The sequence below is a fragment of the Nelumbo nucifera genome, chromosome 1, assembly GCF_055504915.1.
Source record: "Nelumbo nucifera cultivar China Antique chromosome 1, China Antique-T2T, whole genome shotgun sequence".
Lineage (NCBI taxonomy): Eukaryota > Viridiplantae > Streptophyta > Magnoliopsida > Proteales > Nelumbonaceae > Nelumbo > Nelumbo nucifera.
This window is the reverse complement of record NC_142649.1, coordinates 84,855,186-84,923,813: the sequence shown is the minus strand read 5'-3', so window position 1 is coordinate 84,923,813 and position 68,628 is coordinate 84,855,186. Positions and strand designations below refer to the sequence as shown.

General features: G+C 37.5%; 1 protein-coding gene and 1 pseudogene across 2 annotated transcripts; one reads left to right on the top strand and one right to left on the bottom strand.

Moving 5' to 3' along the window:
* Positions 1-27,357: 27,357 nt before the first annotated feature.
* LOC104599484 (glutaredoxin-C9 pseudogene) lies at positions 27,358-28,279 on the top strand (annotated as a pseudogene).
* A 4,266-nt stretch (positions 28,280-32,545) lies between these two features.
* LOC104599483 (phosphorelay protein) lies at positions 32,546-60,442 on the bottom strand. 2 transcript variants are annotated; one of them, XM_010262040.3, is made up of 5 exons: positions 59,568-60,442; positions 51,940-52,046; positions 50,673-50,777; positions 32,690-33,361; positions 32,546-32,573 (listed from the first exon to the last, which is right to left on the bottom strand). In XM_010262040.3, the coding sequence occupies exons 1-5, from the start codon at positions 59,956-59,958 to the stop codon at positions 32,562-32,564; spliced, it is 1,287 nt and encodes a 428-aa protein (XP_010260342.1). In that variant the 5' UTR covers positions 59,959-60,442; the 3' UTR covers positions 32,546-32,561. The 2 variants fall into 2 exon arrangements, with proteins under 2 accessions (XP_010260342.1, XP_010260341.1); XM_010262039.3 differs by having other exon boundaries at positions 32,546-33,361; positions 59,568-60,439.
* Positions 60,443-68,628: the final 8,186 nt, after the last annotated feature.

Genomic DNA, 68,628 nt, shown 5'->3' with positions numbered 1-68,628 from the left:
GTATCAACTCGTATCGACCAATGCATATCGTTTCGGGAGCTCTTCGATACGCCCCTACAGAGGGTGTACCGGGGTTCTGACCGGTTCAAGGGGTGGAGGAGCCTTAAACCGCCCCCCTAAACTGGTTTTGAAAAAAAATAAAAAAGTAGAAAGCACTATTGATATTGCTTGGTACGGCCCTACCGGCTCGGGCGTATTGATATTTAGAACCTTGCTTCCACTATTTTATCTTTCCACTGCAAAAAAAAAAAGGAACAAACCAAAATTTTGTACTCACACCTTCTGGAAAACCAACGCGACACCTTTACTTGAGAATGGATCAGACGTAGCTTCCCGCCTCTCAACGAAACAAAAACTCTTCGCATTCCCAACCAGCCCTCTTCCCCCTCCAATCTATGAAACCCTTCAACTTCATCAATTAATGTTGTTGATACCCTCCTATTCTACCATTCAATGAACTTGCAAACTGAAATCAAGAATAAAAATTCACCTTTCCATTTTTCAAGGTATAAGAAACTAAAAGATTGAACCATACATGGTCATTACATCTGTTTAAGTTTTATCAATTCCCACTAATGGTGCGTGTGGATTCTATCTTCTCAAAGACCAACAACTCTCTTCTCTAGTATTATTGCATGTGGAATTTGAGGAAAATGGGTGATGAAGAGAAGGCATCAAGAGAGTGCAAGTGAAGGAGGTGGGAGTAGAGGGTATTCAATGGTAGTGGCGGGAGTGGATGAGCTATCGGCTGTGTTGTGATACAAGGTTTGGTTGTTGGAGATGGCGTAGGTGGCGCAAAAGTTTGAGCAGTTGGACATGGTGTTGTGCAAAAGCTTAATCTTCTTTCATCACCACCTTAGCGCGAGAGTGAGTGGAAATGGCATGCATGAGTCCACCGAAACCGCATTTGACATTGAGGATTTGATCCCCTTGGTTGACTTGTAATAGATTGATGGCCATCTCTTTGTGGAGAAGGGTAGATGGGCGGATCACAAATCCCCCTTCATTCAACCGTCCACCAGCGATGGTGTACCTCTGGTATCACCCCTTCATTCCCTTCTCTCCATTAAATTCCCCTTCGAATCCTCTACCAGATTTGTTGGAGAATAAAACCTATCCAAGGGCCTCACTTAATAGTTTAAGCTTTTAGGTTGAATGGTTCTTTGAGATGGTACCAGAGCCACTTTGACCAAGTGGTCAAATGTTCGATTCTCGTCACTCCCATTATGATTAATTAAGTTTCATCACAAGGTATGGGTGGGCCTATGCTGTCCACGCTTTAAGTCCAATGGTCTTTTGTGTGAGGGGGCATGTTGGAGAATAAAACCTATCCAAGGACCTCACTTAACAGATTAAGCTTTTAGGTTGAATGGTTCTTTGAGATTTAATAAAAAAGAAAAACCAGAACCAAAAACTAATTCAGTGATTGTTATTATACAGAGTTTGTGACAAACAACACAAACTCTGCAACTATACATCAGAAAACACACTCATAGTAAAAAAGTTGGGCATGTTATGGAGACTATTAGAACAAAAGAGGTGCGCCATTGCTGCAACTCCTATTGCGGGAAAGGAAGATGGAAGGGAAGAGGGGAGGGCATATTTTTCATCAACTGGTTTTGATTTTGAAAATGAGGAATAGTGGAGGGCAAATTTGATATTTCATTTCTTTCCGGTAGTTAGTACTTACCGACAATGTCAATTGTTAGAAATAGTAGGGGTACTTTAAGACAATATGTAAACAGCAAGGGTAAAGTTAGTCAATTAGCTAAACCATAAGGGAAGTTTAAGAAATTTGCCCATTTTATAAGTGGTATTTTAAAATTCAATTAGTGATAATTTTAGAAGAAAAAAATTGAATAAATGCGTATTGTACAAGTACTTAAAAAAAACTGAAAATTTTATCTTAAAAAATAATCCTTTATTTTTAAAATAAACACTTAATTCTTAAATACCAATAAGTACTTAATGATCCAAATAAACATTTATTTTTAAGCACTCCTAAACATGGCAGACTTGTGAGAAGTGCTACCGTATATTGGGCCAAGAGAAGTGCTACCGTGGCAGACTTGTGAGTTGTGGCTGGGCTTTCGAATTAAAAAAGGACAAAACAGAACACCCCTTAAGCCCATACCCATGTATTTTGCATAAACCGTTAAACACCTCCGTTTACATTTTGTCTTTTGGGCGAACCATTTCTGATTTCTACATATCAATCTGTTAAAAAGAATGCTTACTTTCCTTCCCCAGTCTCTCTCTCTCTCTCTAAGTCCGCACTCCGCACTCAACTGGTTGCGGATAGAGAGAGAGAGACAGTTGTCGTGAATGTATATTAATTTCCGACGTCTACAAGAGGGGAAGTCAACTGAATCGTTAATTCCAATTTGATTGTACTGTGTGCAAATACAAGAAGTAGTTTGTTATCCCAAATTTTTTATCCCCTGTATATATGTATGTACGTATTAATTGAGCTTAGGCCAAATTTATATATGTATGTATTAATTGAGCTCACTTGCAGTCCTAGGTAATTTTCTCCTGAGGAGAGATAAATTTTTAAGTTAAGCTTAGTTTGGATGGAATTCAAATACAAATATGTAGAATGTAAAACTTTATATTTTCTATTATTTTGTATGTATTTATATTGTAAATATTTCTATTTGGACTCTTTCCCAATTAAACCTTAATTTTCATTGTTTCTTCGAACTATCAGTATATAGCTATGCAAGAGATCACCACGAGAAACCGTTAATTGAAGACTTGTTGTTTTCTTTGACCACCCAAATAAAAGGGTGGAACACTTGTTGTCGGAAGAGTGATAGACTAATAAGGCCCATTAGGCCCATTAATTTGGGCTGAGGCACAAACTCATAATCATGAATGCCAAATGGGGCTAAATTGAGTAATGATTACCCGAATCAAAAGTTGGAGTTTCTAGAACATTAATTGCTAGAATTGTAATATAGTAAAACCAATATTTGTAGAAAGGTTTTAAAAGCCGGTTCGGACATGGAACTGTTATGGAGACCGGTTCCTGTGTCAAATGGTCTGACCATTCGGTTCAAATGGATGATCCTTTTTGACTTAAAAAATAAAAATAAAAGGTTTAAAAAAGAAATAAAATAAAAAACGGAAAAAAAACTATTGCCCGGATTGATAGATCAATGGTTTGACTGCCCAAGTCAGTGGGTCATTGACCAAATCAACAGTTTTTAGCTAAAAAAGTCGATTTTAGAGTGAAACAGAACCAATTACCTGACCAGTTCTCGATCAACTGGTCCAATCATTTAGTCCAATCCGATTTTCAAAACCATGATTTATATAACTCAGATCTCTTACCCATAGGACACTACACCTGTACATTGGAAACATCTTGTGTTTTTACATAATTGCCATTAATGGGGAGATTTTCCCAATATACAGGTGTAGTGTCATGTGGGTAGGAGATCTAGATTGATATTTGTCTCCATCTCTTAACTATCCACCTTTTTTTTATTGGTTAAAGTAGCCTGCAGATAAGTGTAAATAGATGGAAATTAAGGCCATGTTTGGGAGTGCTTAAGTTTAAAATAAATGCTTCTTGAAGAAGTGTTTAAAAACGAGTCCGGATCTCCCGCCCACACAAACTCTACCCATGTCTACCCACATAACATCACAGCCACATATGGAGAACATCTCATCATCCTACATAGGGGGAGATGTTCCCAATTCATAGGGGTAGTGTGTTGTGGGTAGACGTGGGCAGAGTTCTCATGGGCAGGAGATCCGAAGTCTTTAAAAACAAGTGCTTATTCAAATAAGCACTTATTTGCATTTGACATCCAACTTTTTTAAGTGCTTATTTTTTAGGCGTTCGAGCACTTAATTTATATTAGGCGTTTGGTAGTTTTTTCTCTAATAAGCACTTAAATAAGCATTTGTGACTATTTTGTCTTTCGTTTTCTTTCAATTTTTCAAAATATACCCTTTGAAAGCTCTTTTAAGAAAGTACTTTTATGAAAACATTTTTACTGAAGCACTAGTGATTTCATAAAAGTGCTTTCGTAAAAGTATTTTCATAAAAGTACTTTCGTAAAAGTGCTTTTGTAAAAGTGCTTTCGCAAAAGTACTTTTATAAAAGTGCTTTCATAAAATTACTTTCATAGAAGTGCTTTCGTAAAAGTGCTTTTATAAAATAACTTTCATAAAAGTAATTTTATAAAGTGCTTTCATAAAAGTACTTTCACAAAAGTACTTTCATAAAAGTAATTTTGTAAAGTATTTTCACAAAAGTACTTTCATAAATGTACTTTCATAAAAGTGCTTTTATAAAAGTGTTTTTGTAAAATGTTTTCATAAAAGTGATTTCATAAAAGTACTTTTATAAAAGTGCTTTCATAAAAGTACTTTCATAAAAGTACTTTTATAAAAGTGCTTTTATAAAAATGCTTTTGTAAAAGTAATTTCGTAAAAATACTAGTATAAAATTCAACTAGTGATAATTTTATAAGGGCAAATTTCTTAGGCTACCCTTATAGTTTAGCTAATTGACTAACTCTACCTTTACTGTTTACATATTATTTTAAAGTACTCCTACTATTTCTGACAATTGTTTAAAACCTCTCTTGCTGTTAACTTTCCGCCAAACTCCATTCACATGTGATATTACGTGACTGGTATTTTTTAATTCCTAAAATACCCTTCCTATGACATGTTCATCGTTCTCAACCTTGAGACCAAGAGTAGAGCAGTGGTGACAAGAACTCCTTCTCCTTTCGATTGCTCTTTGTCCTCTCACCATCTCCATCTTTCCCTTTTCCCATCTTCCCTTCCATCTTCCTTTCCCTTCATAGGGACTCTGTTGCAACAGTGGCACAACTCTTTTGTGCTCGATGCTCACCAACTATGCCTACCAGGTCCGGCAAAGCACAACACCAATGATACAATACGATACGACTCGTCTACCATAAGTCGTCGGAGTTGGACACAAGTGTTGGGTTCTTCATCATGAGGTGGGGCCCACAAATGAATAAAGACAAAATGAAGAAAAAGTGGAAAAGGACAAAAAGGAAAATCAAGGAAAAATGGTCTTTTGTATTTTTTGGCTTGTCTTGCAAGCCAATACGTCTTTTGCAAACCAATACTCACTCACTCTAACAACTCTCTAAGAAAAATATTTAGAGAAAGAAAAGGGTTTTGAGAAGAAAGTTTTAGGGAAGAAGAAGAAGATTTACAAGGGCTGAATCGAAGAAGACAAATCCATTTTTCAATATCTCTTCTTGCTTCTTTGTTGTGCTTCCACTCTTGGTGAGAAACATCTTGTTTGCTATCCATTTTATTGATGTCTTTGTTGTTGGAATCCAAGAACCTCCTTGATGTTCATCATCTAGCTATGACTAGATAGAAAAACATTATATCCCATTTTCATTGTTGATAATGGATGATTTGGATTTCGGTCATATTGTTTTTACCTTCACATTGAGGGGTTTTCCATGTAAATCTTGGTGTCTACTACTATTGCTTGCTTTGTGTTTGACTAGTTGTTTCATTACTGTATATCTTCTATTTGTTGTTAAAATATCTTTGATTTGCACAAGGAAAAAACATAGGGATCATTCCCAACAACAAGTCGCCCAAAGCCAAAATTCTAAAATGCCATTAATGAGAGCCGTAGTTGGATCTCACCTAGTAGATCTCTTCACCTCGACATCTCCTCAGAAGAGCTTCGGTACAGATTTCTCAACTCAGGCGAATTTCACTCATAAGAGATTCACAACCTAGGTGAGTGCTTCTCAGAAGAACTCAACAACGAAGAGCTTGGCAACCAAAAATGTCACCCAGATTGCCTCCACTCAAGGTTCAAAGTATCGACACGTATCCGCCTGTATCAGTCGATACGTATCGTTTCGGGAGCTCCCCGATATGACCCTACAGAGGGTGTATCGGGGTTTTGACTGGTTCAGGGGGTGAAAGAGCCTTAAATCACCCCCCTAAACCATTTTTGAAAAAAAAATAAAAAGTAGAAAACATTATCGATATCGCCTGATACTCCTATCGGCGTATGGGGCGTATCGATATTTAGAACATTGCTTCCATTATTTTATCTTTCCTCTGCAAAAAAAAAAGGAAAAACCAAAACTTCGTATTCACACCTTCTGGAAAACCACTACGACACCTTTACTTGAGAATGGATCAGATGCAACTTCCTGCCTCTCAACGAAACAAAAACTCTTTGCATTCCCTACCAGCCCTCTTCTCCCTCCAATCTACGAAACCCTTCAACTTCATCAATTAATGTTGTTGATACCTTCCTAATGTACCATTCAATCAACTTGAAAACTGAAATCAAGAATAAAAATTCACCTTTCCATTTTTCAAGGTGTGAGAAACTAAAAGATTGAACCATGCATGGTCATTACATTTGTTTCATTTTTATTAGTTCCCACTAATGGTGCATGTGGATTCTATCTTCTCAAAGACCAGCAACTCTCTTCTCCGGTATTGTTGCATGTGGATTTTGAGGAAAATGGGTGATGAAGAGAGAGTGCAAGTGGAGGTGGTGGAAGTAGAGGGTATTCAATGGCAGCAGTGGGAGTGGATGAGCTGTTGGTGGTGTTGGGACACAAGGTTTGGTTGTTGGAGATGGCAGAGGTGGCACAAAGGTTTGAGCAGTTGGACATGGTGTTGCGCAAAAGCTGAATCTTCTTTCATCACCACCTTAGCGTGAGAGTGAGCGGAAATGGCATGCATGAGCCCACCAACACCACATCTGACATCGAGGATTTGATCCCCTTGGTTGACTTGTAGTAGATTGATGGCCATCTCTTTGTGGAGACGAGTAGATGGGTGGATCATAAATCCCCCTTCGAAATCCCTAAGCTCAAGAGGTTCTCTGCTTTATTTCTCTCACTCTCTCCTTGCCTCCGCTCTCCTTTGTTCAACCGTCCACCAACGATGGTGTACCTCCGGTATCACCCCTTCCTTCCTTCTCTCCACTAAATCCCCCTTCGAATCCTCTACCAGAGTTGTTGGAGAATAAAATCTATCCACGGACCTCACTTAACAGTTTAAGCTTTTAGGTTGAATGGTTCTTTGAGATGATACCAGAGCCACTTTGACCAAGTGGTCTAGTGTTCGATTCTCGTCACCCCCATTATAAGTAATTAAGTTTGAATGGTTCTTTTAGATTTAATAAAAAAGAAAAACCAGAATCAAAAACTAATTCAGCGATTGTTATTATACAGGAAGAGGTGCGCTGCTGCCGCAACTCCTATTGCGGGAAAGGAAGATGGAAGGGAAGAGGGGAGGGCAAATTTTTCATCAATTGGTTTTGATTTTGAAAATTTGAGGAATAGTGGAGGGCAAATTTGACATTTCATTTTTTTCCATTAGCACTTACCGATAATGTCAATTGTTAGAAATAGTAGGGGTACTTTAAGACAATATGTTAACAGTAAGGGTAGAGTAAGTCAATTAGTCAAACCATAAGGGTAATTTAAGAAATTTGTCCATTTTATAAGTGGTATTTTAAAATTCAATTATTGATAATTTTAAAAGAAAAAATTGAACTGCTTATTGTATAAGTACTTAAAAAAACTGGAAATTTTGACTTTAAAAAATATGCCCTTATTTTTAAAATAAGCACTTATTTCCTAAATACCAATAAGTGTTTAATGACCTAAATATGACAGATTTGTGAGAAGTGTTACCGTATATTGGGCCAAGAGAAGTGCTACCGTGGCAGACTTGTGAGTTGTGGCTGGGCTTTCGAATTAAAAAAGGGACAAAACAGAACACCTCTTAAGCCCATACCCATATATTTTGCATAAACAGTTAAACACCTCCGTTTACATTTTGTCTTTTGGGCAAACCATTTCTGATTTCTACACATCGATCTGTTAAAAAGAATGTTTACTTTCCTTCCCCAACCTCTCTCTCTCTCTAAGTATGCACTCAACTAGTTGCGGATAGTGAGAGACAAGAGACAGCTAGAGAGACAATTGTAGTGAATGTATATTAATTCCCGACGTCTACAAGAAGGGGAAGTCAACTGAATCATTAATTCCAATTTGATTGTACTGTGTGCAAATCCAAGACGTAGTTTGTTATCCCAAATATTTTATCTCCTGTATTGATATATAATTAAAAAGAAAAAAAAGAAAAAGAAAAAGTAGCCAAACACCATGAATAGCAATCTTTCTCCATGCCTGAATGGCGGAATCATCAATGGCTCAGAGCAGAGTAACACATACACCCTAGTAGAACGTGGAATCTATAAGTAATTACTTTGATCTCCTAAATATATAGGTTACATAGAGCCGTGGAAATTGGGCCCTTTAGAAAAGGAATCTTCCTACTGACCCTAAAATTTATGATACAGAATATGTGGAGTGGGGCTGCAAACGGTATCATTAATTCCAATTTGATCGATCAGAAATCGTTTTTTGGCGTAAGCAGTAGACTTCTAAAGGTATTAGGACACTGATGGCTGGCTCTCTATATATGTAGAGAGAGAGAGAGAGATGCTTGCGACAGTGAAGGGGTGGCGGTGGGTAGGGGTTTGAGACTATGATTATGATGGTCGCGATGATAGCTTGAGGAAGGGCTCTACTTCTCTTCATCTCTTTCTTCTTCCATCGCGAACATCATAATCAAAGCCTTCATCGCCTATCAGAATTTCATTTAGTTTTACTCGTCCATCCAGCCTACTTCTTTTGATTCTATGTACATGGGTACGTACGTAGTTTATAATTCTGTACAAGTTTTGTTTCTTGTTTTGCTCTTGATGCTCTATATTTTCTTTCTTTTCCATCTTCTTGGGTATCGATTCATATTTTCTTGTTAGTTAACCTTTTCTTTCTTCCAGTTCTTTCTCGTCAGTTGTTTGTGTTTGTTTAGTAATTGCTTTTCTGTTTTGGTTCCTCTTGTTCTTTTCTTTGTGGGTTGTAGTTTCCCCTTTCTTTAGGAGTTGGTTCTAGTAAATCGGTTAACCAGGCAAAATGGTGTTTCGAAGTTTTATCGCATAAAGCCTGCCTGAGTACTCCAAAGGACAAGATACCTCAGATTGTTAAGAATTTCTTACGTGAAAATACCGTGCATGGGGATACTTTTTTTCTCTCTCTGATCAGAAAATGAGGGTCACTTGTTCTGAAGGAACTATGGATTCTTCTTCTAGAACTGGCAAGCGTCCCAGTAGTTCCGAAAAGCTTGAAAACATTGGAAAATGGGAAAGTTGTATGAATACCATTATGGGAAACCTAAATGGAATTTAGTGCAAGAGGTGTCTGTCTGGTTAAGCCTCATGTTCCAAACAGATGATAACGATGTTGTGGATTACAAAGAAGAGGACCCTAACCCACATAAATGTTCAGAATTGTACCATGCAAAATCTCTAGAGAAGGAAAGCCCTATGGTTCTGAATTTGAATTTCAAGTTTTAACATGAACAATGCAGGATTGAAATTTAGTTATATTGCAGAAATGTGAATTATGATGATGATTGATGAAAACCCGGATTCAAATTTAGGGTTCGTTTGGTTCGTAGTTGGAATCTGAATGGTTTATTCCCATAGTGTGTTTGGTTCAGACATGAATAGGAATGAAAATTAAAATCACCAGGAATGAGATTTCATTTTCAAGGGAGGGGGAGGGAATGACTATTCTCTCAAATGAGGGAATGCCATTCCACCAGGAACAGGAATCAAGGTTCAAAGTATCGTTACGTATCTTTCCGGAACCCTTCCGATACGCCCCTACAGTGGGTGTATCAAGGTCTGACCGGTTCAGGGGATGGAGGGATCCTAGACTGGCTCCCCTGAACCAGTTTTGAAAAAAAAAAAAAAAGTAAAGAACAAGTATCGAAACACCCGATATGCCCCTACCGACCGGCGTATCAGACATATCGATATTTTGAACCTTGATAGGAATGGGTTTTCGATTATCTCCAACCAAACAGTTGGAAGCAGAATAGCCTATTCCGATTCTGATTCCAGACCTCTATTCTCGCAAACCATATATTGCATAAACTTGATAATTTGGAAATAGGCAGTGTGTTCCAGAATAAGGAATGGACCAAGATATTAAGAAAGTGAAAATTTAAATCCAGGCTTGAATGGATAGTGGACTCAAGGCTGGATGAGGGAGTAATAACAAGAAAAATGGGGCCTTCTAAGCCGGCGGTCAGACGACTGTCGTCTTTGTCACTGCCTGCACAGCTCATGGCCGCCATCCCAGACATAAAGATGACAGTTTGACAAGAACTACCCGCCTACATATTCAAATCATCAAATGTGGCAGCCAAAACCACTGATGGTCTGAGAGAGCCCATATCTTTGTGGTTTACTATTAGCCTGGTTTGGACCTAGTAATCATAGGTTCAACTATGACCCATGTCCAATCTCATCAAGTCACATCCTCGACTGTAGTTTTTCCAACCTGATGAACTAGCTAGTTGCTTCACAATGCGCCCTGATATTACCACGTGGAGGGATGATTTATCAAATCCAAATTGTGGAGTCTAGATCTTCTATGATCAAATGCTGTACCCTGCGCCTATCAGCATTGGGTGGCTACCTTCTAAACATGCCCATAAGGCCCAACATGACCTATTCATGAAGCCCATTTGTTAGCAAAATCTTGAGCTATGGGTCTAATTTTGATGGTGTAATTGAATGCCTGAAATTTGGGATATTATTTTTTCTCTCTTTAATTGTTTGGAGAAAAAAACTTCTTGTTATCTCTGCTGCTCTAGCTAGCATGTCATTATTAACCAACTTTTCAATAGAAAGCTCCGCTTTCTTGAGTTACGATTAAAAGAGGGGCAAAATTATAAGAGCTTATCTAAATAAAATTCAATTCAATGGTGGAAATATTACTTAGGGTCCGTTTGGTTTATAGTTGGAATTGGAATCGAAAATTAAAATCAAAATTCTTTGCAATCAGAATCGGAATAGTTTTTTCTCATAATCTATTTGGTTGAATAAAAATAAAAATTGGAATCAGCAGGAATGAGATTTCATTCCAAAAAAGGAGTAAAGAATAGTCAATCTCTCAAATAGGAAATGCCATTCTAGCAGAAATGGAAATAGAATTCTGATTCCGCCAATCAAACACTTGGAATCAGAATAATCCATTCCAATTCCAATTCTAAACCCCTATTCCTGTAAACCAAATGGGGCCTTAAGTTTAACTGAATAGATCAACTAGGATTTTCTCATTGTAGTATGATTCTTTTCCGGTAGCAATTCTGTTAATTTGATGATGTGTAATGGTCCACTTGATTCGCGTTCCATTTCAGTGGTAAGGTAAAGACGTATAGCTTTGGGCTAAATTTGTCAGCCCAGCCCAAACCAATTACCCTTACCCTATGTTAGGCTGAATCAGTATTGTCTGATTTAGACCAGATCAAACGACTTGAACCGTTTTTTATATAATTTTATTAATTTATTTAAACAAATGAAGTCGTTAAATGGGATGGTCAAACCATGACCCAGTCGCCAAGACGGTTCTATGTCCAGTCCAAGTCACAAGTCCATTTGAGGATCTAGAGGGATGAGTTTTGAAGACCTCTTCGTCAAGGCTAGAGTCCGGTGCTGATGAAGAGTTAGGCTTCTTTTGCCGTATTTCATCTGAGTAACCACATATATATGAATGATTTCCTTACAGAAAAACCTCTTTGTCCTATTGCCACTCATTTGTTTTGTTGGGAAAACAAAAAGATTCAACTTAAGATTTAAAGTATTGGAAATGTTAAGTGTATTGGAAAAATAAATTTAAGAGACGTATTAGAAAATATTTTGGATATGGACAAAAAATTAAGATATACATGAAAATACATGAAAACACTATAGATATTTCAATAAATCATAAATATACATCAACAACATTAAATATAGGGCCTAAATGAGCTATATATATATATATATATATATATATATATATATATATATATATATATATATATATATATATATAAATCATGCCTTTTAGTGATTTTTATGAAAAAAAAGTCTTAATCAAGATACAGAAACATAATGATATTCTCTAATAAGTTATAATTATAAAATATAAGCTTAATAATTATTTAATGAAATATTTTCTATAATTGTTTAAACAATTATTTATTTTTTATTCAAACAATTATTTTATTTTTTATTACAAAAATTAAAAAACAAAATGTAACAGAAAAATAATTTTATGGATGTGGTAGATCATCCATAGATTTACAACATGGTAAATATTATGGTTAGATCACACCAAAAATTAGAAATAAATAAATAAATATTACAAAAAATAAAAAATAAATATTTTACAATAAATTTCAATAGATCTATGAATTAAAAAATTGGATAAAAGTATTTATTTTTGCATTTTTTGTAAAAAAAGTTAAAAAAACTCAAAAATCTTGAGTTTTGGTGGTTGTTTTTGGATTTTTCTTTTAAGATTTTACAATCCAAAAAATGTGTAGGGATGATTTAGTGAGTTTTTTGCATACAGGAAATTGTATTGTATCAGCCAATACACCTGATATGGTTACAATACGGTCCTGATAATACGATACATATCGACCGATACATTATGAAATTTTGGACCTTGATTCAACTCACTTTTGCATCATCAAAGGACACCCCATAGTAAGCCCAATTCACATCTTGAAGGAGAAATTTAGGTTGTATTTGGTACCATTTTTTTATGGGGCTACACAACAAAGAGTACCATTGCCATTTAAGGCTCATAAACATTTGGAGAGGCAATGCCGTTTCATACCAACCAAACAAGTTTCATTTGTTACTTATGATGATTAGTTATTGAATCAAGTGTTTTTGAACAGTATTGTATTGGGTATTGGCATTGCTACCTAAGGTTGTTTTAGGTACCATTGGCAATACAGTCGTTTTGACATGAAACCTGTTTGCTTTATATTGATGTTGATTAGTATTGAACAAGTGCTCTTGTATAATATTGCATTTAGTATTATTAGGTGTGCAAGTCAGGTTGGTCCTAGTTACCATTTTACACTGTTTTGGGCTCAGGCTTCCAATTGGGTCACTTGAAAATTTGACAATATCCCAACTCTAACCTGCCCAAATTTGCACCCGTATTTAGCATTGGCATTGCTACCTAAAACATTTAAATGTGTTGGTACTTTTTTTTGGGTTTTGTATTATTCAAATTAAATATTCATTGTTATTGTTAGTAGAATGTCTTGAGTCTCATATGGACCAGGAAGAAACTCCTTTTCGGTTTATCTATTGATTTATTTAATTGGTTTACATCTTATGGGCTCGTGGAAAGAGTGAACCTGGACCACCACATGCATGCACATGTTGGGCCGGGTTGGGCTAGCCTACACATGCATAGCGTCGTGCCGTGCTGTGCTGTACCATGCACGTGGGTCCAAGGTTAATGTTTCCTATCTTTATTTATTTATTTTATTTAAGGTGTTTAACATTTTAATTGAGAATCCACTTTCTAAGGTTCCTTGTGTAACCGCCATACTCTCCTAATCATGGGAGAACTCCCAAAGATCAGTGGGAGACGTTTATGTTTTGATAAGTTTTCTTAATTGCCAAGGTAACCACAACTTTGTGTGCCAAAAAACTTGCTTCTACTCTTCGAGTTCGCTCTCTCTTGCTTTGTTTCCTCATTGTTGAAAAGCTCATCTCAAGCTCGCAAGCTTTATTAGCTGAGCTTTATTAGGTTCAACTTCGGCTCGATTAATAAATGAGCCTATAAATTGGACTTGAATTCAATTCAAAGCTTGGTTGAAACTGAGCCGAGCTGAGCTCGAATAGATCATTAATAGCTTGGCTCGTGGCCACCCCTGCTAGAGGGCCAAATCGCCCCTCATCAATTTGTATTCAATGTGTATATTTTTTCCGATTAGTTCATTATTACATATAAGTTTACACCTAGATGCATATCTAATGGTTTTAGAAGCATAAAACCAAAAATTTTTTGAGGTAGGGCCAGAGCCAAGTATATTGGTGGGGGTTCCTTGCATAGGACACCGATTAAGAACCTGGTTATTGGACTGTTTCTTTAAATAGGCAAGTGATGGAGGAAACATCAATCTAACGCACACCCCCCGGTTTATGTTTCTAGTGGAAATATTTTATAATCAATTTAAATTCAAAACAATCTCAATCAAACAAAAAATTAGGGTCTGTTTGGTTTATGATCAGAATCGGAATCAAAATCCCTTGGAATTGGAATCAGAATGAATTATTCTTCCTACTTGTTTATTTCAGACAAGAATCAGAATCGGATTCTAATTTATGCTATTTGGTTCATTAACAGTCTGGAATCAGAATCAGCCATGATATCCAATTTTGCCCCTAATAAAAAATATTAGAAAATTTGTAGAAATTTCAGAAAATTACAGAAGTTTTGTTGAAGTTCTCCGCTTAATGAAACCGTCAGGTTGGGCTGATCTGGTCAAACCTTTTAAGCTGGAATCAATGTCGAACAGTATTATAAAATAATATTAATTAAAAATATCATAAAATAATACTTGTTATTTTAATTTGTCTTCAAAATGTTAATATTTGAATTAAAATAATAATATTATAAAAAATTAAGCTGGAATCAATGTTGAACAGTATTATAAAATAATATTAATTAAAAATATCATAAAATAATACTTGTTATTTTAATTTGTCTTCAAAATGTTAATATTTGAATTAAAATAATAATATTATAAAAAATTAATATTAAAATTAGGAATGGCAACGGGGCGAGGATTACATTCCCAATCCCCGACCCCAACCCCCAAATCACCCTCCATCCTTGTCCCCGATCCCCGGCGGGAAAGGAATCCCCCCTCCATCCTCGACCTTGACGAGGAGTTCATCCCCGTCGGAGACCTGAATCCCCGACAAACTGGAGACAGAGAGTCAGAGTCTCTGAGAGACTAAGAGAGAGAGAGAGAGAGAGAGAGAGAGAGAGAGAGAGAGGACCATTGTGACTTGCGAGAGCTGAGGTCAGCGATGAGAAAGAATTTGAAGGGTGAGGTGACGACGATGGCAATGGCGGTTGGCGATGATGACGAAGGTTGAAGGAAGATTATAGAACTAAAACTCTTCTTTAAGTATCTCTTCTCTATCCTTTGTTGAGACTCGAGTATCTCTGTCCTCTTTCCGATGTCCAACGGCGACGGGCGAGTGGCGATAGTCAACGACGACGATTGGCGGTCGACGAATCGACGACAAAAACAAACTGACGAAGGAAGACGAAGCTAGGGTTTTGTTGAAGATTCGAAGTTGAAGGGTATTACTATCGAGTCCTCGAGTGTTTTACTTTTTTTAAGTTTTAATCTTTTAAAAAATGAATAATGATTATTATAATATATAATATATTATATAATATAATATATAATATATTATATAATATAATATAATATAATATAATATAATATAATATAATATATATAATTATATTATATTATATTATATATAATTATATATTAATCGGGGATGGGTCGGGGCGGGGATTGCATTTCTCGTCCCTGACCCCATCCCCGACCCTGTTGAGCCAGGGAGCTTGGGTACTCGTCAGGGACGGGGAAAATTGCCACCCTTAATTAAAATTAATTTAAAATACTAAATATAAATTGCTAATATTATTAATATTACAAAAATATTAATAAGCACTTAAGGGGAAAATGCGAGAGTGAATGACACAGTGAAGTAGGAAACAACCCCCATGAGCAGCAAGGAGAAGCAGCGGTGATGTTCATCAGACCATCATTACCACCACCAATTGGACAAGGTGCCAATTCTGGAACGAACCCCATGCGAGGTTGAGTCATCCTGGCTCGGGAAGAAAGGACAATCACTTCCATTGCCATCACTTTCATCAATAGCGGCCAAAGCCAAAAATAGAGTTGCCACCATCGCCATCTCTCTCCATTCCTCCCTTTCTCTCTCTCCCCTTCGATCCTTCATCGTGCTTGTTTGAGTTATGGTTGAGCTAGCCCCGAGTGCCATGTGTCACCTCTACGGCCGCCTTATCACTTCGGCCACGTTGGCACCACGACATGTGGATGAGCACGACCAAGATAGGAGAGCATCGTACAGGTGAGGACAACTCCACTAGGGATTAGGTCTTATCCCGAAGACCTCAGCAGGCAACCTCATCCCGACAACCCCGGAAGCCTCATCTGACCAGGACACTAATCTTTGGCTATAAAAAGGTACCTTCCGCTCATGGTAAGGGATCCAACTTTGGACTTCCATACCGTTACTCTACTCGGACCAGCACTGCTCTTCCAACTGCTCGGCCCAACCACCCATCCTTTTCACTGACTTAAGCGTCGGAGTACCTACCCGAGGAATAACTCCTCGGGCCTTTGGCCTTGTTCTTGGTTTCAAATCTTAGAGCGCGACTTCATCCTTCCACCTCGGTTCTATCCAGTTAGCAGAATTATCTGACTACGACCTCGGTTCAAGAACTACCTCGGACCGAGCAGCATCAATGCTCATCCTCGAAATCTCTCAAGTCCTGTTTTTATAGGACCAGCACCCAAAAAACACACTCAACCCTTTGATCGTCTGCATCACCAACCTTGACATCTCGATTGATGACCTAGAAGCCAATCATTTCCGATTAGATGCAGATATCGCCGTTGTCAGGCTCATTGATTCAATTTCATTGTGGTCTAGTCTGGTTTGCAATAGAAAGACAAGGGGAGGAATGAAAAAGTGTTAGAGAGAGGAGAGAAAGAAGAAGAAGAGGAGAGGAGAGAGAGCAAAATCGACGATGACTACCTTGTCGTCATTAGAGCTTCAGTCCAAATCCATTCTTCAAACTTCATCTGCAAGGAGAAAGGGACAAGAGATGGAGAGAGGGTTAGAAAGTTGGAATCAGGTAGTGAGAAGGGTTTGAGGGCTTTTATGTTATTATTATTATTATTTTATTATTATTATTTATTATTATTATTATTATTATTATTATTATTATTATTATTATTATTATTATTTTAAAATGTAGGATTGGGATTCCGATTCTTGAGAGTGGGTCGAGAATGGCCATTCCCTCAAATGGGGGGATTGTCATTCTGCCCGGAAGCAAAAGCGGAATCGGATTCTGATTCCACCCAACCAAATGCCTGAAATCATTCCGATTTTGAACCCTTATTCCTACAAACTAAACGAGCCCCTAGTATTTAAACGAACTCAATATTTGAAATGAGAAGCGTTATGATTCCGTGATTAATATTATTGAGTAAAGGTTTCAATACATAGACGGGATGTCGGTGGGTCAGGTTAGGGTAAGGTCAGTTTAATTAATTGGGTTTTGGGTTAGATTTGGTTTAGGGTGATACCCTCATAAGATCTGCCTCCATCACATTGCTCATAACATTCATGTATATACGTTTCTTTGAGCACAGAAGTTTACAGATTAGGGGTGATCATGGGCCGGGCCAGGCCGGGCTTTGCACTTATGATAAAGGCTATAGCTTAGGCCAAGGCCCGGCCCAGCCCAGGGTTCCGGGTCTAAAACATAAGCCCTAGTCCAAGTCTACACGGGCTCGGGCCAGGTCGGGCCTAATTTTGGGCCCATGTCTTTCATATATAAAACATTATATATTTATAATATTTTATATTAAATGACAACATGCATATAGACTTATTTTATACATTATATAATATAAAATATTACATATAATATAAATTATACATGTCATGTTATAATATTTATATATAAGACATATAATCTAATGTAAAATAACATGTATAGATATGTATACATTATACACAAAATATGTAAGTTTAAATATATGCGGGCCGGCCCGGGCCTGAGCTAGGCTTGAAGTATTAAGCCCAAGCCCGACCCTAAAATTTATGGGCCTGATGTAGGCTCACATTATACACAAAATGTGTAAGTTTAAATATATGCGAGCCGGCCTGGGCCTGACTTGGACTTGAAGTATTATGCCCAAGCCCGACCCTAAAATTTGCGGGCCTGATGTGGACCCGGGCCCGGGCCAGGCTGAAATGATCACCCCTACTACAGATGTAGTACATTTGGGTTGAATCAAGCTTGTATCAAACCCAACATGTTAATTAAAATCCCTAAAGGTGGACTATAGAGTTGATACCCTTTAAGGGAGAGGATAAAGGACAAATAGGAGGTTAGAATCTGTTTCATTTTATGGACAGTCTAGTATAATACATATCCCTTCATGTGTGGCAGAAATAGCTGGAGATGTTCATATAGGAAACACAACCACATAGAGATGTCAATCGACCGGTTTTGGGTTGGATCCAATCCGATCCAAACCTTATCAAGTCAGATTTGGACATTCCGTATAATTATTGGATTGGGCCAATCCAAAATAAATTGGTCTGAATTCGGCCAAAATCAAATTTCCAACAATCCGATCATGAGGCCAAACCCTTGTCCAATTTGAAACCGATCAAAATTGAAGGCATAAAATAACTTTTATGAAAGTACTTTTATGAAAATACTTTTACAAAAGCACTTTCACAAAAGTGCTTTTATAAAAGCACTTTTACAGAAACAGTTTTATAAAAGCATTTTTACGAAAGCACTTTTACAAAAGTACTTCTACACGAAAACAATTTTACAAAAAAATTTTTACGGAAGTACTTTTATAAAAGCACTTTTAAGGTTTAGAGTATCAACACGTATCGGTCCGTATCGGCTGATACGTATCATTCCGGGACCCCTCCGATACGCCCCTACAGTGGGTGTATTGGGGGTCTAACTGGTTCAGGGGATTGAGACCTAAACTGGCCCCCTTGAACCGATTGCAGAAAAAAAAACAAAAATCATATTAAAAGCACTTTTATGGAAGAACTTTTATAAAAGCACTTTTATGGAAGTACTTTTATAAAAGCATTTTTACGAAAGTACTTTTATGAAAGCACTTTTATGAAAGAACGTTTACGAAAGTACTTTTATAAAAGCACTTATAAAAAGTACTTTTACGAAAGCATTTTTACAAAAGCACTTTTGTGAAAGTACTTTTATAAAGTACTTTTACGAAAGCATTTTTATAAAAGCACTTTTGTGAAAGTACTTTTATCAACAATGCCAAAAGTTATATTTTTGTAATTTTCATATTCCTTCATTTTAATATATTTTTTTGTAATTTTTATATGTTATGTTTTTTATATATAATTTTTGATATTTCATTCGGTTTAGATTGGATCCAATCCAGTCCATTTACATTTTAATGGATTAGATTGAATTTGGTTTGTATTGGATTTGGACTGGATTGGGTCCAATCCATTTGTAAGTGGACTCACATTGGATTGGGGCTCACTGTGGGGCTCACTATGGCCCAAATCTAGTCCAATTGACACCTCTAACCACACACACAACTAGGGCTCACTGTGGCCCTAGTCTTGGCCTAGCACTTTCCTCTCATTATTATGTACTTCTAACTCTTACGTTATTGATTAATATTCAAAACATTTAATACAGATCTAATCAAGAATTGCAACCACCCCTCAACCTCTCAGCAGTCTTGAGCTACACCTCCTTCTCTATTACTAGCAAATTTTAATACGTTGGGAGTTCTTCCATAATCTCATTATTTTAAGAAGATATGAACAAGTCGAAGCTGCCAATTAGGTAATCGATGAAAAATAATTGTGGTTCATGCTACAACAGAAGGCTAATATATAGTTCTGAATAAGAAATCTAGAAAAATATGTAAAGAGAAATGCTGACCACTTTCTTAGATTTAATAAAAAAATAGAGCATGCATTTTATTCATTATGAGTAATCTGAAAAGCATTTGATCGCGTTAGGCATATGAATCAATCATATCCATTTTCACTTTTAATATTAGAAATAAGATCCAATCATTAAGCACGTCTTTTGTTATGTGGATGTTTTGTGATAGGTGTTTATCAAAATGCCGTCATGTAATCACCAAATCAGCATTTTTCTCATCATATTCATCCGTATGTATTGATATTTACAAAAGTGGGTTTTGATTTATGTATGCACCAACCATTGGGGAAAGCTTCATTTTAATGCTTCCCCCAACGGTTGAATATTTATTCACTATTTTGTTGATGTAACACCTAATGGTGCCTAGTGACACCTAGTTGTCAATAAACGGTTTATCAAGTACTTTTCTTGGTTTTGAAGATAAATTAAGTACAAATGTTTATTTAATAAACGTAAGCTATACCAAACACATATTAAGTCTCTAACAGCTTATTTTTCACTATCGTCGACATAAAACAAAGGATACACATCTATCTATCCAAACTTTGGGTCATGGAAACATATACTTCACCAAAATTTTAGAAAAATTAAGGGGGCATTTTACACCATGAATGTTTTTGCTTTCATTTATTTATGGAATCGTTGTATCTGCAAAAAGAAAAGAAAAACATATTCTTAAATTTTATTTGTGAAAAACAAGTTAATTTTGTTTCAAACAATACATGCTTTTAGGACCAACAAACTAATGGTTTTTAAAATAAAAACATTTTTTTGCATAGAAATTATATGATTTATGAAAACATATTTTTGAAACAAGAAATTCAAGAATATATATTTGGTTCCGTTACGAAGATAAGAACCACATCCACGTACACAATCAAGAACTTTTTTTTTTGGCATTCTTTTTTAAGAAACACTCTGTTTTCAAACCAAATAGTTTTGATTTATTTTTGAAACCAGCAACAAGAAAAAACAATTCACCCCGTAGACGTCCCCTAAAAAGGTGGATAATCACGTAGTCCATGTCCATGACTAGAATATTCTTGATGTGTGAGCCAAGAAAACGATCACCACGTTATGGGAACAATCCAGCGGGACTTCTCTGTTTCTTGATTGGTCAAGGATAGTGTTTGAAACATGTGAGGATCATGGTCGGTGGACTTACTTCTCAAGATATCAAACCCTAATCTTGGTTGGGGACAAACACATATCAAAATCGGGTACAGTGGAGTCAAAAGATATCAAAGGCCCAAGTGTTTGATTGAGTGGAAAAGCTTAAAGCACCGATTCTCCTGATTACTACTCTTCACAAGTGTTTTCTTTTTCCTTCTTCCATTCTTCAACTTGGGGATTTGTTTTCTTCAGTGAAGGATTGTTGAGATGATGGAGTGTTTCAGTCCAGCAGACATCTTTAGTTGGATTGAAAAGTTTGAAGTAATAGCTCAGTCGTCTTATGTCCTCATCAACGCATAACCCATCTGATACCCACTTTAATTTTCTTGATCCTCCAGTCACAGACATGACAAGTGATGAAAATAGAGATTAGATAAACTTCATATAGTCTGTGAGTCATCTTCACTCCCTAGTGCTGACTACTAACCCCAAATACTTGGGGACAAGGATTGGATGAGATGCAGAGAAAACAAGCTAGAAGCTCTAGCTTTGGAGGATAGTGGTCACCATTAATATGGTGGGCCCAAGGCCCATATGGAATGGAAATCAAGTTAGATAAGGGTAACCATCCAATGACCCACAGAAGTTTTTGCTAGACCAAAAGTTTCTTGGTCATCCATCACTATGGTACAGTGATACACAGAAAATTTGTTATCATCATCCAATTGGGTTCAGTTCTCGGTTCAATCTGATCTCTTAAGTGGGGACCCACAACAGGAATGTTACTAATGTATAGTCTTAAAGACTCAAACTATGATGTGGGCCATCTTGATAACAAGGAGTCCACCCATGCATGTGCTCACCGAACAAAGAACTAAAAGCCATGCAGAGTTATTGCAGGACGACGCTTGAATGAAACAAAGCACGTTGAACCCACAGTTCCATGTTTGGATCTTTTCGCAAAGAAAACCAACCAGAAGACCAACCTATTCGCTTGTTGCTTAGCTTGTTTACTAGTAAAACCCAATAATTTAATTAGAAGAAGAAAAGGAAAAAAAAGGAGCTACTGTATATCTGGTCTGGTTTACTGTGTGGAGAATCGTAAAGAAAAGAAGAACGTCGGCCTCTGCTCGTCGTGTGGGGTCTAGTTATCTCGTAAATTTTGACTTATTGACGGCCGCGCACGGCTGGATACGTTGCTTTTTCCCACTGTTTCCTTGTCCCTTTCGAGCTTTCGGCTTCTTTTGAACGGATCATCTACATATGAGACACGCGAAGAAAGTCGTCGGAAAATAATCCGGTGACGCCACCGTCTGCATCACTGCATGCATGACGACATCCTCACTCGCTCCTACGTAGTTTCAACTTTCAACTTTGAACCCTATCATCGTCCGTCTAATACGTAAATAAATTAGACTAGTTATATTTGTTAGTGGGGAACAAACATGCATGATATAAAAAAACCAAACCACCGTCATCCCTCTAGACTAGCTACGTGTACAATTTCATTGTCTACGTCAGCCCATTCAAAGATAGAGATGCCTTCTGGGCCCATGTCTAATCAGCTGTCACGATTTGTGCAACAAAAGGATTTAAAGGAAAACCCGTTGCATCTTCCCAACAAACATGCTCTCATCAAATGAAAAATATGCAAGGAAATCATTTAAAAATTTTTGTCGATTTCTTTTCTGGTCTTCCACTGTTCCTCCGTTTGGGTGATTCTTGGGTCATGCACTGAGAACAGAAATGAATTCTTTGGGTTGTTGAATTCTTCTCATGTATATCAATGGTTTTCAAAATGACCATTTGCCTCTGGCGGCGTTTGGATTGACGGAGTTTCGGTTCCGATCGAGTATACCCAATTTTAATCCGACGACTTGTTGACAGACCTAAACTTAGAAAGAGTCCAAGACTTAAAGATGGTGTTTGGCGCATTTTTGGGTCTGTAGGAAGTTTAAAAGACCAAAGTACGTATAGACCCAAAGACCTGAAGACGAGTGCATGAAAAGACTGAAAAAGCAGAAAATTGAAAAGCTTCAAATAGTCTGTGTGAAATAGCTTTCTCAAACTGTTTTTAACAGTCCGGTAGATCAAATCAAACACCAAAAGCTCAATGCTTCTTAGGCTGTTGAAAATTTTATTTACAAAATTGCCAAGCAGCCCCTTAATTTGGAAAACCAGGGCAGAAGTGGAATTCAACTCCGTTTGAAGAGATTATCGCACAAAATAATGTTAGAATTGTTTCAATTCGAATTAAACACTTGAGCTCGAATTTGGATAAACTCAAAAGATTGTAGGTTCGAGCTTGATTGTAAGCCAAATTTTTTATAAAAAATAAAAATATTTTTTATTTTACATATAAATAATTAAAAGTTTAAAAATGATTTATTATTATACATAAAAATAAAAATATTATTATTATATATAAAATTATATATGCATGTATTAGACTTGATTAGGCTCACGAACCTCACAAGTTGAATTTCATTAAACCCAAACTTAAACCAAACCTAATTGAGCTTTTCATGACAACTCTACAAAAGACAACAGCCGTGCATTGCACAGGTCCGATCCGACTAGTTATTTATTTAACTAAGGTTAGAAGTTTAACGTAGGTCGTAGGATAGGGGAGAGAGAATTGACTAGAAACGAACGTCCGTGAGTCATGTGGTTGTGACTTGTGGACTTAAACTGGTGCATCGACATGTCAACGTCAGCAGTGAGAAGGGATGGCATCAATGGCCACGTGGAGGACAAGGACCGGTCGACCCTAATCTTTTACATGCGCACACCACACAGGCGAGACTTAGGTAGAGATCGACATTATCTATGACACGTGGTGGGAGCCCACGATGAGATCACTCCAAATACAATCCCGTCGTGCAGATGCACGAGTAAGGCCCAGCCCCGTCCTTGCGCTTACGTGCGCATTGCGCACCGTCCGGGAGCGTTTTTTGTCTGCTCTTCTTCAATCTTGATGTTGAAGTGTAGGCGAGGGCGAGGCGGGCGTGTAGCATATTTAAAACAACCAAGCTACCGAGTAAAAAATTGCAATTATCCAAGCTGTGAACCGGGCCCAATCATCCTTAATAGACCTTAATTAATTACCTCCTGATTTTGTAATTGGGCCTCTTGAATTTGTGAGCTGCTTCTTGGAAGAGAGGAGTATGGTTATGATCTTTGAATTAGTAATTAAGGTCGTGTTTGGATGGATAAGCCTTTTCAAAGCCCAAAAGCACAAAACCCTTATTTTAGGTTTTATGATTTGGGGGTTAAAAGTTAAAACTAAAAGTACTGTTGATTTGGCTTCAGATTATCTTGCTCTTGAAAGTAACGCATACCAAACACTCAAAACACTTTGTGGCCCAATTTTGCTTATCCGAACGCCCCAAAACTTTCCCATTCATAATTTCATTCTCTTTTGATGAAAGTGAGTGTTGGACCTTTACAGTTTACACTAGCCATAATTAGGAAAGGAAGTGACACCCCTTGTATTAATCATCAGAAAAACGTGTTAATTCTTCTTTCAAGCTCAATTAGAAAAAGATGGAATGCAATTGAAGCAAACAATCTAATATGAGATTTGTATAGAATGATGAATCAACTTGTTTGTTTTGGGGGGTTTCTAATTTGTTGTCCATTTTATTCCATTTATTGCTCTGTTTTATTTTGCCAAGAAAAGATACCCCAAAGTCCTTTTCAATCCTACACAGCCAAACATTTTTATCAATATATTGAGCAGGTGCTGAAATTTCCTGAGCCCTTCCTAAAAGATAACCGGATTTGTATGTCTCCTTCTGTAAAACAAGAATATGTTTAAATCTGCATATATGGCATCATGCTTAGATACTTGAAGGAGAGTTCATTTAGCAATGATTTTAAGTTGGTTGTTCAACAAAACTGAAACTATATTTATTTAATGGCTTAGAGATGTGGTCTCTTAACTTGATTTATAAGTTAATCATCTAATACTTTGTGGATTACAAAGCATACTTGAATATATTACACTAATTATGCCACTAATGATATCACCAATCCTGTTGTAAACAAGGAAGTAAATTTAAGTGCCTATTTGGGAGAGTTTTCATGCAGCGACTACTGTCTTTTCAAGGTGAGCCCCATTGGGACAGCTTATAAGCTATGTTTGGTGAAAAAAAAAATGGCTTTTGGGTAAAGCGTCTTTTAGTAGTTCCTTTAAAATGGTTCGATAAAAGCAACTCAATCAAAGCATCAGCCCTCCCAAATGGGTCCTAAATGGTAAGTTTTCAAAGCCTAAAGAGAGATAGTTATAAAGATATTCAGTGTGTTATGGTTAATGAGTAATCCCAATAACTAAGCCCATGTACTATCAAACATAATTATCATATCTGCAGGTTGATTAGATTTAATCCCTTATATATTATCACGTCATCAACACTGTTGATCCGTGATGATAATGTAAGAAACACAGAGGCCATGGCCAGATGGCCATCACCTCATTATTGAGGTGGTCCTGCAGAAAATAGTCTAATAAAGTTTACATATTAACCTTACACCATCCTCCAAAGCTCTACGTACGTGACAAAGAAAAGGTTGGGTATGGAGGATTTTAGGCTGAAACCATTGGAGAGTACTGGAGCCTTCAAAGCCAAGATTAGGGTCTCTAGCTACAAGATTTCTACCAGTTAGGGTTCTACTTTATAGGGCCTTGTTTTGGGCTGTGTAGGACCAGTCCATTTCATTAGAGGACCACCCAAACTGTCCTTTGCACTGAACTTTTTAAATGCACAATATTAACTATATGAAGAAGAAGAAGATGATGATGAAATAAAAATTTGATAATGGCATTGGTGGACCATTTTTTGTTATTGTTGCTACTCTCATTATACACTAAATGTTGTACTTAATTATAAATTAAATGCATTTCAATTGTTTGTTTCTTGGTAAATCATTTATTTGGGTAAACACACTTTACGGGTAAGTATTTCTTAACAAATATTTATTCAGATAAGTGTACTTATCAGTGTTCTTTTATTTCCCAATAAAGTTATATATATAGTGACCATTTTATTTATAAAACAATCATTATTAAAGGGATAATATTATCTCATTATACATTAACAAGTTTCCCAAATCTCAAGAGAATATTACTTGTCTAGTAAATGAGTTGCTTAGAAATCGATCTTTTCCATAAAACCCACGAATACCAAAACATAAATACAGGTTTCTTTCTTTTCTATAGGACCCACCTTTCATTTAGGTTGTATTTAGTTTGAAAGAAAAAAGAAAAAGAAAAGAAAGATAGGAAAATCTTTACAAACCTTATATAGATTTTCCTACGTTTTCCTTCAAACCAAACATAGCATTAGTGGAACAACCCTCTTGGATAAGAAGGAACCGAGCAACTTGCGATCTATAAAGTATAAACAAAAACTAAATCCCTTACGCTTCGTGGCTTGGTAGATGCATGGAAGAAACGTATCTATATATTTCTTCATGGAGACAAGCAAGTTGGAAGGACTATAGACCGGTGAGTAGCGATTAATTAAAATAAATAAATAAATAAAGGGGGGCATCCACAGTTCCACACCCATTACGTGATCCTTGTCGTACGACTGAATACTATCTACTCACAGTTCACAGACATTACGGGCGGTGGTTGGAAAATAACAAAGAAGGAAAGAGCTACCCTAGCTTAGCATTGCAACAGTTATTCATGGAAACACTTAAACCGACGATGATAATTGATAGCTCCATCTAACTTACTAACCTACATATTACAGAAAGATTTTCTTTTTCTTTTTCTTCTTTTTTTCACCAAATCAACAAGCAAGAGCAAGAGCAAGGAAATCAAAATCAAAAAGCAAGAATTTTTTTTTTTTTTTTTCTGTAGAAAGGGGGAAATCTTTGCTTGCAACATCAGCGGATGTGGTTGGTGGTGTTGGGAGAACGTCATGCTTGCAACACTCAATTTGGATGAACTGTGTTTGGTGGTTTATCGTCTATTTTCCTTGATGTTTTATACAAATTCAAGCTATCCGTGTTGAGGAAAAGAATTTAGTCCAAGTGGGCACATTGAACTGATCTTGTTTATTGAATGTGGGTGGGGATAGACAATTAGACATAGACTCACTCAAAGACTGATCGATAGAGCGGTAGTTCTGAACGCAGCAGGCCAGCCATGGCGGCCGGTGGCCGGGCCTACAGCTTTAACACACAAAACACACAAACAAGACTTTATCAACTAAGCAGGCTGTCATCTCCCTTTAGCCAGCCTTTGGCTTTATTGATCAATGATGTCGTACGCCCTTAGACCATCATCTCATTCATTTCTGAATTCTCAATTCTCTCCATATTAAACCACTCGTAGACTCTAAAATCTACGTTTAATTTTATTATTAGTTTTTAATTAATAAAGTTTTAAATTAAAAAAAAATTAAAACAAAATAGTCCACGTCAGTGGACGTAGATACTGGATAGAAATGACGTGATTGGTCGTCATCCACAGCAAATTTGACGCGTAATAATGCGCAACTGCCGTTGACGCAGGACTACCTCTCCATATATAACTACTACTCCGTCCCCCCGGGTTAAGGGCAGGATCAGCTCACATCTCTCTCTCTCTCTCCCACAATTCTTCTATAGAAATTTTAGCTATCTGTGTACTTGAGTTATGCAGCAGGCACTTCCATACAGAGCTTGGCTGCCGGTGGGGGCATCTGGGAGCGCAATAGGGCGGGCGTCGCCGGCGGTTCATATGGAGGAGGCTTCGTCGTCGTTGGCAGGAAAGAGTGTGAAGGGAATGGTGTCGGAGAACGCGGTGATAGTGTTTGGCAAGAGAGGGTGTTGTATGTGTCATGTGATGAAGAGATTGTTGCTGGGTTTGGGAGTGAACCCAGCTGTGTGTGAGGTTGATGAAGCGGATGAAGTGCGTGTGGTGGAGGAGTTGGCTACAGTTGGTGATGGGAATAAGGATCATGGGAGACCCCAGTTCCCGGCCGTGTTCATCGGAGGAAGGTTGTTTGGAGGGTTGGATCGGCTCATGGGTGCTCATATTTCTGGTGATTTGATTCCTGTTCTGAAACAAGCTGGGGCCTTGTGGCTTTGATTAACTACTACTTCTTATTCTTTTCTCCTCCTCCTTCTCCTCTTCAAGTAAATATGTAGGAGAGGAATGCAGACCTGTTTTTCTTTTTTTTTTCTTTCCTTTGGATTGACAAGCATGCGATAAGGAAAAAATTTAGAATTGGGATATAATTAAAAGCCAGAACGACATGACAAGGGTTGGTAGATTATATGATTTTTGTTTCAGTTTTTGCCCTTTGTAGATTAATGGGTTTGATTTGTTTGAATTTTTATGAATTGGAGAACTAATGCTACCTCTCTCTCTCTCTCAAAATGTGGTGTAAGCTCTCTCCTGTTCTGCTTTTCCTCTCTGTCCTTGCCTTTTTCTTTTTCATTTTCAAATTTCAATAAAGATTTTGTTCCTTGCCATTTACTTTTCATATTTCTGGATTTTAAATATGGGAGCAAATTTGCAAGGTTTGAATTATGTGCTTCGTTAGAGATTCATATACTTCTTTAATATTCCTGTTGAATTGCATCATCCATGTAAAGAAAGAGAACAACAATTTAGGAGGGAGAGAGAGAGAGAGATCATATTGTCCCCAAAATAAGAAAGAAGCACCTTGCATTTCAACAAAAAATAATAAGAACCCCATAAAAATTCTGATTTCAAGAGAATCAGAAGCTGCATACAGTATTATTATTACATAACTTTTAATTTAGCTTATTGAGTATTTTGATTCAAGTAAGGTTCCTGGAATGTGGGGAAGCTCATACCACATTAGAATGAAAACCCATTTGGCACACGTCAGTTCACACGCCTATACCTAACCTTCCATGGAGTGATGGGGGAGGAATGCTAGCAACGAGTTAATGCAACTCTTGAATTTCTTCTCCCTGACCGAAAAGGTAGGACCTCGATCTGTAGGGCGTAGTATCCCAAGAGCTGCATTCACTCGTTGCTTACTACCATTCCTCAGAATTGGAAGTGTCCCGTTGTCCCTCAAGAGCCATGAATGGCGACCATCAGTTTTTTTTAAATGATGAACAGGAATCAGGGCGAAGTCTACAGCGCGCCATGTGGGGGTACTGGGGTTGACACACCCAACCCCAATTCCCCAACCACAATTTTCTTTTCATATTTTATATTTCAGGGTTAGGATTCTACTGTTCAAGAATCTAGACTTCAATTCTCCCATCTGTCACAGACCTGCCCAACTAACAAAAACTTCAGTTTTTTTTTTTTTTTTTTTTTAGGGTTAAATGATGGAATCAATTAGAACAAATCCAATCCTAATGGGGGTACTTAATTCCTCTTCGACCATCCTGATCTTGTGAACTACAGCTCTTGACTAACTTTTCCTATCCGGCCACCAGATCGCTCTGAATTTCTGTGTCTTGGCGATTTGAGAAGACACCCCTTTCCCCTTCATAGGAATGTCTGCCTTCAAGGTCAAGTCCATTGTTTGAACAGTCAGGATAGACTAGCTAATAATTAACACGAGATAATTTATTTTAGAGCCAAACAATGATTATTGGCTTGAGAAATAAGTATTTATTTCATAATTACTTATTTTTAAGTATTTGTTTGAATAAGTACTCAGTAGTGTTTGAGAGGTTCTTTCCCAAACCACTTACACTTATTTTAAGTAATTATTTGGGTTACGGTTTTGCTGAACTGCTTAACCAATAAGTATTTATATTTTCAAAAATGGCAATTTTAGCCATCAAGAATTGCCCAAAATAGAGCAAAAAATGGAGAAAAAGAAAGGAGGTTCATGTACCTGCTGGAACAATTTCTTAACTTAGAGTTGCCTGCCACTAGTTTTTGTTAGTGCTCAAATTGAGAAGACCAAAGACGCTCAATGGGATTCTGAGAAAAATGAGGGGGATAGTGTTGCCCCAAAAAATGGAATAAGTTCTTATTTCATGGATTGCTTTTTTTAATTACTTATTTTGAAAATAAGCATTTATTTGCTTCTTTTTGATCAAATATGGATAAATGCTTATTTGCCACTTATTTTAAGTATTAAGTGAAATAAATACTTAAACTAAGTGGTAGTGTGATACCAAACAGAGGCTTAATTTGAGCCTGTGAGAGTGCAACTTGTTCTGAATTAATTTCATAAACGCCAAGCTCTACCTTTGTTGTTTGTTGTTTGGACCACCTTATGACCCTAATTTTTGTAATCTTTGAACATGCCCTCATAAAATTTTGCATAGAAGAAATCCGCGTTGTTTGTGACCGGATAAGATTAGGTATATCTCAAGCCGTCTTTAACTGTCGTATATGTAAGGGATGACAGAAGAAGTAAGAGAAATCTCCCTCCAATTAAACTACCCAATCAAAAGATTCCTTTAACTCTCTTGCTTACCTGAATAACTTGTTAATTCTCACCTAAAATTTAAAGTAAGAGCTATAAATCAATTTACATATATTACTGGTCTCAAGTTTCTTATTCCAAAGGGTCCCCGTGGGCAAGCATGTGGCCAGAACAGAACTCTGTAACACACTCAGCATACTAATGGATGTGGTCAATTTCGTCTGATTCTGGTGGCGGGACTCGGCACTTAATTTGTGGCACGCATGAGAAGATTTAGAGGAGATGAAGAAGACCCAGTTGGGTGTTTGGTTTATAACTTTATATCCAGTCTTAAGGACTTTATTTCTTCAACAGTTCAATCAACTCACACCTAAATTAATGGGCATTTGCTGTGTGCATTTTAATATTAGATGATCTCTATTTTTTATATATATTTTTGGGCAATGTCTTGATATCTTTTTCTTGTTAGTTGTCACTGAATATTTGTGGGTCATTTCAAGCAATGAGATGAGCTGCCATTTCTACGAGACAAAATATTAATAAATTTCATTTGGGCCCAACTACATTCGTTGCTCATATCTGCAGCTGTCGTGAAAAAGAAGATACCACCGTCGGCAGGTCACTTTGGGAACGAGTGAAAGGTAGATGAAGGCTTCTTTTTTTTTTTTTGCATTTTTTGCCATTTTTGCAGATCACAATTCACAAACTCATGGTTCATAAAATGGCCATGTCACGAGGTTTTAAACTTCTAATTTTGCGCTCACAGGAAATAAATCCTAGGGAAAGCTGAGTGAAGACACCCCACCTTAGCAACAGCATTCACACCTCTATAATGACCGGCCTAAAACGGCACACAAAAGCCGTCCACTTGACACCCAAGACGGTGTTTGATAAAAGAAGTAACGTTTTTCTCAGGAATAACCATTTTGGCATTTTCTGACACATGAAGTAATAGAAATATTCCTTCTCAATAAAAGGGGATATTATCTAAAATTTATCATGATTTTGTTTTTAATCTCTTAAGCTCACCATGACTTTTCAAAACCTCCAAGAGAGCCCCTTGAGTTTTTATTGTGCAAAACTCACTTTCTGTTAGATTTTTCTTTTATCAATAACAGTAACTCACTTTCTGTTAGATGTCCATTGGTTCATTATTAGTGATTATTAACAGATGTTGTCCATACAAGTATTTGAGTATTTTACATGACCAAACAATTACTGAATGACTAATCAAGCTTATTAAATACTTTTTATGATAAAATTACCTCTTACTTGAACCCAAGCCCAAACCAGGCCTATAGTAGGCATGGGTAATTTTGTAATAAAAATATGAAATAAGGTTGACTGATCATTTAAGAGTAGTTTGGTACAAGGTTCAAAATATCTATACGTATCAGGCCATATCAACCAATATGCATCATATTGGGGGCTTCCCGATACACCTTTACAGGGTATTTCGGGGTCACAACTGATTCAGGGGGTGAATAGACCTTAAACCGACCCCTCTGAACCAGATTTGAAAAAAAAAATAAATAAAAAAACAGCTACCAATACATCTTGATACGCCGGTAGTATCAGGTGTATCAATGTCCTTGGTTTGGTCATGGAAAATATTTACATACGGATTTCTAGTGATGGTGATCCAAGGGAAGGTGAGTTTTGAACAATAAAAGTCATTGACAGAGGGCTCTCCACAGGTTTTAAAAAGTCATTATGAATTTAAGATAAATGCAAAAGATAAGCATGATGAATTATCGATAATATCCAAAAAAGGAAAGCACATTATATGGAAGAGATGCCGACATGTCATTTGTGTTGTATTAGATTGGTTTAGCTAAATTTGATAGCTACTTTACTGCTGTAGTGCTGTGCACCAATCGTGTTCCACACCAGCCACAAGTGAGAGATTTGAGTGGTTGTGGCCGCATGCACTTTATGGCTTAGTTTGACCAAATAGATATTTTTTTTGGTGGTAGGATAAAAAACAAAATGATTTGTTTTCTCCAGAGTCCAGACAACCCAAATTCGTTGCTCAAGTTAGTGAAAAAACCGGGAAGCTGAAAACCCTGACGTCAATGGGCATCTGTCCTGTCCCCACAATAATCTAAATCAAATCGAATCCGAGCTTGCTTGGAAGTTTCACACTCCATGGATATTTCTCCTGTATTAGAATGAAACATTGCCTGAGGCTTCATTCTAAATTCTAAATAAATGCTCGGTGTGGGAGGGGACAACAGCAACAGCAAGTTTCAACGTGACGTGTGACCAACTGTTCCACAGAAAGGGTATCAGAGGTGACAACTAGAAATACGGTAGGCCATCCTCTCGGTGAGTTGCTGATACTCATCAACCAACTGCACCTCTTCATGTCATCCTCGCATAGGAGAGAAGCTCCGTTTTAACTTTTATCCTGTTCAAATCATAAGATGGCAAATCAAGTTCTCAGTTATAATAGCCTAGGGTCATATAATTCAAGTTCAGAGAACTTTAAATCGTTTCCAGCCATGAATCAAAATCGTCCAATACACTAGATTTATGAGCAGAAGCCAAAGATGAGTCTGATGGAGGATTCCGTCGAACTGCCTTTTCCTGTTGGTCTCGCATGGCATTGTTTTGGTTAGTGGGATTTGATGTTTCTCGTAGTTCATCAATCGCATTGTCTAGGTCAAAGGCACCGGATGCATTTTTAGATGCATCTGGGGCTTGGACTGAAGGCTGTGGAAAACCAGAAACCTGTTGCTGTGAGGACACATGAGAAGGTTCCTGTTTGACAACAGGAAAACCAGAATAAAAAAGCTTTGTTTCACCAAATGAGTCGAGAAGCATATCAAGCTCCGCTTCTGCTGCTGCTGCCTCAAATCTTGATGGTTTATTTTCCTTCAAGTCTACAGAAGAACTTCTATTCGGTTGTTCCATGGAATTCATAAATTTGGTTGGACAAGTTTGGCCTACTTGTGTTGAATCACCGCCCTTCGCTAAATTTACTAGCATTGACCCTTCAGGGAGCAATGCTGGAACTGAATGAACATTTTCAGTAGTGGCAGGTGAAATATCAGGCCTGTTACCCATAATATCTTCTCCATTGGCACTTCCATGAAATTCCATTTTATCCAAATAGTGGTCATCTGCTTCACTTTCATGTGTCGCTTCAGTATGATCATAATCTTGGCACTTGCTTTTCTGTAATCCCTCTGAATGCTGCAAAACAAGACGAAGTTGGCAATTGGCAGTGACATTAATAATATTTGTTTGTATCAAGGATAAAAACTCCACCTAATGAAGAAAGAAAAGGAGAAAAAACCCAAAATGGACAGTTATAAAGGTGGCTATGAAATGAAGTCTCTGTACTAATAATATAAATATAAAACAAGCCATGCCTCCTATGCCAACTCTATATCAGATTCAGATCATAAATAATACTGGAAATAAATGAAGACACTCTGAGACCCCAAAAGAAAAAGGCCATCTACTTCTTGCAAAGGCACAAATACAATATGATTCAAAATGTATCCAAAATGAAATTGGATATTATTCTGAAGCATCTAACAAGAACTTCTAACTAGTATAAATGGAAATTATATCATGAAAAAACTGTGTATGTAAAAAGTTCAATTAAATTTGGCAAGATATAAATATTTGAAGTGAGAGCTTAATTTGCACAAAAGCACAGTATAAGCACATTACATAGGATAATCACATCCAGATACACATCCTGGATATCAAGAAACAGAGAGTTGTATACTTGCTTCCTATTAACTGTGTCCGTGCCTGTATCAGCAGTTCAGCACTTGTATGAAAATAAAATGCCAATGGGTAGGTCCATATCCTGTCCCCCAGATGGTTAGGACAGACATTGGGTAACAGCATTTTATGCCTGCATCAGTATTTGGGTATCTTATACAAGAAGAGGATCATGAAATGGCAGAGTCCAGATTAATATATAAACTAACCTACAAGGTCCCCATTTAATAGACAGTATAGAAGCTTTTACCAACATAAGACTGATGAGGATAATGAGAAACTGAAGTTCACTGTCTGATGGATGACAAACCGCATCATTCCACCACCACCACTAGCAGTAACCACCGAGTAAAGAGATTGACTCACCGACCCATAAAGTCTTTTTTCAATAACCTTGAATTGTGTTATTAATTAAAAAAAGGATGGAGAGAAGACAGTACAAAAAGCTTAAAGCTGGCAAAAGAGAAACAATATATACACCACTATGCTGGAAGCACATCAAGCCCCAGCCCTGGTATTCCTCAAAAAATATGGTTCCTCAATACTCCATCTCTTGCAAGAGCATCAACTAAAGCATTAGCTGATTGAGGTCCACTTGAACAAGCAATTCCAATAGGATGCCAACCAAGGCTTCTCTAATCTCCTGATGGTGTGCCCAGGGATCTTCATTTTCCTTTTCAATCTAAATCAGCACCATTCGGCAATCCCCTTCAACAATCAGGTTTGATCACCCCAGTGAGTGAGCTACTTTTAGATCTTAAAAGTAAATGCATGGATCTCAGCTCTCAAAGAATTACCAACCCCAATCGGTCTTGTGAAGCTCATATGGATATTGCTATTGTGATCTCTCACTTCATCCCCTATTCCTGATGGACCAAGATTGACAAGATAGCATCCATCACAATTTAGTTTTAATCTGTAACAGAAGATTTTCATTGGACAAAATTTGCCATGGCAGTCCATCCCCATAGGAGTTCATTGATAGAAATTTAAAAGTTTAAATTCTTTTTAGGGTTACTTACTAAAACACCCCTTATAGTTTGGGTTTTACTAAAACATCCCCTATAGTTTGCAATCAATTTACTTAATCAGCCTTCCATTAGATGAAAGTGGAAAATGACAGTTTTAACCCTAGCATCCATTCAAATAAATTTAATCAAAAGAAATTAAAAATAAAAATATCATTTTCCCCTAGTAAGACACGAACAACCACTCTATTTTGCTCTATTTGGTCAATTTGTTTTCTATACAAAAATTGTTAGGGGTACTTTTTGAATAAACAACCCTGGATCCATGCCCTTGAACATTTTCCACTTAGTTTGGTGTTACTTTTGGACTACACAACCATGGGTCCATGCCCTTGAACATTTTCTACTTAGTTTAGGTGATCATGTTACCATTTTCAGATGGCAAAATATATAGTTCTTAATGAAAGGTCACTTTTCTCAAAAGAAAAAGGTCGATTAAGTAAATAGGTTGCAAACTATAAGGGGTGTTTTAGTAAAAAAAACTATAGGATAGGTTTAAGTAAATTCGTGAAACTATAAGGGATGTTTTAGTAAATAACCCTTCTTTTTATGTCAACACCAAATGAGCTGTCTGCCATGCTCTATTGTGGCAACTTCATCTTTAGCCTTATTTTCAAAGATTCTTGCAACCCTTTCATCTGCATAATGCTTGTAGGTGGGGTCAATTCAATCCAAAGAGGTGAAAGAAATGAACCCATACCTTCGAAGAATAGAAACAGGATAGTAATAAATGGTCAACACTTTCCCCACGTTTTATGGAAAGAACTACCTGGGAAGGGTATAAGAGAAAGTGATTGAATGTAAGGAGAACAGGAAAGGCAGATTTATAATGTTGATTGAATTTTTTGGGAGAAGGGAAAACAATTGTGTTGTATTCCAGAGCGAAGGAGGAATGCAGGTTGGGAAGGATTCTTGTTGAAAATCCAAGGGTTCTTGAAGGAGCCAAAGACGTTTCAACTGACATCTGAGGTTGTTCAAGAGAAAAAAAAGAAGAGAACCTTTCTGTGGGATTGACTGGTAAAGGGGAGAAAGCTACTGTGGTGGATTTTGGTGGAGTTGTCAAAATGGTGTTTAACCAGGACAAAGAGATATGGGAGAACAGGCTGGTGGTTTTGACCATGTTTGAAGTGAAAGATTGCAAAGAAATTGCAGCCAGCCATCAGTAGGCATTTCAAATTAAAAGGTTCGTTAATGATCAGCCCTTTTGAGAAGAAAAAAAAAGCCCTTCTTGACTTGCTTGATTCTTCTCAGAAGGTTGAAGCTGCAATAGTTTGAACTCATGTTGGTCATCTTCTGATCTCAAAATGATGCATCCTTTCTAACGTGAAACAGTTTCACTTTGAGAATGGGTGATCAATAAGGTTCTTGGACTATCTTTCCATCTTTGGCAACAAGAAACTTTTTATTCTGATCGCCTCTGTTTGTGGTGGCCATTTGGAAGAGTTGAAGCCTGAGTGTATTCCAAGGAAAATCAAGTTGATGGTGCTTGGGGTGTGTATCAACGTGTAACTGGCAACCTCCACTGAAACCTCTCTATGGAGAGAAGGTCACAGGGAGGAAGACAAAAGGGTTGAACAGGCATGGCAACATCAGATTGGTTCCTTCAAATGAAGCAGGGTTAACTTAAAATTAGTTGCATGTGATCTGTAGGTAAAGGAAAAGACATGCTGCAAAATACCTTAAATGATTATCCTTGAAGTAGTGAGAGGTCGGCAAATGGCATTTCCTATGCACAGATGCTGGTAAAAGAAAGTTCTGAACCAAGTTTGACAAGTGGTAGCATGTGCACAAAGATCGTAGGACATGTGCTTTTGTCTATTTCGGGGCAAGATATTTTAAGAAAACCTACCACTGCTTAAGGGTGCAAACAGCCACGTGTTGGATGGCAATTTCTACCCTACCCGGTGGGTACCCATCCCAACCCTCCCCGACGGGGCGGGTTTTGGGGTGGGGAGGGGTTTTGGGATTCTACAACCCGTACAGGTACATGTAGGGTACAGTATTAGGCTAAACCCAACCTCCCCGACCCGCATATTGTTGGAAAGCATATAAACTTTATGTACTAGGTGTTGAATTTAATAATATTTTGAATTTTATGTTAAGGATAATTGATAGTTTATGTGTTTTCTACACGTCTTAATCAAATAATTGGAAATTTTGTTGTTTATTTGTGTTATTTTACATATTTATTGCTTATGCATGACAAGGAATAATAGGAAATTAGATGTGGGTTCTAAACCCAACCACCCCTACCCTTGAATGCAGGGAGGGTTTTACATTTTCATGTACAGGGAGGGTTTGGATTCTCAAAATCCAACCCGCTACAGGTTCTGGAGCAGGTATGGAATAGGAGGTTTAGGGAGGCAGATAGGGTCTAGAATTTATAAAACCCTCCCCAAACCCGCCCCGTTGCCATCCCTACTTTCTAATGAAGAAGCTCAGTCGAAGGCTGGAGTTGATTCAAGCAGATCTATCCCACGTAACAATTTATTGGGATATGGGGATGGGCCTAAGTTTGGGCAAGAACTCAGGGTTTGAAACAGGTGGGCCATCTCATGTTATTAGGCCCAATTTGCAAGGAGGGTGGGGTAACTCAAGGAGGCATGTGACATTGGGTATGGATAAAGAATCAGTAGACTTTAACATGGCTGGTGGGGAGTACCATTGCAGGAACTACTAGCGACATGGCAGTGCCTTTAATTGACAATTTTTTGGAGGTGATCTCAAAGGTTAGAGTTCAGTCAAAGAAGGATATTAAGAAGAAAGAAAGGAGTTAGATTTCAGGAAGAAGGAAAGGAAGATCCAAAAAGGGGTGGAAGGAGGAGGAAAAGAAAGGGGTTTGATTATAGTGAAAGGAGGATGATTAAAGTGGTAAATCCAGGAATGATTTAGGTGGAGAAGGAACCAGACAAGGAGGTGATCGTGGGGGTTTGAAGGGGAACTTTGGAGATGATGGAGATGGGGGAGGAAAGGAAAATTGGTTTGAGGGTAAGGTTGATGAGGCAGGTAGAAAAACAATTTGTTGGGGAGGCCTATTGTTCAAAAGTCTTTAGAAGGAAAAGAAGGTATAGAACCAAACCAATGCCAGAAAAAAGGGTGTAAGAAGCTGAAGATGATGAAGATTTGAATTCAAATGAGGGGGAAATTATCATTGATGAAACCCATGAAACCGGAAGATCTATTGATTTGGAGATGGTGGTAAATGAAAAGGTGAAGTGAGCAAATTGTTGGGTTTATCCTTTATTGGGGGACAGGAGTTTGTAAGGACAATTTTCAGGTTGGAGGAAAAATCTTGCATGCCAGTAAAAGAAAAGGAGAAAGAGGATTTGAACGGTGTTAAGATCTGTATTAATGTAAGAAAGGATGATTCTAAAAACTTTTTGAAGCCTGGTGGAACAATAAGGGATGGTTTCAAAGAGATTGGGGAGTTGGCGGCAGAAAAGATGTTTGAAAAGAACATGGTTTTAAAACTAGAAAGGATTAATAAGAAACCCAAGGTTCAGAATGTTTATGAGAATTTTCCAAATGTAGTTAAAAGATTTAAATTCAGAAACTAGTCAACTGTTTTTGTCTCAAAAGTGTTTGCCAGATTGAAAGGGGGATTACATGGCATCAAACCCAAGAAGAGGTTAAAGAAGACAAAGAAGGTTACTAAAAGAGTAAAGAAATTCAGGCTGCAGCAGTAGATGGTGTTGAGGAAATGGGTGTTTTATTTTGTCGTGGTCCTCTGATGGGTGTTGGGCTTGAGAGGTTCGGGCATAGTTCAGTGCAAGAGGGAGGTTTTGACTTTTGAGGGTTCAAAAGTTAGTTAGGATCTTTATGGTGTCTGAGGGGGTTATGTCTCAGTTTGTACTACTTGGGTATGTCTCTTTTTATATCTTGTGGGCTTTGCAAGGAAGGGGAGGTTGGGTATTTGGGTATTGAGGTTGTTTTCTTTAAGTTTTGGTGATTACTTATCACCCCTCTTGTAATCTTCTTTTCTTAATAAATTTTCTTTTTTATTTATTTTGAAAGAAAAAGAAAGAGAAAGAACACACACATGAGGGAGAAGAACTGGGGTTTCCTTTTCCTTTGGAGGTTGTCACACATGTTGATTATCTTGAGAGTGACCTCCCATAATAATGTGGAAAAAGGCAGGGTGTGGAGGAGATTTGCTTAGGGATTTGGAAAAGGACATACAAGAAAAAATACCCAATGAATTCATAGATCACATCCTCTTGTCTTGACCAACTGTAAGAAAGATTGTCTAAGGTGGTCAACAAGTTGAATTTCCTCTTCACTCTCAACCTTCCCAAGACCCCTTCTAAAGCCAAATTCCCAAGATAGCCCCATAGAAGAAATGGTCACTAGGTACACAATTATTTTCATTTTATGATTGGACAAAGTGTAGTGTATAGGAAATTAAAGGCAGAGAGGGTTGTTACCCCACCAGAGGTCTTCCCCAAACCTAACTCTATGGCCTATAATTGGGTCAAATCTCATGAATGGGTGGAAAAGGGTGGCCCAGTTTGAGCCCACTGTAAGTCTAAACCTGGGTTTGGCTGGGCTGGAGATCTCAAGGACTGGTCAAGTCCAGAAAAGCCTGCTTGTTTCTGTACATATACTACAAAGATAAGATAAGACACACACAAAGGTATTCTCACCAATCACCAGTGCAGTTTTGATCTCATCCTTGGTAATAGCGATAATACTCTACAGTGCAGTTTTGATCTCATCCTTGGTAATAGTGATAATACTCTACAGTGCGGTTTTTGATCTCATCCTTGGTAATAGTGATAATACTCTACAGTGCAGTTTTGATCTCATCCTTGGTAATAGTGATAATACTCTACAGTGCAGTTTTGATCTCATCCTTGGTAATAGTGATAATACTCTACAGTGCAGTTTTGATCTCATTCCTGGTAATAGTGATAATACTCTGTGTAGATCTGTGAGGCTTGCATCAGGAGCCTCAAGACAAACTTAAGGAAAATACCCTGAAGCTCAACATTGAGGTTCACATCTAAAAGCACAAGGGGCATACACCTACATTGAGATGTCGTATGTCAAGAACGAAGTATGGTTTTCCTTTTTTCTATTGAAAAGGTAAGGTAAACTAAATTTATAAAAAACCAAAAAAGCATATGCAGAGAACATTAATTTGGTCCCCACTATGTTATTTATGTGGTCCCCACTGTTGTTTGTTTATTTATGATGGTAGTTAGTTTCAGTTAGTAGTTATTCAGTTGGTAGTTGTTATTTCTTTTTGCCATGTAAGCAGTAGGGGTAATTCAGCCCGTTTACCCTTTATTTGATTATTAATATAAATAGTTGAGTGGGGCGACGATTCTAGTCAACACACTCTTTCTGAATTCTCCTCTTCTCTCCTTCTCTCTTTCTCAATCTGTTTTTCTTTGTTTATTACACATTATATATATTTTTTTATCAATAACTATGGGTTGAATTAATATTAAAAATATGAAAAATTACAGGGCAAGGGAGCTAAACAATCTTAGCTCCCAAGAACAGCCATTAAGCATCAAAAGAACAAAAATTACAAGACAGCCCAAAAAATAGAATGTCTGTTCACCCCTTGTCTAGCTAGACCATCTGCCAAAGAGTTCGCACTTCTTTTTACCCATTTGTATTGGATTTTCACGTCCTTAGTTAGCCACTTGAATTTCCTCTTTTCATTACTGTAATTCCAAAGTCTAAGACTATCCTCTTTCAGCCAGTTTACCACCACTTCAGAATCTCCTTCTATGATCAACTTGTTAATATGCATATCTTTGATTCTTTGTACCCCTTCAGGAGCTGCAAGAATCTCAGCTTTCAACGAATCTCCCACCCCAACTGGTCTAGAATACATACCTAACAGCTTCCCTTGTTCATCTCTTATTACTCCTCCTATTCTGGATGGCCCTGGATTGCCCAAGCTGCTGCCATCAAAGTTCAGTTTAACAAAGTCATGGGATGGGGGATCCAACAAACATTTGAGGCCTTCCTTATTGGAACAAGTTCTGCTATCTCCTTCCACTTTCTTTGCAGCTCATCAACTGAGAATTCTGCGAATAGAGCCAAGGTTTTCAGCCAGTGTATAACCCTAATGTGGATGACCTCCAGCATTGCTTCCAAACTTCTCTCCTTATCTGTAAATATTTGTGAACTTCTCTCCTCCCAATTAGTCCAACAGACTGCAGCCCTCATACACCTCCACATAAACTTGGCCCTTTTTGTTGGCCAAAACGGCATACATATGAATAGGCTTTGCACATTCGAAGGGGGGGTCCACCTACACCCCCTTGGTATCAGATAAATATAATGTGTTAGGAATGATTGTAGTCCTACTCGACAACTTGGTATCAGAGCCAACCTAGGAATTCTCATGCTAATCTAATCAGGCCGACTACATGAGAACTTCCTAGGGTTCGTAGGGCCTTGGAGAGTGTTCAGCGACCAGGAAGAATCAGAAGAAGGGAAGAAATCTCAGTTTTAGGGTTCAGACCATGGTTTGAAGGTGGCGGCTAGACCTTTCCGAGTAAGTTGATATTTGTTCTTAAGATCGAACCTAAAAAGAAATCCTTTTTATTAATCGGGATTTGAGAGTTTATCACAAATGGTAGAGGCAGGTTGATTTCGATCATCAGCAGTCCAGCTAGCCCCAATTCCTTCTGCGGATCCAAATCCAGGTAGCACAGTTCCTTCATCTTCCATTTCAGATGAGTTACCTTCCATTGTTGAGCCTTCACCTCCATTGGATGACCTTGACCTTCCCATTGCAGTCTGTAAAGGCAAACGCCGTTGTACCTCATTTACAGCTCACTGTATTTACCAGTTCCTGTCTTATGATCATTTGTCTCCATCTTACAAGTCCTTTTTGGCATCCATCGTTGCTATTCCCATTCCCAGAATAGTGCAGGAAGCCTTGTCAGTACCTGAGTAGAAGGATGCAATGAAGGTAGAAATGGATGCCCTTTTGAAGAACATACATGGGAGCTAGTTGATCAACCTAAAGGGAAGAAACCGGTTGGATGTAGATGGGTGTTTACTGTGAAGCATAATGCTGATGGTTCCATTGAAAGGTAATAAGGCTAGATTAGTTGCAAAGGGATTTACTCAAACATATGGCATAGACTACTTGGAGACTTTTGCACCAGTAGCAAAGATGAACACTATCAAAGTTTTATTATCTCTTGCAACCAGTTACTCATGGCCTTTGTTTCAGATGGATGTTAAAAATGCCTTCCTCAATGGAGACTTGCAAGAAAAAGTTTACATGTAGTTGCCTCTTGAAAATTTTGGCTATGTGCAGGCCCAGTCAGATCACACTCTGTTCATTAAGAAAGTGGATTCTTTCCTTAACACTGCTTGCTGTATATGTGGATGATATTGTAGTGACAGGGAGTGATGCCTGTGAGATTGAGTCTCTTAAGTAACTCCTTCACCAAGAGTTTGAGGTCAAAGACCTTGGAGAGCTACGATATTTCTTAGGTATTGAGGTAGTTCGGTCTAAACATGGGATTTTTGTTTCCCAAAGAAAGTATGTTCTTGATTTGTTGGAAAAAACAGGGAAGTTGGGTGTTAAACCTACTGACACACCTATTGAACAAAATCACAAGATCAATGCAGAAGGTGGAGAGCCCCTTGAAGATAAAGTTATGTTCCAACGGTTAGTTGGAAAACTTCTCTGTCTCACACGACCAGACATCAGTTATGCAGTCAGTGTTGTTAGCCAGTATATGCACTCTTCTAGAACTATTCACCTACTTGCAGTTGAGAGGATATTGGCATATTTGAAGAGGTATCTAGGCAAAGGTATACTTTTCAAGGATAATGGTCATATGAAAATAGAAGTTTACATAGATGTTGATCGGGCTGGATGTGTTGATGATAAGAAGTTTACCTCTGGATATTGTGCTTTTGTAAGAGGTAATCTTGTTTCTTGGAGGAGTAAGAAACAAAATGTTGTTGCTCGCTCTAGTGCTGAAACTGAATATAGGTCCATGGCAAATGGTGTGGCTGAAGTACTATGGTTGAAATCCCTATTTGAGGCATTGGGTATTATTTATGAGAAGCCCCTAATGTTGTACTATGATAATTAGACTACTATTAATATTGCCCATAATCCGGTACAACATGACAGAACTAAGCATATTGAAGTGGACCGACACTTTACCAGAGAAAGAATTGCTTCTCAAGAAATGTCTTCCATATATCACCTCCAACATGCAACTTGCAGATCTTCTCACCAAGGCAGTTCCAAAGACAAAGTTAGAAGCAGATCTATGCAAGTTGGGAATGACAAACATCTATTCCCAACTTGAGGGGGAGTGTAGAGAACATTAATGTGGTCCCCATTATGTTATTTATGTGGTCCCCACTATTGTTTGTTTATTTATGATGGTAGTTAGTTTCAGTTAGTAGTTATTCAGTTGGTAGTTATTATTTCTTTTTGCCATGTAAGCAGGGGGTAATTCAGCCCTTTTACCCTTTATTTGATTATTAATATAAATAGTTGAGTGGGGCGACAATTCTAGTCAACCACACTCTGAATTCTCCTCTTCTTGTTCTCCTTCTCTTCTTCTCTCCTCCTCTCTTTCTCAATCTGTTTTCTTTGTTCATTACACATTATACCTAGGACTGATTGCAGTCCTACTCGACTACTGCATACAAGGTATATACAAGAGAAAGTAGTCATAAGCCTGAACAGCCACCAAAAGAAAAGAAAAAAAGACAGAGACCCACCAACCCAGAAGGGAACCTATAACACATCCCATCAGAACCTGGCCTTAAAAAAAAAAAAAAAAAAAAAAAACACAAAATTAGGTGCTACCACTCCCAATCTGAGCCATAGCGGCAAGGATCGGAACCAGAAAAGCAAAGCAAAATTAACCAAATACCAGACCTCCTCTTCCTCTCCTTCCTCTTCTACCCCCCCCCCCCCCCCCCCTCCTATCGTGCTATGAAATCCCTTGAAAGGGGGTTTGGCCACTACCACGCCATAAAAGGCTGAGATGTTCTTAGACCTTTTTGCAGCCAGCAAGGTACCCCAAGCTATCAACAGAGCAACTAGAGAGCACACTGCCTGTGTTGAACCCTCCCTCCGAACTAAGGCTATTAAACGAAGGTAAAGCATAACACATAAGAGTAGAGATTTCCATGGTTCTCAATCAATCACAAACTTGAGATTCTTGGCCATCTGTAAAGGAAATGCCAAGAAAGTTGCCAAATGCCAACTGATCCACACATTTGTCTAGAGCACAAGGTGAAGTTGCAGGGTACTTGCATTACTGCTGAGTGGGAGAGTCAACTTCATTAACTAACACAAGGGTGTTAACTGTCATAGCCAAAGGTTCTAGCAAACCTTGATTGCTTTCCACACCATCCAGATACCCAACATGTTGCTATTGAAGAGGTGGGTCAACCCCACCACCTAAAGTAGGGGAACTGTTGGGATTCTTTGCTGTAAATTAGCTATAAATTAGGCTGCAAATCAGGTGTAATTAGCTATATAATTGTTTCCTTATTTAGAATAGATTAGGCAAGATTTTCTCTTTTAAAATAGGAAACAAGTCGTAACGTTTAGGACTCCAATTGTATATAAAAACATGTTCTGCTGGAATAGAAAAAACAGGTCATTCAAACCTAATTATTCACAGGAACCAACTGCCAAAACTGAGGGAACCAACATCGATTAGCTTCACCACCTTCCTGAGACGATCCAGATGGGGCCCCTTCCCTCTTACTAGGTCCTTGTGTGGCCGTTAGCCTCTGCCAAACAATGCCTAGAGGGACCAGCCCCTGAGAGTACAACACTGGAGCAACAAGCTTTGGGAGATAAAGAAGCCTGCTCCAACCCAACAGAAACTAGATTCGGTTCCCAAGCTGCCACCCTGCAAAGCCTTTCCTCCCATACCCACTCAGGATGAAAAAGAGGCATACATTTGAAAATTGAACTATGCGCCTCTGGGTACAGAGAGACCAGTGCCTGAACACGAACAATCTAGAGATTTCTTTCCAATAGGGTTGCTGCCTCGCCACCCTCCCTAACAGCTAGAGGTGAAACGAAGGTTTCCGGTGACACCAAACCAGTTGGCCTTGCAGATTGTTGGTGATTCCTTATTCTGTTGTGCTTTTTTCTCTTCTTTTTGGGACTAGGGACAAAAAGCATCTGCATCGATGAGGCAACATCTCTTTAGTTTTTTCTTTTTTTTTATAAGTAAACAGGAAATTTCATTAAAAGAGAAAAGAGTACAATCTGGATAGGTGATAAGGTAGCACCTAAAACACTCCAGATTACAATTTGAAATCCACCACCTTCCAGAAACAAACTCCTAAAACTTCTCTCAGTCCTTAGAGAAGCTCTGGCAAAATCAAGAAACAATCTGCAAAGGATTTGCCCACAGTTGCAGCCAACTTCTACCAACTCCAGGACCCTCCATAATCTAGGATAACCACAACAATTCTGCCTCCCCCCCTCCCCTACTCTACTAACTAAAATTTCTGAAACCCTCCTTCACTCTTCTTCAACCCAATCACCTTCCCTTCCCTCTCCGTCGTCCCATTTCTCACCTCCCTCCCCAACTATTTTCTTTTTAGTTTTTTCTTCTCTTCTATTTTTTCAAACTGTTCTATTGCCTTCTGGACCACACTCTCCCCTCCCAAAAAGAACAAACCAAGAGATTTGCCCACTTCCACCTGTCTCTCCACTAAATTCTCGATTTCCACCCTCCTCTCCCCTAAACTTCCTTCTTCTTGAATCTTCCCCCCTTCCAGACCCTCTACCACTTCATCCCCTTCCTTTAGACCCACACCCAAATCCTCCTGTTCTCTCAATTGGATATTTGTCAGATGAATCATGTTCTGGTCTCTAGACTGCAGAGATCACTTCTCCTCTTGGGGGTTCTCAACACAAGGAATTCTAGCTTTTGCTTCTCTTTTATAAATTCTTTTGTATTCGTTGGTCGGCCCTGCACCTACCAGGCCATCTTTCAATCTAAAAATATATATAAAATAAAATAAAATAAAACCTTTGTAACATGAACCATGCTAGACTTACTTGAATCTCTGGATTTTTTTGGAGTCTCCAAAACACCGCCCTTAACAGCCCCAACATTCTCTTTCCTTATATGACCCAGATCAATGCCTAATCTTCCAATGACCACTTCAAGAGCTGAAGAGTCAGAGTCATTCCCTATCTTGATTCCATAAGATATATTTTCAGTTGGCCTTTCCTTCTTGCTTTCACTTCCTAGTTCTAAATCTTCTTCCATTTCCTTGTGCCCTTCTCCTTCCTTAACCTTGAAATTTCTACTCTCCACCTTTTCCATCGCAATCTCCACCTCCCCCATAGCACCACTCTCCTCCTCCCTCCCAACTCCATAGCTGCCAGATCTTCCCCATTCGGACCAGAGTCTAGAACCTTGTTCTTATGACAGAACTCTTAAGAAATAGCAGATACCGTACTTGGCTCACCACCAAAAGAGTCAGAAGAGCACCATGTAGTCAGCTTGGCTTGCAGAAGGTATTTATACGTCAAAGAAGACTTGCAAACCACAGCTCTATCACACCCTACCGAAGATACCAATAAAGCATCCTTTGACAATCCTGTGAATGCAGTTACCGAGCAACCAGGGGTGCACTCCAAACTCTGAACCAATTGTCACAAACCCTTTTCTTTCTTCCTTTTACAACCCAACTTCATTCTAAATTTACCTCGGGCCCCACCCCTCTTAAATTTACTTAAAAGCTTCACTCCTAAACCCCTATCCTTATGGCATCAATGGCCCAGTGGCCTAAGCAAACTCCACTCACAATGGACCCCACCACTTAAATGTTTCCCACCTAAATTCACCAGAGCCCCTTCGTTTCTTTCGTGAGCCTCCTCCTTCCCAGATTCGCCCACCACGTGTTTCTACTTAAAAGCTCTCCACTTCTTCCTCACAAAATTACTAATTTACCCCTACCCCTTCCTTATTTTCACTTATATCCTTTGCTGACATTACCACACTATTGACCGTTCACCTTCCATCATCTTCCTCCTCCAACCCGTCGAACTTCTGCACCAACGTCTCCCCTCCTTCCTCTGAAAGGTAGTCAAACACCTAGGTACAAACAAGCAAGAATGTTGGGTTCTCCTCCACCCAACGAGACGGAATGCATCCTTCAACCACCATCCTCAGATTGTACCACTCCTCTACGAAATTCAACGCTAAGCAAGAAGGAACCAAATGCACATCTTCAACTCCAATCAATAATCTTGTTGACACCAGGTTCTTCAACCAATATATTCTAGCATCAACATTTTTAAAGGAACCACAAGCGTTTCCCACCACAGAAAAGGTTTGTAAATTCCAATTGTGAAGTGGAATCTTGCAAACATTGATCCACACAAGGCTCTTTGCACCCCACCATCTCTAACTGCCCCCACTAACGGGTTCTATTTTCCCAACCTGAGATCCACCTTTCTGACTTTAGCAAACTCACTGTCCAGAATATCCTCTACCTCCTTGCTACTTAACACGAAGAGGAAAAAACCTGTGTTCAACATCTTCACATGGAACTTCTATTTCACATTCCAGCACAAACTGACCCATCTTAGAACCTCTAGAGTTGGCAAAACGACCGACCAGGCACTTCTCTAGCCAACGAACCCACTCTAGGACACCATTGCTTGATTCCACAAAGGCTTCCTTAACATCTACCATTTTTTTTCAAATCCTTAGCAAGTCGTGAATTGATTCATTATCTACTAATCTCCTATTCTTTGCTATTAGGATTCATCATCTACTAATCTACTTAGCAAGTGGTGGAAGATTGCCTTTGACTTCAGTCATTTGGAACACCCATATCCTAACTATCATTGCATTATGTGGATGGCCTACTTGAACTACTTGACTGAGATCTTAGCTATCAACGACTTGATATTGCCCTTTTATTGATCTCCACATGAAAATACACCGTTATGAGGGAATGGAACCATGGAGTCCAAACAAAAGGGCAGTAAGTGGTAATAAAAGCAACTTCGAAACAGATTATGTTTTTACGGCTTTTAATACTCGTTTAAAGTTTTCTTTTTGTGAAAATATGGTATTACAGAAGCATAGAACAATCCAGACTAAAATAGAAAGAAAGAAAGAAAGAAAGAGGAAAGAGAAGAGAAGAGAGGAGAATGGAGAGAAACTGCCAACCTGATTAGAGAGTGATTAGAATGTCTTAATCCTTTCTAAGCAGTCGGCCCAGCTTTTATATAACATGAAATAAACAACATAATTACAGTTATGCCCTTATTTATGAAAAAGCATTGGACTGGAGTATTCCTAACTTAAAATGAAATAACTTGTATACCCTGCCACCCAAATACACCCAGAATAATGCCCTTTTAACACTTCAACAGTTTTCATTAACAGCTTTACAATTGTCTTCGAGGTTTGTAAAAATGCAAAGTCATTTAAAGCTTTTAAATGTGTTGTAATCCTTGTATATATAATGAATAATTTATCCATATGTTAATTTTTTTTTATCAATAATAGTATTATATTAATAAAAGGAAGAGAGACCTAGATCTGTCCAGAGTACAGTTGAGGGAGTACAAAGGCAGCATCAAGCTGATCACATAGATTTAACCAATACAACAAACAGATCACAATTGGACCCGTCCCAGGCATTTGGCATTCCAACGACCCCAGATTCACCAGGATTACCTAGACAGCAGCTATCAAAATTAAACTTGAGACTGCCTGCTTGAGGTGGCTGCCAATCAATGATTACCTTTGGTCTTCGCATTGGCTTACCACCAATAGTTTGCCATCCTCTTAAACGATTATCTACTGTTTTATCTTTGAACTCGTTACATGCTAATGCCCAATGGGTGGCCCTTAACTTGATCAGGTCGGTCAAAACACCAATCCCCAACACCTTATTATTGAACACCCTTGCATTTCTCTTCCCCCATATGCTCTACAAGATTGCAGCTCTCATACAATGCCACAACAATTTCATTCTCTTGGTGTTACAAGCAAGCAGATCATGAGAAAATAGATTCATGACATTTTGAGGAGTGTTCCAAGACTTACCAAACAGGGTAAAAAAGTAGTTCCAAATTTGGCAGGTATAGTTACAAGGTAAGAAAATGTGACTTGAGCTTTCGCCACTTTTAGGACACAGAACACAAACATGTAGGGATAGGCACTGTGATATCGCTTCTTCTAACTCGCATAGTTGGTTGTCTTCTATGCTCGTGCCAAACCATCTTAGCCTACTCTCTCTCTATCACCTATTTGAGCTACTCCTAGGTTCCTACAGATAACTTCATTCCTAATCCTATCCTTTGTAGTTTTTCCACCTATCCGTCTTTGTATTTGCATTTCTGCCACATTCATTTTCTGGACATGTTGTTTCTTGACTGCCCAACACTCTGCTCCATACAACATGCCTTACAACTGTTATATACAATTTTCATTTTAATCTAAGTGGTATTCGCCTATCACATAAAAGTCCAAATGCATCCCTCCATTTTGCTCATCCTACTCTAATTCTTTTGGGCGACATCCTCTTCAATCTCTCCTTTGTCATGAGAATTATTGAACCAAGGTACCAGAAATGGTCACATTGAGTTATCTCTTGGTCTCCAATCCTAAGTGTATCTTGATTTACACTCCTATTATCACTAAATTTACATGTCATATACTCTGTTTTACTCCTACTTATTTTAAAACCTCTTCTTTCTAAGGCGTTTTGTCCATAAGCTTAATTTTACTTCATGTTTTTCTTAAAAGAATGAGACCTCATGAGGCATAAGCTTGACAAGACAGGATCAAAGTTTCTTGCCTCACACCTCTACTTTTTAAAACATTTATAAGAGTTAAGCTGATGTAAGTTGATAGCTCTATGAAAAATTTATTGGGAGCATAAAAAGGACATGGGTTGAGGTAGCATCAAAAAAGCATTTGAGGGCTGACTATTTGATAGATGAAGACATGGCCCTTGATGGTTGAAGTGAAGGTATGTTGAGCTGAGACAAGCATAAAGGTAAGCCATAGCCCAATAGTATTTGAATTTTGACATGTGGCCAAGGTTCAACTCTATTACAATGCCATCTTTAAGCGTTTTTCCTTAACTTATAAAAATTAAGCAAAAATATAAAATAAATAATTAATTATATGTCAATTCCATATGATTGAAGGCATAATTAAATGAAAAACATTGCATGGATTATATAATCATATAATATACTACATATCAAAACAAATCTTTGCCTTACAATATCCATGTTAAACAAGGATGTCATCACCCACCTACCAAACCAGAAGTAACTAGGCCACGACTGAAAACTGTCTAGGAAAACAAAACAGTTCCATGCTAAATTTTATTGAATAAGAACATTATATAAAACTAAATATTGGATTATATTAGAAAGTAAATACCAATTGATCTACCCAAATGGAAAGAGCATATACACTACATGAAATGACAAAAAGCTAGAACCTGACAAATATTATGTACTTCGCAAACTAACAACACAACAGATAAAGGTACTATACAGCTCAAAATGATGCTTAATGCCAACATACTTCAGGAAAACATAAAAGAACACTACATAAGAATACAACAACAATCAACTATTGTCTACCATATAAAAAAATCAAATGCTTATATAACTGAACTGCACTCACAAGGGCTTTGAGCTTTTTTTCTTTTATCTTTTTTTTTTTTTTTTGGGGGGGGGGGGGAGGGGTGTGCAAGGTGAAGTGATAGCATACCATCTCTGGAGGTAACAGATATGCATCAATGAATAGCCTTTGTGAAACATCTACTTTTGCAAGTTGTTCTGCAAGAGCATGCAGATCCATGGAGAGAAATGATGCCTAAATGGAAAAAAAAGAACACAAACAAGACAAAACATAAGATACAAAACCAAGGCAAATGTGTATGTTGGAAAATAGAAAGTGTCTTGCAGTTAATGTGTAGATTCTTCTAATGTAGTTATTTATTTTTGAAGGGGCAAGGGGGAAGGATACTTGAAGGCTGTATTTAGATTCATGTGGAAACAGAGAAGTGGTATGGAGGAGGATTCCCAAATCCACTATTGGTTGCCTCTTTCTCCCATTAACTTGGTGAATCCTAACTGCATGTGGGCCAGTGAGGTAATCATTTTCGAATCCACCAAATTGCAGATTCGGTATCCCATCTCCACTTCCACTCTACAATTCAATCACAGCTAAAGTGATTGCAGAAGTACTTAAATTGCTTCCATCTGAGACAGCAAGCCGTAATTGCAATTGAGAAAACATTAATGCAAAGTTACAAAATTGATACAATCACTTCCCAAGGTGAAAACCTTGGGCAAGGTAGCCCCTTTCCACTTGTACATGGCAAGAACACCAAAGTTACTTAGGTGATCAACTTCACTTGTCTCACCAATTGACTCAAAGGCTCCTTTTTCTTGCATTATCCAAGTTTACTTGTACATAATCAAACCTTTTTTTTTTTGATAATTGTTTTCAGAGGACAAACTCGATGGTTACTCATTTCCTACGTCGATGCTTTTGTTTAATAATTCATTGGATACACAAGTCAAATTCATGATGCAGTAGAATATAAGTTTGGCTAGAGAAGCGGTGGTCTAATATAGTTTATAGCGTATGATTGGGCATAATATTGAGAGTGATCATTTTTGCATTTTGCCTCCTTAATCTTCATCAGGGAAAGGAATTTACTTGTATCTTTTACACTATACAGTTTCTATCATTCACCATTTGAGATGACAAGGTCCATTTTCTCTTTCCTATTACAAAGTTCTTTGAGTGTTGTTACTGATAAAAAAGATGTAGAAGCATAAAAGTTTGTATCTACATATTTAGTTTGAACAAACTCCAAGTATCAAAGAACATGTGAAAATAACCTTTTTCAAGATTTTATTTAACAGAAAACATTAAATTTATTGCAAATATGTGTCACTTCCTTCCTATCTCCCATTTGGAAAATATCATTCTTGGCCACTGAAATATAAATAAAGATGAAACCAACCTGACTTGCAGTTTCATTATCCTCCACAGCAAAGTTATCATTCCCAATCCATGATAGTATGTTCTTTCCCCTGGCAGAAAGCACAGTGCTCACTCCCTGGTTGAAGCCTAAGAAAAATTGAAGTCAATCATGTGCAAAATCCCATAATTTGTGCATTTAAAATTAAGTTTATATATGCTCCAATTAAACTCAAAGAAAAACAATGTTTATCTTACAAGCTACACTAGGGAAGGCCAGAAATGAGCAAAAATGATAAACAAATAGAAATAACTAAAGAGAAACTCTACTACACAATGGATAACTTTTAATCCTTAAAATTTCAGTTACATTTTTGCAACAAGATTAATCAAAAAAGACTATGGTCTTTTAATTGGCAATAAGTAGGCTTATTATAAGAAGATATGGACTACAACAAAATAAACAATACTGGAATGAATTGATATTTTGGGCTTAGAAGAGGACTTGCGGACTTTGCAACACCAGACTACCAGTGGTGTTGAACCTGCTTCAGCAACTTGAAGGCTTCTTGTTTGATTTTTCCAAACCAGTTATAGAATTTGGTCCCTTACAACCTTTGGTTCTTTCTCTTACACCCCCTTTTTCAAAGCCTTGTATTCTTCTTCTAACCCAAACAAAAAAGGGGCCTTCTGATGGGAAGTATTTCATTTGAAAATTAATACATGTGAAACCCTCTAGAAGCAAAAACCTTTATGTTGCTTGTCTCCATATATTTGTTTTCCTTGTAATGCAAGTGGAGATTGGATAAACTAGTTATTTACCCACTAATCTCCTACTCTTTTGTTTCAAGCATTTAGAAATGGTTTTTCTCTTGATTTGGTTATAGGTGGAACCTACTAGTGGAAATCCTTTTCAAGCTATCCTTCTTTACATTACCAAGAAGAGGAGAAAAATAATGTGAAGATGCACAAAGGTAGCAGTATTATGGCTGATTTGGAAAAGAGAAATGCTAAATTATTCAAGGACAAAGCACAATTAAACGAATCTATAATGGAAACTGTTGTGTGTGTGCCTTGAATTCTTTATTGTGACCCACTTAATGACCCGCTCCAAATCAAGTTGAGAAAAACCATGTTAAACTAATTTAATTGCTGATGTTAGGGTCTGTTTGGCTAATTAAAGTGTTTTTTATTTCGTTTTTTCTTTCTGTTATGTCTGTTATTGTACTCAGGGGCACAAGGGTCTTTTCCCTTGTTATTTCTACCACCCTATATATATTAAAATAAAGGCTGGCGCTGTCAGCACTGTTACATTGCAAAACCCTTCTTTCTTCTCTCCTCTCTTCTCTTCTCTTCTTCTCCTCTTCTCTTCCCTTCCTCTTATTTCTGGCCGGCCATACTGTCAAGATGGTATCAGAGCGGGAATACTGATTAAAAAGAGCAGATCGAACAACCTTACTGAGAGAACAGATCGAACAGACTTGCTGAACCTGGGCGGAACAGAAATCTGATTCTGGACTGAAAAAACAGCTCTACAACAGATACAGTTCTCCCTGTTTTCTCTTCTTTACCCTCCTTGGTCATGTGCCGAGTGAAAACCCTATGAGTCTGGATGGTGTCGAATCTGTATGGTTTTTCTTGGATCGTGTGATCCTGTTCATGTGTTAAGACAACTGTAGGTCAAGGATGACCTGTCTTCTCAATGATTTGATTTGACTATGAGTAATAAGGATCTCTCCTGCTGATTAGTGGCTGTTAGACATTCTGGAATTCTGGTAGGTTGGGACTGTTAAAACTATACAGGTCTGAAATCTGTCGAATACTACCTCTGTTTTGTCCTGAATTTGGTACTGTTTGTGCTCAACCTGGTTGTTAAACCCAAGTGTGTGGGTGTGGACTGAGTGGAGCATTGTTTTGTGGAGTAAGGAGGTGTCCTAAATCCGGTGTTTGGGACTGATTATCTGTTTGACCATGTCGACTGAGAATTCTGCTACTTTAGAGATTTCAGGGAGCCACAATGGAGTGAGTGGGGGAATGAATATGAGCTTTCCCATGGCTGTTATTCCCTTTGATGGTCTGAATTACCTTGAGTGGTCTAGGGGAATAAAACTCTACATCACTGCTAGGGGAAAAATAGGATACATCAATGGGAGAGTGAAGGAACTGAAGTATGGAAGTGTTGAGCATGATAGGTGGAACCAAGAGAACAGTATGGTGATGTCTTGACTCTTGGTTTCAATGCTGCCACAAGTAAGGAAGACTTTTATGTGGGCTGAAACTGCTTGTGAGATATGGGAACAAGCGAAGTCCACCTATTCAGAGTAGAGACACTATGCCAAGATATATCAACTGCAAGCTGAATCCTCTACTTGCAAGTAGGGGGAGAGGAGTCTCTCGATGTACTATTCTGATTTGACATCAATATGGAAAGAACTTGATCACTATCAGAATGTGAATTGGAAGTGTGATGAAAATGCAAAGGCCTATAAGGCACTTATATCTCAGCAACGAGTGTTTGCCTTCCTCCTAGGGCTGAATCCTTCGTATGAGTCCATCAGGGTGTAGATCTTGGGTAGTAAAGACTTGCCATCAGTTCAGGAGGTGTATGCCTTGGTGTAGTCAGAAGAAATAAGAAGAAGTGTGATGAATGGTGTAGAAGGGGAGTCAGTTGCCCTAGATATCCAGGGAAATTCAGATACAAATGTCGGAGGTGGTTTTAAAAAAGGTGACACTCAAAAAAAAACAGATGATAAGAGCAAACTTTGGTGCACTCACTGCCAGAAGACACGACACACGAAAGATACATGTCGGGATCTCCATGGAAAACCTAAATGGGCACAGGATTTGGGTAAGAAGTCAACACCTGATCAGGGCAAGAAACCAGGCCAGCAAAATAAAAAAAGGTATAATTCAGCTAATATGGCATCAACAGAGACTAGTCCTTTGGTAACTCAGGAGAGGCATCCCAGTTCTGACCCTAAGGAAGATACTATCAACTCCTTTCGTGAACATTTGGAATTGTATGATAGGACTCTCCACCAGATGGATTCTAGTCCTACTCCCTCTACCTCGTTTGCGTCTACATCAGGTAATGCCACAGCCTTCCATGTGTCATCTCATACTACTGATTCTCCTTGGATTATTGACTCCGGAGATTCAAACTACATGACCGGTAAGTCAAATTTGTTTCAGACATATAACCTTCTCTCTAGGAGAGATAAGGTAAGACTGGCTGATGGTTCTTTTTCTACCATAGGTGGCCGAGGTACCATACCTCTCCCACTTGGCCTTACCCTTCCTAATATACTGCATGTTCCGAAATTACCTATTAATTTGTTGTCTATTAGTAGTCTGACTCACTCCTTGAATTGCTCAGTCACTTTTTTTCTGTCTTCATGTGTGTTTCAGGATTTGACCTCGAGGAAGACAATTGGTAGAGGAAGCATGGTGGATCGTCTCTACGTGTTGGAGAATAATGTTGGTCTAGTGGCGACAGAGTCCATGAGTTCGTCAATTGAGAGTCAAGCCTATTTATGGCATAGTCGTTTAGGTCATATTTCTTTTGAGTCGTTAAAAGTTATGTTTCCAAAGTTGTTTGAGTCCTTGTCAGTGAGTCAGTTACAGTGTCAAACTTGTCAGTTGAGTAAGCATTGTAGAAGTTCTTTACCTTTACGAAATAAAAGATCTGAATTTCCATTTCATATTGTTTATTCTGATGTTTGGGGCCCTGTTACCCTACCTACTGCGGCTGGCTATAAGTACTTCATTACCTTGATTGATGATTATTCTAGATACACTTGGGTTTACCCTATGCGATCTCGAGATGAAGTGCCACAAATTGTGAAAGATTTTCAGCGCATGGTGTTCACTCAGTTCCAAACGGAAATCCATATCTTCCAATCGGACAATGCGAAGGAATATTTCCATAGTGATCTCACGAAGTTTTTTGCTTCGAGTGGGTCACTTCAACGAAGCTCTTGTGCCAGGACACCCCAACAAAATGGTGTGGCTGAACGGAAGAACCGTCACCTTCTCGAAGTCGCTCGTGGCTTATTGATTCATATGAATGTGTCAAAACAGTTTTGGATGGATGCAGTCTTGTGTGCGACATATATCATCAATCGCATGCCCTCTCGACTACTAGAGTATAAGGCCCCACATCAGCTCTTGTTCCCTACAGCCCCACTGTCCACCATTCCAATGCGTGTTTTTGGGTGTCGTTGTTTTGTCCATAACCTGCCCCCTACTCGTGGTAAGCTTGATCCTCAGGCAATTCCTTGTGTTTTTCTTGGTTACCCTTTATCTCAAAAGGGGTATCGCTGTTATGATCCCATTGCTCGCAAGTACTATGTTTCCATTGATGTCTCATTCTTTGAGAATCAATCTTTTTTCTCGGTTTCTCCTCAGGGGGAGAGTAGGGTTGAGGAGAAACAGGCGACGACTCAAATTCAACTACCTCCTTTACCCGATCCTCCTCCATTCCGGGTTTTTCATCGTCGCCATAAGAGCCAGCAGAGTTCAAGAGCCGTGGAGCCTGACACTATGCAACCAACATCATCGGATTCACCTGAGGCAGATCCGTCTCATCAGCCAGGTACACTTGCTCCCATTGATATATCTGTTCCTCTAAATGTTGATTCACCTGTCACCAATGATCTTAATATTCCTATTGCTAAGAGGAAGGGTGTTAGGTCTTGTACCACTAATCATCCTATCTCTAATTTTGTGTCCTATGATCATGTTTCGCCTTCATACCGTGCCTTTCTCTTCTATGGACAGCGTTCTCATTCCTAAGACTGTGGCAGAAGCTCTGTCTAAACCTGAATGGACAGATGCAATGCAGGAAAAAATTGATGCTTTACACAAAAATGGCACTTGGGAGTTGGTAGACCTTCCTGAAGGGAAGGAACCAGTGGGGTGCAAGTGGGTGTTCACAGTGAAACACATGGCTGATGGAACTGTTGAAAGGTACAAGGCTAGACTGGTAGCAAAAGGCTTTACACAGGTATATGGAGTGGACCATGCAGAGACTTTTGCTCCAGTAGCCAAGATGAACTCTATCAGGATTCTTCTTTCCTTGGCAGCAAACCTTGACTGGAATCTTCACCAATTGGACATCAAAAATGCTTTCTTGAATGGTGACTTGGAAGAGGAAGTGCACATGACTCAACCCCTAGGGTTCTGTGCCAAAGGCAGTAAACAAAAGGTGTGCAGGTTAAAAAAATCTCTATATGGGTTGAAACAATCACCTCGGGCTTGATTCAGTAAGTTTCATTTAGCAGTTCAACAGATGGGATTCAAACAATGCTAGTCAGATCATACTCCATTTGTGAAAAGAGGTGAAGGTAAAATTGCAACTCTTATTGTGTATGTGGATGACATAGTGATTATAAGAGATTGGGAGGCTGAAATCCAGAGACTGAAAAAATTCTTAGCCACTAAATTTGAGGTGAAGGATCTAGGCCCCTTACGATACTTCCTTGGAATTGAAGTTGCCCACTCTCACAAGGGCATCTTTATTTCCCAACGGAAATATGTACTAGATCTACTAGAAGATACAGGCAAGTTGGGGGTAAAACCATTTGATTCACCTATTGAACCTAATCACCATCTGGGAGACAGTCAGGGAGAGTTTTTGAAAGATGTAAAGATGTTCCAGAGACTCGTGGGGAGACTTTTGTATTTGTCTATGACCAGACCTGATATTGCCTATGTAGTGGGTGTCCTTAGTCAATTCATGCACAGCCCTAGGACAACTCACTTTGATGTTGCAGAGAGGATCTTGAGATATTTCAAGAAGTTTCCTTTTCAAGAAGTTTCCTGGAGCTGGTTTGTTGTTCCAGAAACACAGTCACTTAAAAGTGGAAGTATATACTGATGCAAATTGGGCAGGAGCAGTCAATGACCGAAAGTCTACCAGTGGGTATTGTGCCTTTGTAGGAGGAAACCTTGTCACATGGAGAAGCAAAAAACAAAGTGTGGTGGCTAGATCCAGGGCTGAAGCAGTTTATAGAGTGATGGCTCATGGGGTTGCGGAAATCATGTGGATAGAAAAATCTGTTAAATGAACTGGGTTTCACAGTGAGCAATCCTATGTCACTCTACTGTGACAATAAAGCTGCCATCAATATTGCTGCTAATCCAGTTCTGCATGATAGGACGAAACACATTGAAGTGGACAAGCATTTTATTAGAGAGAAACTTGAAAGTGGAGAAGTGTGTACACCATATTTCAGCTCAGAAGAACAACTTGCAGATATCTTCACCAAAGGTCTTCATCATGTGCGGCACAAAGATTTGTGTGACAAGTTGGGCATGATTGACATCTATGCTCCAACTTGAGGGGGAGTGTTAAAATAATTTAGTTGCTGATGTTAGGGTCTGTTTGGCTAATTAAAGTGTTTTTTATTTCATTTTTTCTTTCTGTCAGGGGCACAAGGGTATTTTCCCTTGTTATTTCTGTCGCCCTATATATATTAAAATAAAGGTTGGCGCCGCCAACACTGTTACATTGCAAAACCCTTCTTTCTTCTCTCCTCTCTTCTCGTCTCTTCTTCTCCTCTTCTCTTCTCTTCTCTTCCTCTTATTTCTGGCCGGTCATACTGTCAAGAAACCAAAAGAGAAAATTTCATAGTGGTTTGTGGTAGAAGCATAGTGCATAGCCCATCACAAAACACCATCAGGGGTGTGGGGGCGGAGCTCTCACGGCAGTATGGACCCGATCCATAGTCAGCTTATGGGTCCGACCCGAATACGATATGTTACATTGTTTGGGGGTTTTCTCTTTTGTGTATCTTTGGGCTTTGTAGAGACGTTGTGTGGGAGAGTTTGGGTGTAATGGGATTTAGGGTTTTTGTGAGAGAGGTTGTGCTGTGCACAAGTCCGTAATCTCATTTGTTGATTTCTTTAGTGGATTTCTGCACCTCCTTCGCCCGTGGATGTAGCATATAAGCCGAACCACATAAATCTGTGTGTGCTCTGTTTTCTTGCTTCTCTTTATCTCTATTTTACTTCAGTTTCGCATGCCCTTCGAATTTGTGTTTCTGGCTTTTGCGTAACAGAAACTATTTCAATTAAAGTGGTACACTGGATCAAATATCTAGAACTGTTTGGTCCTTTCTCCATAGGTGATATCATTAGAGGTTAGCATCACAAAGTGTCCTCCACTCCTCCTTCACAATGACCTCAAGAATATGTTATCAGAAACAAAACGCTATGAGATTAATTGATTAAGGTGTTGAAGGACTTAACCAACCCGTTGAACATCAAGCATTCAAGCTACTAGCTAATCAGTCAAATTTTCAAAGTCTAGTTGTTGAAGTTCTAAACAATATACAAGTTCAGCCAATCAAATCATGGATTCAGTCTAGCAAAATAATACTTACTTTACTTGTAGTCTAATTGTTAAACTTGCTGAAAGGCTGAATCTGAAATCTGGTTTCTCCACGGACCCAAGTTACACTTAATTTTCACTAACATTAGAAATAGTCTCTCTTTCTCCTTTGTTCTCTTATAATTCATTAGCATAAAGTCCTTTCAATTCAACATTACGAACAATATCCGATATCAGATAAAGTAAATGTCATGTTTATCTCCACCTCCGGTCATTTCTTTATATATCTGAAACGAAATGAAGCAATCCTAAATTCAGTAACGTGTGCGATGACATACCAGGAAGGAAACCGCCGAAAGAATCGAAGCTCTCCAAACTAAGATCAGACGGAGACTGCAACTGAGATTGAGCTTCCGAAATCAAGTACCTGAAGTCTGCCCCCTTGCTCTTTGGAACAACAACATCAGAGGTTCGACTTGTACCGCCCAGTGAGGGATCTTCAGAACCCGAATCATATTCCTCTTCGTAACGATCCCAGTTCGAAGGTAACGCAGTTGAAGAACCACGAAATTGGCGGTTCTTTTCTCTGGTTTGCTTGGCGGACGGTTTTTTCGAGTTTCCGGCTGAAGCCGCGACTGCTGGAGCTTTGGATGCTGGACTTGCGTGAGACTTTTTAGAATGATGTTGAGAGTGAGCTCTTTTGGATTTAGCCAACGCTTTCGCATCCATTCGAGGAAATCTTAAATGACCCGCGATGGAAATAGTTAAGTTAGGGTTTCGGTCACTCCACAACCACCTCTGTAACAGGAGAAAATAGAGAAGCAGAAAAACAGCCCCAGAAATCCAACAGAATCTATGCGTTCCGTTAAGGTTAAGAAAGATTCAAAGAATGAGATTGGTTATCAACAATAACACTTTCCCGCTGTAATCAATGGGACAAAAGGGAAAGAGCGTGTACAGTATTTACAGAGAGGCGCGTAATCCATTCAGATATCGGAAAAATGGAAAGTTGGAAACAGAAAATGCCCATCTGACCTGTTCTATTCACTATTCAGATTCAGATATCAGAGATTGATGCCCGTTTGGTTTGGAGGGCTGAAGCGCAGCGGCTTCTGGCTGTCCAAAATTGATACTTGATACGACACGGCTGTCCGCTTCAGCCCGTTGGATGGGCTCCAGCTTTGAGTTGCATTGACAGATTAACTGAAGAAGCTATTATTAGAGATGTTCTCAATGCATGGTGGGATGCGTACAACCAACAAATTTATGCATATCCGAATTCCTATTGGGGAGTGCTATATGGGGCAGTGTACAACAAAGAAATATATATAATAAAGAGGAAAGAGAGGAGGCAAGGGTCGTCTCACCATATTGCTTTTCTCAGTCGTTACACGAGTGAGTTTTCTATTTTGAAATTACTAAAATGTTCATTTTTGTCAATAAATTACGGCCTTTACGGTTCTAATATAAATGTTTATTATTTTCTACTATCAATGTTTAATTGGTTTTGATTTACTCTTTCTCTCTCTCACACTCCACTCAACCTATTTAAATCTCTTAAGATCTTTCTTAAATACACGCTCTCTTTCTTATACACACTCCCTAAAAATTAACGTATGTTCAATTGCTATAATTAATCCAAGATTTAATCTATCCAAACCTTTCTTCCCTAAACACACTTTCTCTCTCTTGCACACACTCTCCTTAAAAAGTAATGTATGTTCAATTGCTCTAATTAACCCAAGATTTAATATTTTTAAACTTTACTTCCCTTTGACCTCTTTCATCATCCCTATTATTTTTGAGCTCTCTCTAATCACCATGAAGAATGGAGATTGCACTAAGTGACGATGGTAAGTCCATTTCCTTAGCCATTTTGTATTTAAAATGGTGTTGTAGGCATTATTTGATTTGATTTATGCATGCTATATTGTTATTTCATTTTATATGGTGCCCTTTCTATATATAAAAAAAAGGAAACTAAATCTTGGTTTCGGAACTTCCGAAACTTATGAACTTATTACTTCCTTTATGGTAGAACTTCCAAAACATATAAACTTGAATTCAAAAAGCATTGTTTCAGCTATATAGTTTCGGAATCATGTACATATACAATATTCCTAAGATGTCTTCAAATGTTTAGGGAGATCGACTTTGTTGAATCTATAGGTAGAGAGCCATAATTTCTGCAGTTTTGGCTGATGTATATTGTGTTTTTTGTTTGAATCTATAGTTTCTCCCATGTAATTTGAGGTTTTTTGTTTTTATTCCTTCACTTATATTTACATATCAAAATAAATAGTAATGTTCCTATGGATCACTTATTTCTGCAATCCTTTTTTATTTTTTTGCACTTTCCTTTTTCACAAGATAATCTTCCATGGTAAATTAGATTGATTCCTATATTCTACTTACCTTTTTCTTCATTATCAGAATGATTCTTAAAGTTGCCCCATGGCCGCTTCACCGAATTTTTTCATGCCCCATTTTTGGTCTCCAACATTCATCATTCTTCTAATAGTTTTATAGGTCTCAAACTCTCAATGAAACTACTCAGATTGGATAGAGGTTGAGGCAAACATAGGTGAAACACCAATCCTAGCACGAGATTTCTAAGTTAAAATTATGTGAGTGAAGGTGGTATTATTGTTTTACTTTTCACTTAAAGTTGCTTAGCATTTTTCATTTCCACTATTTGTCTATTAACCTTGTATTTCTAATTAATCTTCTTTTCAAAAGCTCAAGCAAATGGATTTTATTAAGGTTCTCTTTTTTATTGTGGGAGAAATGGAAACTTAGGACGAAAAAAAGGGTCCCATTGCTTTGTATTTTGATAGGGTGGAGGTGGAAGAAAAGCACACTTTAGCTTTTCTTTTTATTAAGCATGTAAGCAAGTTAAGCAAGTTTTATTGAAGAGATAGCCACAACATTTTTTTGTTAATAGTGGCTTAATATGACTCTATTAATAAGTGATCGCTTACTCTGATTGGGATGTGCTCACTACCATCCACACCATGTTGGGAGAGAATTCCTCTCTTCCTTGTCAAGTCCAAACCTTGGTAGCCAATTGTAAGGTGTTATTTGATTTTATTCCCCCTTGCTCGCTTAAGTTTGTACAATGTTCTTGCGATAGAGCTGCACATATCCTAGCTAGGCATGCTTTTTATTTGTCTCACCACTAACTTGGTCTTGTGCACCTCTTTTCATTATACAAGCTTTACAAGTTGATCTTGCTTTGAGTGGTTAATGATTTTTTTTTTTGTTTAAAAAATAAAAGTTTTATATCTTTTCCATTTTTTAAATGGACAAGCATTATATTTAAGGTTATTTATATTAATAATAGAATATATGTTAGAAAATGAGGATAGAAGTGAGAATGAGATATTTACATATGTCACTTTTACATACATGGAAAACACTCATTTTAATTGTTTAAACCAGCTCTTATCCCTACAATTTCATTTACATTAATTGCAAACATAAGATACATCTTCCTCACCCGAGTTAACAGGGTTGTTAGGTTGAGATAGAATAAAATTATCATTTTAACATTATTTGGTTGTATTTAAAGAAGGTTTAAAAATTGATTCTATTAAGGAAATGTTAATTTAATGAAGAGTTTTAGCTTTGAGTGATTGTTTATATGTAGATGTTTGTGCATAATACTATGACCTTTTGCTCTTTCTTTCATTTAGTCTTCTTTATCTTCCCGTGCATCTCACGGGTCTGTTGTTAGTATGTCTAAATAGGAGTAAATGGAAAAGCTAAAAAGGGTACGTTATAAATGAAAAAGTCATTTGGTGGAGTCTTAGGTTGCATTTGGCATTCATTGTTTTAAGGACTTATCTCTTTTTTGCACTTAAAAACTCATTGTTCGAGGAATTTAAAATTTTAATTTTTAAATTGTTATTTGTAAATTTTTTATTTAAAAAATTGTAATTTGAGGCCAAAAAAGGTTTTTTTTTTGAAAAAATAGGTGCCTATGGCCCCTTAGGACACATAGATCTCAAAAAGTTATCCAAAATGGTTGCCAGGTTGTATGGTTTTGACCTAGTCAATAGTTTTTTTAACAAAACTCTGGGTTTTATTAGATGTAGACCTAGAATCATGGTTAGGTGATGGTTTGAATAGCTCAATCGATCAAGTCAACAATGGGTTGAAAACACTAATCATAAATTGGTGAAAGGTCAAGCTAGGGCTAGGCCCAGGTCAATCCCAAAAAATAGAGAGGTCACTTTTGGGTTATCATAGGACTTAAGCGAAATTAATGCTTGAAATGTCATATGGTTCTTTCTACTTGAAATTTGGGCAACAAAGCCTATGCATTGCACGGGGCCCAATTAGTAAGTCCTTAAGATAAGGAATGCCAAATGTAGCATAGTTCAATAGGTGATAAAATACGAGAAGAGTAGATAGATGTATGGTCACATCCATAAATGATCCTAAACAATATTTGTAAGAAGTGATATGTTGCAAGTTGAATGGGCTAAAAGGCTAGGGATAGACCAAAAGGGACATGTGATGGGTTGGGTGCACTCTAGCTTCATTGGTCCTTGGACGAAGAAGGAGATGAAATGGGAAGAGAGAGAGAGAGAGAGACTCTAATTCGATGAATCAAGAAAGAAGATGATATGATGAGGAGGTACAATGGAGGGGCTGGTTGTTCTCCGTTTGCTAGTATATTTGTTAGCCACTTTTCGTTGATGATTCTGTTCGCCATTGTCTGCAAGGAAGGCAGTGAATAAAATACTAAACCATCTTGCTTCAAACCCTAATTTTGAATTTAATAGATGACCCAATGGGTACCCTCAACCAAGTTTCAAAGTATTGATACACCTCTTCGATACTTAAAAATAGTGTGTTTTTATATATTTTTTATTTTTTTTTCAAAATTTGATTTTTAGATAGTTTTTTTTATATATTTTATTTTTTATTAAAAAAGAGGGGTTTTGAAACACTCGTAACGGGATTTGATCCTTGCCATCAACCCTTTTCCCCTAACCCTAATGAGTTGCATGACCCATATTGACCCACAAGTGGAATGGATGGGCATGGGTGGGTCACATGGGTTGGGGCTTGGATCTACATGGGTCTGAGTTGAGTTGGGCTTGATTTTGGGTATATATATATACTAAAGTAGAAACATGCCACGTCATGGCTTGAGCTTTCTCCCTTACCCCAACTGAGAACTCTCAACCCCTCTTCATTTTAGCCTTCCTTGCTCCCTCATGAAACAACCTCATCACTCCCTTTTCCCTTTCTCATTTTGACATTTCAGCATGCCTAGCCCATCCCTCTTTTCCTCTATGTTTATCTCTTTAGATATCCCTTCTTAAAACTATTCCTAAAATCTCTCTATACCAAAATCTAATCTAATCTAGCCAAGTGGCACCATTATCCCCCACTTTCTCCTAAATTATCTATAATTCCTATTTATCTCTAATTTCTATTTATCCTATCCCCCACTTTTCATCTATATCTATCAAAAGAAAGTATGAATTAAAAAAAAATTAATAATTATTTAAATATTATAATGAAATTATGTAATAACTTTAAAATATTTATTAAAAACACAAAAAATCATAGATTTAATAGTATTCATATTATTAATAATTTTATACTTTTATGAAATTCATAACGAAATTATGTACTAACAATATAAATTATAATTTTATGAATTGTTCGAATAATAAAAATTTAAAATAAAAAAATATATATTATTTAAAATTTTCAATAACTCAATATTATAAATAACCAAATATTAAAAATAGATAAATATTATATAAAAATATTTAATATTATGTAATAACCTTAAATAAATAAAATTTAAATAATGATATTTTACATTTTATTTAAATATTTAAATAACTAAATATTTTAAATAATAAAATATTTAACATAACTAAATTTTAAATAGTTAAAAAATGAATTTATGTAATAAACTTAAAAAATTTATTAAAAATAGAATATCATTATAATAGATTTCATAATATTTTAATTAATAATAATTCATATTTTACAAAATTAATAACGAAATTATGTAATAATAGTATAACTTATAATTTTATGGATTATGAAATTTGATAAATAAGTAATATTGAAATAACTAAATAATTACATTATTTAATAAATAAATAATATTGTAAATAACTAATTTTAAATATTAAAAAATTAATAACTAAATAATATTTTATCAAAAACACAAAAATAATTATAATAGATTTAATAATACTTGATAATAAGAATATATATATATATATATATATATATATATATATATATATATATATATAGAGAGAGAGAGAGAGAGAGAGAGAGAGAGAGAGAGAGGTAGATGGTTGGGTAAGTTTGTTTTTTGTCAATGTACAAATGACCAAACTAAAATTGGCCCGACGTGGTTAGGTTGGGAAATTGCTGAACCAAAACCCACCAGAAATACTAGAAAACCGACTAACTCAAGTCGAGTTGGATCATGTTGGTCGGTTTCACTGGTTTGATGAACAACTTAGCTGAAATTAATTATTGTTATTTTTGTATTGTAAAAAATTATTAAGAGTATTATATAAAATATAACTAAGTATTAATTATTTAAAAAGGTTAAAGTGTAAAACAATTGTCTATTCTTATGTACTTTTATTATTTAGCTTTCACTTAACAAAGCCCATGCATCACATGGGTCCTTGGTAGGTGCAACTTGAGTGGGTTGGGTTAGGTTAATGGTCAATCCAATCCTAAGTCTCAAACTTCAAGCTCAAGCTTGGTCCAATTCAAGGTTAAACTTGTGTTTACCAACCTAGGCCCAACTTAACCATAACTAAGCATCTCAGGCTTAGGGATGGCAATTTCTTCCCTATCCAGTAGGTATCCACCCCTACCCACCTCAACGTGGTGAGTTTTTTTGTTTGTAGGATGGATTTTGGGGCAAGTTGGGTTTTGGGATTCTACAACCCGTACATTACGGGTAGGATACAATATTAGGCTAAACCCAACCCCTCAACTTGCATATTGTTGAAAAGAATATAAACTTGTACTATGTGTTGAATTTAATAATATTTTGAATTAGATGTAAATGACAATTGATAGTTTAAGTGTTCTTTTATATCTTAATCAAATAATTGAAAATTTTGTTGTTTATTTATGTTATTTGACTTATTTATTGCTTTTATATAACAAGAAATAATAGAAAATTAGGGGAGTCTTGGCAGGTAGAGTCTAAAATTTACAAAACCCTCCCGAACCCACTATGTTGCCATCCCTGCTCGGATTAGGCTTGGGTTTGGGCATATTGAGCTTTGTAGCTCAATTTCCAAATAGAATAGGTTGATAATGTATATATCATAAAATGTTGGACAAACTTAAATTGCATCGGGTCAATACCCAAGGCCTCAACCTAAGCCCAATTTGAATTTAGTTTAGGCCCAAGTTTTTTGGCTCAAGCCCATCTTAAAATTAAAAAACTCAAGCCCGACTTGCGCAAAAGCTTTGATTGAATTGGGTACACCCAACTTGCATCCCTAGCTCTATTGCCTGAAATTATTTTAACAAAGCCTGTGCACACGCATGGGTCCATGCTAGTTTATATATAAAATATAATATAATACAATATAATATGTGTACATATATATACATTATATATAAAATATATATGTTTAAATATCTGAAGGCTAGGCTTAAGCACAAAAATCCAAGCCCAAGCCCAGAATTTCTCGACGGGATTGGGCCAAGCTGAAATGATCACTCCTAAATGGTACCTGATATAAAAAACTTAAGCATTGGGCTTGGGCCCTTGGGCCTAGCCATTTAAATTTTAAAAAATCCTCAACCCGTCCAAGTTGCACCCTAAGCATTGGGTCAAAATAAAGGCATATACAACATCTTAAGTAATCCAACCAAAAGTGGACAATCAATGATCCATACAACTATCAGTTATACAAATTCGTGACAAATTTACTCTTCATTGGGTTTTGTATCCCGTTGTGTACAACTTAGTTTAGTTGATCCAAGGTCTTTTAAACATTACTCAAATGGTTCAACTTACCGCTTATCATTGAAGAATTTTTTGAGCCCAAAAATTGAGAATAAGATGGCATCAACTTGGAAATAAAATTGGCTTTTTCACACCTCTACGATCATTAGTAGATAAATATAAATTCTTCCAAGTGAAAGAACTAGATGTTAGGAAAAAAAAAGAATAAAATAAATTATGAAAGAGAAAAAGAGAGAAAGAAAGGTCTATAAGGTCAAATAAACAATGAGTAGAACTCCAAAATGGTCTAGGTTAGCCCAAACCCAACCTAAACACAGCCCGGAAAAAAAAAAGGATTAGGTTGAAGTTCAGGTTAGGGTTAGGGTTGAAAGGTACGGATTCAACTTTGGGTTGGGTTAGGATTGAGGCCTTGACCAACTTAACTCAATTTGTATTTGATTTAACTTCATATTTATAAGTATAAATATATATTTATACATGTAAGTACTTATGTATATGTGTGTATTCATTGTTCATACATATATATCAAGGTTCAAAATATTGATACAGCCTGATACGTCAGTAGGGGTGTATCGGGCTGTATCGGCACTCGCTACTCTTTTTTTTTTTTTTTTTTCTTTGTGAACCTAGTTCAGAGGGGTCGGTCTAAGGCCCTTCTACCCCTTGAATATCGGGAGGCTCCCGATACATTACGTATTGGCTAATACGGTTCAATACGTATCTAAATTTCAATCCTTGGCATGTATATGCAACTATGCATCCACAGATGTATAAATCTATCTATTTGTGTATTTTTTTTCGTTGCTAGTATTTATATATTTTATTTGGTTAGAATACAAAAATACAAATATGTATGGTGTAAAACCTGGTATAATATATTTCTAAACCTTGTATTTTCACTGTATATATTTGTATTTGTACTCTTCCCAAACATAGTCTCATGTATATATACATATTTATCTATTTATACATGTATACATGCATATTGTATGTCAGAAGTTTTAAGTTTAAAGGCAATTTTTTTCTAAAATGTGATAATTATGTTCTTTTACACAAAATAATAATAGTACTATTACTGAATTAACGTGAATCCTTAGAGTCTTCTATATGCTAAAAATATTTGTATGGACAAATTTGAATAGTTTTTTTTTTCTACCAAAAAAAAGGAATGGATTTTTTTTGACAGAGGTAATACTTGAATCAAAAGTAGTTGGAAAGAAATATCAGCAATGGCCATTTTTTATTTTATTTGAAAAGTCCCATAAAAGTTATGACCCTTGGTTTGAGAGGCAATGGAAAGCTTATAAAGAAGGGATCATAAGAATGGTAGGAAATGGGAAAAAATGTTAACATCTCTAAGGATATTTGGGTAACAAATGATCTGCATTACAAATTCTTTGTTAGAGGCCTTA

Excerpts from the sequence above, each read along its gene's own strand:
- LOC104599483 (XM_010262039.3), bottom strand. The coding sequence starts at position 59,958 with ATGGATGCGAAAGCGTTGGCTAAATCCAAAAGAGCTCACTCTCAACAT. Across the intron at positions 50,778-51,939 it reads ATAATGAAACTGCAAGTCAG|GCATCATTTCTCTCCATGGA; the intron begins GTTGGTTTCATC and ends TTTTCCATTTAG. Across the intron at positions 33,362-50,672 it reads ATCTGTTACCTCCAGAGATG|CATTCAGAGGGATTACAGAA; the intron begins GTATGCTATCAC and ends CTTGTTTTGCAG.